General features: G+C 44.9%; 1 protein-coding gene, 1 non-coding gene and 2 pseudogenes across 2 annotated transcripts; 3 read left to right on the top strand and 1 right to left on the bottom strand.

The window, feature by feature from the left end:
- The first annotated feature begins 16971 nt into the window (after positions 1-16971).
- On the top strand, positions 16972-19504 carry LOC125534429 (uncharacterized). Its single transcript, XR_015617640.1, has 2 exons — positions 16972-18366; positions 19160-19504. It is a non-coding gene; the product is annotated as an uncharacterized LOC125534429 (transcript).
- Positions 19505-24255: 4751 nt separating this feature from the next.
- LOC125538287 (uncharacterized) lies at positions 24256-34628 on the bottom strand. Its single transcript, XM_087542365.1, has 21 exons — positions 33755-34628; positions 33204-33353; positions 32963-33038; positions 32739-32881; positions 32511-32642; positions 32187-32276; positions 29963-30484; positions 29731-29847; positions 29522-29632; positions 29316-29391; positions 28788-28873; positions 28613-28698; positions 28445-28517; positions 28185-28280; positions 27966-28052; positions 27688-27789; positions 27185-27259; positions 26429-26664; positions 24647-25370; positions 24387-24541; positions 24256-24292 (listed from the first exon to the last, which is right to left on the bottom strand). The coding sequence occupies exons 1-21, from the start codon at positions 34517-34519 to the stop codon at positions 24256-24258; spliced, it is 3939 nt and encodes a 1312-aa protein (XP_087398491.1). The 5' UTR covers positions 34520-34628.
- Positions 34629-37776: 3148 nt separating this feature from the next.
- On the top strand, positions 37777-39200 carry LOC147987385 (uncharacterized; annotated as a pseudogene).
- A 5090-nt stretch (positions 39201-44290) lies between these two features.
- Positions 44291-44904, top strand: LOC147987384 (uncharacterized; annotated as a pseudogene).
- The last annotated feature ends 27185 nt before the right edge of the window (positions 44905-72089 follow it).

Below are 72089 nucleotides of genomic sequence, written 5' to 3'. Positions count from 1 at the left end.
CTCCAGACAAGCATCGCACGATCCTTCTCCAGCTACCGGCACGAGCCACCCCGCTCCTACACCTCCTGGATCTTGGTAAGTTTATCTAGTGTTTTGCTTAACACATGCATAAAGACCTAGACTTAGCTTTATTTCCTCCAATGCTTACCATAATGACCTAGACTTAGCTTCTTCACCTCCAAAATGACTTAATAAGCTTACTGACCTCCAAAACCATCCATTTTACCTAAGTTATCTCTAAAACGATCTGTACTTAGCTTACTTATGTCAAAAATTGCATAATTAGCTTAGTTAGCTCATAGACGATCCATTTTACCTAAGTTAGCTCTAAAATGACCCATTTTACCTAGGTTAGCTTATAAATGATCCAGTTCATCCAAGTTAGCTCAAAAATGACCCATTTTACCTAGATTAGCTCCTAAATGATCCATTTTACCTATGTTAGCTTTAAAATGACCCATTTCACCTAGGTTAACTCCAAAATGACCAATCTTACCTAGGTTATCTCATAAACTATCCATTTCAACTAATTTAGCTCATAAACGATCCATTTCACCTAGGTTAGCTAAAAAACGATCCATTTCACCTAAATTAGCTCTTAAACGATCCATTTCACCTAAGTTAGCTCAAAAAGATCCATTTCAACTAAATTAGCTCATAAATGATCCATTTCACCTAAGTTAGCTCAAAAACGATCCATTTCAACTAAGTTAGCTCATAAATGATCCATTTCACCTAAGTTAGCTAAAAACGATCCATTTCACCTTAGTTACCTCAAAAACAATCCATTTGACCTTAGTTAGCTCATAAATGACCCATTTCAACTAAGTTAGCTCATAAATGATCCATTTCACCTTAGCTAGCTCATAAACGACCCATTTCAACTTAGTTAGCTCATATATGATCCATTTCACGTAAGTTAGCTCATAAATGACATACTCTTCTTGTTCTAGTCTTCTTCTTGTTCTACTCTTCTTGTTCTAGTCTTCTTCTTGTTCTACTCTTCTTCTTGTTCTACTCTTCTTGTTCTAACTTTCTTATTTTTCATTTTGCAGATTTCATTCACTTGACGAAAGCTTGCATAGATGGAGTGCTCCTTATCCCTTTCTCTGTTTCTTTTGTATTGTTGAACTATGCATGTATCGTTGGATGAAACTATTGTAATATATATGGTTGGATGCCTCTATGTTGAACTTGTTATGTATGATGGAACTATGCATGTAATATATATGGTTGGATGATGAAGTTATGTGTTGGATATCTTATATGTTTGCTCTGTAATGGCCTTTTGAAATATATCTATATATGTCATATATATTTGTGATGAAAATTGTTGGATTTAATAAAAAACAGATAAAAGAGCCAATATGCAGGCTCTTTGCCGTCTACCACCGACGGCAACAGGCTCTTTGCCGTCTGCCGCGGACGGCAAAGAAGACACGTGGCATCCAGCTGTGCTTCCTAGGAGCTGACCCATTTGGTCAGTTTGCCTACAGTGGCAGACGGCAAAGACTTTGCCATCAGTGGCAGACGGCAAAGAACCTGCCTAGTAGTGACGTGTAGATGACATCATACGGCGGACGGCAAAGACACTAGAAATTTTGCCGTCAGCGGCGGACGGCAAAGGCCTGCCGTTAGCCACTTAACGGACTGACAGCGCAATTATTACCGTCCGCTCTCTTTGCCGTCTGTCGCGCTCTCTTTGCCGTCCGCCGCAGACGGCAAAGACTTTGCCATCAGTAGCAGACGGCAAAGTACTGTTTACCGAAGCCTACTTTGCCGGAGCCTTTTGCCGTCCGCGGCTGACGGCAAAGGCCTTTGCCGTCTGCCATTCATGCCTTTGCCGTCCGCCGTGGCAGACGGCAAAGTAGCTGATTCCTGTAGTGAAAGGACACGAGGGTTTATACTGGTTCGCCCCCTTGCGGTCAAGGTAAAAGCCTAATCCAGTTGAGGTTGAATTGTCAGGGTTTCGATGACCAGGGAGCGAATCCGCTATGCCTGGCTCTCGATTTTCTCTTACCCGTCCTAAGCCGTCGGCGGGTCATCCCCTTATATACACGGGTTGACGCCCTATGGCCTACAGAGTCCCGGCTGGCTCATGAACAGTGTCCGGCTCGGTGACTAGTTAATCTTGCCTTACAATGCAAGTCATGCCTTATGATGGTGGTTTATCACTACGGGCCTTGAGTCACCTTTGGGCTTGGGGCCCTTAACTGAACCGCCATCTTCAAGCATGATTATTGGGCTTCACATGATGAACCGGTATAGCGTAACCCGGCCCCTCCTGGGCGGGTTACACTAATAGTTATATCCCCAACAGTGGTGGTTTTATTTTATAGAAATTATTGATCTCTCATGCGTCACTTATATTATTTTGAGAGTCTTTTATAACAGCATGGTAATTTGCTTTGTCTATAAAATTAGTCCTAGTATGATAGGCATTCAAGATGGGTATGATAAAAACTTTCATATAGAGTGCATTGAATACTATAATACTTGATAGATGTTTTGTTATAAAGGTGGTAATGTTAGAGTCATGCTAGTTGGGTAATTGTGAAATTGAGAAATACTTGTGTTAAAGTTGGCAAGTCATGTAGCATGCACGTATGGTAAACATTGTGTGAAAAATTTGAAGCATGGGGTGTTATTTTGAGTGCTTTCCTTATGAGTGGCGGTCAGGGACGAGCGATGGTCTTTTCCTACCAATCTATCCCTCTAGGGGCATGCGTAGTAGTACTTTGCTTCGAGGGCTAATAAACTTTTGCAATAAGTATATGAGTTCTTTATGACTAATGTGAGTCCATGGATCATATGCACTCTTACCTTTCCGCAATTTGCTAGCCTCTACGGTACCGTGCATTGCCCTTTCTCAGAGGTGGAGCCAGGATTTCACAAAGCCTAGGGCTAAAACTAACTGACTAAAAATAACGTCAAATAGCATGCACACCAACGTGTGCTAGAAGTATGCCACAAATTCACATTAAAGAGAAATATAAATTCATTATTACCACGAGAGAAAATTCGATAAAACAAATAATTTAACAAAGTGCATTTTTGCAAACATTGTTTGGTACCAAATGAATGAAGACCTGCTTAATTCTAGGCAATTGTTTCTTCACCAGCAATAGTAGAAGGACCTGGAGCTGCAAACATAAAATCGAGTATTTAAAATTGACACATACTAAAATCAATTGTTCGTATGCTATTTTGCAAAAGAAAAATACCATTGTCGCGAAGAGCACGAGGTAGTAGCCCCTTTTGTTTCCTCATTTTTTGATAGCATTGTATAAACTTAATATCATCAATGCTTGCAAATACATCACGCTCAATACAGCACACCAAACGATGATTCATCCATTCATCATTCATCTTATTCCGCAACTCAGTTTTGACAATGCTCATAGCTGAGAAAGCTCTTTCTACGGTTGTTGTAGTGACAAGTAGAATCAAGGATTTTGAACAATATTTCCTCTTCAATTGTTCGAATCCTCTTCATCTTGGATTCTGAACAATATTTCATGTGAACAATAACAATGAAATAGAAGTGATTAAAGTAATACAATTAAATGTCACAAACTCACTGACTTCGGCAAATAGAAAGAAAATTAGGGAAAATTAGATGACAGATATAGTAAACTGAAGATTACTTGTCGTGTCCTACTGTCTAGCCGATTCTGAAGATGACAAGGAAGAAGGGCTGGAGCCCGGAAGGAACTGCTCGGAGTTGACGAGGCGATGATCCGTGCTCTGAGCGGCAAGCGCCAGCCGTCTGGGCGCAAGTACAAACGCGGGACGCCGATCTGTCCCATGGGAAACGGCGGGCGGCTGAGGCGGCGCAGCTGTGAACGGGAGACATTTTTTGATCAGTTGGGCGAAAGATCAAGCGAAACACTGGACGATTGATTCCTTAGAAATCGCTACTAACCAAACCAACTGCGGTGGTCTCGGGTCGTGGCATAGGACATCTCCATTGGGCTGGGAAGTGGGAACTTACATGGGGTGAACATGGGGTTGTGCTTGCACGCCTGGGGCTGGGCCTTGTATGTATATAAATATAAAAAAGAAAGTAATAAATGTATGCCTACTAGATGGGCCAAGCCTGGGGCTATAGCCCCAGTTGCCCCAGGCCCAATTCCGCCCCTGCCCTTTCTTACCTCGAGAGTTGGTGCAAACTTCGCCGGTGCATCCAAACCCTATGATACGATACGCTCTATCACACATAAGCCTCCTTATATCTTCCTCAAAACAGCCACCATACCTACCTATTATGGCATTTCCATAGCCATTCCGAGATATATTGCCATGCAACTTTCCACCGTTCTGTTTATTTTGACACGCTCCATCATTGTCATATTGCTTTGCATGATCATGTAGTTGACATTGTATTTGTGGCAAAGCCCCTTTCATAATTCTTTCATACATCTCGCTCTTGATTCATCGCATATCCCGTTACACCGCCGGAGGCATTCACATAGAGTCATATTTTTGTTCTAGTATCGAGTTGTAATATTGAGTTATGAGTAAATAAAAGTGTGATGATTATCATTATTAGAGCATTGTCCCATGTGAGGAAATAAATAAAAGAGGCCAAAGAAGCCCAAATAAAATAAAATAAAGAGGCCAAAGAAGCCAAAATAAAAAAAGGCCAAAGAAGCCCAAATAAAAAAATGAGAGAAAAAGAGAGAAGGGACAATGTTACTATCCTTTTTCCACACTTGTGCTTCAAAATAGCACCATGATCTTCATGATAGAAAGTTTCTTATTTTGTCACTTTCATATACTAGTGGGAATTTTTCATTATAGAACTTGGCTTGTATATTCCAATGATGGGCTTCCTCAAAATGCCCGAGGTCTTCGTGAGCAAGCAAGTTAGATGCACACCCACTTAGTTTCCATTGATGAGCTTTCATACACTTATAGCTCTAGTGCATCCATTGTATGGCAATCCATACTCCTTGCATTAACATCAATTGATGGGCATCTCCATAGCCCGTCGATTAGCCGCATCAATGTGAGACTTTCTCCTTTTTTTGTCTTCTCACATAACCCCCATCATCATATGCTATTCCACCTATAGTGCTATATCCATGGCTTGCGCTCATGTATTGTGTAAGGGTTAAAAAGGCTGAAGCGCGTTAAAAAGTATGAACCAATTGCTCGGCTTGTCATCGGGGTTATGCATGATGGGAGCATTTTGTGTGACGAAAATGAAGCATGGCCAAACTATATGATTTTGTAGGGATAAGCTTTCTTTGGCTATGTTATTTTGATAAGATATAATTACTTGGTTAGCATGCTTGAAGTATTACTATTTTTATGTCAATATTAAACTTTTATCTTGAAACTTTTGGATCTGAACATTCATGCCACAATAAAGAGATTACATTGAAAATTATGTTAGGTAGCATTCCACATCAAAAATTCTGTTTATATCACTTACCTACTTGAGGACGAGCAGGAATTAAGCTCGGGGATGCTTGATACGTCTCCAACGTATCTATAATTTTTTATTGTTCCATGCTATTATATTATCTATTTTGGATGTTTAATGGGCTTTAATATACCTTTTTATATTATTTTTGGGACTAACCTATTAACCGGAAGCCCAGTGCAAATTGCTGTTCTTTTGCCTATGTTAGTGTTTCGCAGAAAAGGAATATCAAACGGAATGAAACCTTCGCGAGGATCGTTTTTGGAACAAACGCAATCCAGGAGACTTGGAGTGGACATCAAGGAAGCAACGAGGCGGCCATGAGGTAGGAGGGCGCGCCCAGGGGGTAGGCGTGCCCCCACCCTCATGGGCCCCTCGTGGCTCCACCGACCTACTTCTTTCGCCTATATATACTCATATACCCTGAAAACATCCAAGAGCACCACGAAACCCTATTTCCACCGCCGCAACCTTCTGTACCCGTGAGATCCCATCTTGGGGCCTTTTCCGACGCTCTGCCGGAGGGGGAATCAATCATGGAGGGCTTCTACATCAACACCATAGCCTCTCCGATGATGTGTGAGTAGTTTACCATAGACCTTCGGGTCCATAGTTATTAGCTAGATGGCTTCTTCTCTCTCTTTGGATCTCAATACAAAGTTCTCCTCGATTCTCTTGGAGATCTATTCGATCAAACTCTTTTTGCGGTGTGTTTGTCAAGATCCGATGAATTGTGGGTTTATGATCAAGATTATCTATGAAAAATATTTGATTCTTCTCTGAATTCTTATATGCATGATTTGATATCTTTCCAAGTCTCTTCGAATTATCAATTTGGTTTGGCCTACTAGATTGACCTTTCTTGCAATGGGAGAAGTGCTTGGCTTTGGGTTCAATCTTGCGGTGTCCTTTCCCAGTGACAGCAGGGGCAGCAAGGCAGGTATTGTATTGTTGCCATCGAGGATAAAAAGATGGGGTTTATATCATATTGCTTGAGTTTATCCCTCTACATCATGTCATCTTGCCTAATGCATTAGTCTGTTCTTATGAACTTAATACTCTAGATGCATGCTGGATAGCGATCGATGTGTGGATTAATAGTAGTAGATGCAGAATCATTTCGGTCTACTTGTCATGGATGTGATGCCTATATACATGATCATGCCTAGGTATTCTCATAACTATTTGTTTTTCTATCAATTGCTCGGCAGTAATTTGTTCGCCCACTGTAATGCATGCTATCTTGAGAGAAGCCACTAGTGAAACCTATGGCCCCCGGGTCTATTTTCTATCATATTAATTTCCTATCAATTAGCTATTTTTATCATCGTTTATTTTGCAATCTTTACTTTCCAATCTATACAACAAAAATACCAAAAATATTTATCTTATTATCTTTATCAGATCTCACTTTTGCAAGTGGCCATGAAGGGATTGACAACCCCTTTATCGTGTTGGTTGCAAGGTTCTTGATTGTTTGTGCAGGTACGAGGGATTTGCGTGTAGTCTCCTACAGGATTGATACATTGGTTCTCAAAAACTGAGGGAAATACTTACGCTACTTTGCTGCATCACCCTTTCCTCTTCAAGGGAAAACCAACGCATGCTCAAGAGGTAGCATGGAGGAGTTTGGCATTGAGGACTTGATCACTTTCCACCTGGACTTTGACCCTGAGATTGTGGCTCAGTTCTTTGCTTCGGTCAACTTCCATACCAATGAGGAATGGACCATGACATAGATGACCAATGGACAACAGATGACTGCTAAGTGGAAGGAGTTCATGGATTTGCTACAGGTTCGTGATGAGGGGCTCAACAAGCCCGTTGGTGTTCGCCCTCATGCCAACCCCGAGTCAGCCAGCAAGAACAAGCTTCAGCCCTACTATGTTGAGAAGAAGCTTCCCAGTGGCAAGAAGGCATGGGTGCTGAACTCATTCCTTGACATCATGCATCGGATCTTCTGCAACTCCCTCTTTCCACGTATTGGTGACAAGGACAAGGTGCATGCCTATCTTGTGGATATGATGCTCATCTGTGAGGAGGCGTGTCGTGCTCAGACGCAACCACTTGATGTCTCACATATCATGTGGTGTGAGCTACAGTTTGCGGTGTTCAACCATAAGGTACCAATCTATGGACCTTACCTATTTCACTTGATCTCGAGGGCTTGGGAGAAGCTCTATCCCCAAGATGAGTTTGCTACCCTCGGCTGGATTCGTCACGAGCCCATCAAGCCTCAGTGGGCTAACACCACTACCTGTGATGAGGCAGAGGCCACTCAGATGGACGTGGATGGGGATGATATTGAGGATGAGGACACCTCTGTTGGGTATGCTCATCCCTCTACTGAGCCCTCATGGGCTAACAAGCTAAAGGCCAAGATGAAGGCCTTGTTCTGCATGCAAGCCAAGGGGCAGTACAGGACCCATGTTGCTTCCAAGGAGAGTCGCCGCCGCGACAAGAGGATCTTGAGGACGTTTGGCGAGGAGATATCCAGCGGGTCCGAGAAGCACATCACCCCAGAGGCAGAATGGATGGCGAAGCAGGGCTATTAGTGGACTGAATCTGAGGAGGAGCCCATCCCCGCTGCCGAGTTCGACGAGGAGCGTGACGAGGGATCGCTTCAGCTTGGGCTACCACCTGTGTCGTAGGTGTCCTCTCTGCCTTTTTGGTGTCTCGATGCCAAAGGGGGAGAGGGTGTAGGATTTGTGAGTCGTGTGTCTCACTTTGTCGCTTTGTTTTCGTTTTGTTGGACCTCGTTTCCTTTGGTTTGGCTTGTCCTCGTGAGTCGTATTTCCTTATCATATGGTGTAAGACATATGCACTCTAGCGTATCTTATTGTCTTTCATGCTTAGTAGCCCGTGAGCTTATGCTATCTTGTGCCAGTTACTCTATGCTCATGTCTATTATCTTGTCTCCATGCTTAGTATTAGTTGTTTTATTGCAAGATATGCCTCATCTATAAAATATAGGGGGAGTGTTGATCCTAGTATGTGTGTCGTGCAGTCCAAAGCATTTCTCGAGAGTGCACACGTCTAGGGGGGGCTCGTCTATATTTATAGATGTCGTGTTCACCTATGCTTCATTTTATATCTCTATGTGCAAATCCCATATTGTCATCAATCCACCAAAAAGGGGGAGATTGTAAGGGCATATTTACCCCTTAGTAGTTTTGGTGATTGATGACAATGCTTTTGCGGACTAATCGTGTGCATTGAGCATTTCAGATATATCATGCCTAAGCATAAGACGATTTGGTGCCCCTCGAAGCTCATTGAAGACGGCGTTTCTCTATGTTTCTTTTCGGTGGATTTGAGTCATAGGAAAGTCGTACTATTAAGAGGGGTCCGCGTTGGAAAGGTTTGGGTGGAATCATCACGTACACGTTTGTTCCTTTCTGCACCACCTTTCCTTTGGCTCTTTGGAGCATCCTCCGTTTCTCCGTATCTCTGCAAAATGAAGGACTCCTAGTGTTGCTGAACTGGGGCATGTGGTAGTACTGTTGCACAGAGCGGTAGTACCGCAGGCCCCTGCGGTAGTACCGGCCATGGGCGCGGTAGCTAGTACCGCAGGTTCTCGCGGTAGTACTGCTTCTTGGACCCGCTAGTACCGTGGCCTCAGGCCAGCATAGCAGCTCGAGCGGAAGTAGGGGCGGATGTAATTTTTTACATCCGCGCCCTACGCGGTAGTACCGCTCCTGGCTTGTAGTAGTACCGTGTCGGATTTTTGCACAGATCTAAACTCAGCGGAAGTAGCCACAGATGTATTTTTATATGTCCGTACCTTCCCAGCCTAGACTATTCCTGCCTTGCGGTAGTACCGCGCCAGCGATTCTACCGCTCTATGCCTTATCGCATCAGGACTAGTCTTAGGCCCTGCCATGCCAGCGGTAGTACCGCGGTGCCTCGCAGTAGTACCGCGGGCCCTTGCGGTAGTACCGCTTGTATCGTGTGGTAGTACCGCTCGTCGCGGGCTGAGTTAGTGGATAACAGTTGGATTTCTTCTTTCACTATAAAAGGGGAGTCTTGTTCTCCGAGTTGACCACATCTTCCACTCCCAAGCTCCATTGTTGCTCTAAGCTCCATTTTCGCCCGATCTCTCTCCCTAGCCAATCAAACTTGTTGATTTTCTAGGGATTGGTTGAGGAGGCCCCGGTCTGCACTTCCACCAAGAGAAATTTGATTTCTCCCACTAATCCCTTGCGGATCTTATTACTCTTGGGTATTTGAGCAGCCTAGACGGTTGAGGCCACTGTGGAGCCATATTCCATTGTGGTGAAGCTTCATGGTGTTGTTGGGAGCCTCCAATTAAGTTGTGGAGATTGCCCCAACCTTGTTTGTAAAGGTCCAGTCGCCGCCTTCAAGGGCACCAATAGTGGAGTCACGGCATCTCGCATTGTGTGAGGGCGCGAGGAGAATACGGTGGCCCTAGTAGCTTCTTGGGGTGCATTGTGCCTCCACACCGCTACAACGGAGACGTACTTCCCCTTAAAAGGAAGGAACTTCGGTAACACATCCTTGTCTTCACCAGCTCCACTCTTGGTTATCTCGTACCTCTACTTGTGCAAGCTTATATTGTGTTGCATCTCTTGCTTTCTTGTGTACTTGTTTTTGTTACATCATATAGGTTGCTCACCTAGTTGCACATCTAGACAACCTACTTTGATGCAAAGTTTAAATTGGTAAAGAAAAGCTAAAAATTGTTAGTTGCCTATTCACCCCCTCCCTCTAGTCAACTATATCGATCCTTTCATCCAGTTATAAGTCCACCCTTCACTCGCAACCGGTTTGATGTTTCTTTTATTTTATAATTAGGTTCGAGTCTTTTTTTTGCATTAGTTGCAAGTCCACCTTAAGGTGCAACTAGGTCTGATTTTCTTTCCTCGGTTACAAGTCCACCATTGACTCGTAACTAGGTGTTGACTTTTTTGTCCCAGTTTGCAAGTTAACATTGACTCGCAACTGGGCCTGCTCGTACTTTAACCATTCACTCAAAGATGGGCTCTCGATCCTTTTCTTTTCCGTGGTTGCAACTCAGCCAACTACTTGCAACTAGGCTCGAGCCTTCTTTCCTCCCATTTGCAAGTTCTCCATTGACATGCAACCAGACCCTTGATCCTTTTTGCCCTAGTTGCAAGTCCACTCTTGACTCGCAACTAAGTGTTGACTTTTTTTGTCCCAATCTCAAGTGAACCATCGACTCGCAACTAGGTCTGCCCCTTTTTTATCCCAATTACAAGACAACCATCGGCTCAAAACTGGGCTCTTGATCCTTTTCTTTACCGCAGTTGCAAGTCAACCAACAACTTGTAACTAGGCCCGGGCCTTTTTTCAACCTAGTTGCAAGTCCTCTGTTAACATGCAACTGGGCTCTTCATCCTTTTTTGGCCCTAGTTGTAAGTCCACCCTTGACTTCCAATTCGGCCACTCAATTGCAAGTCCAACATCGACTCATAACTGGGCCCTTCATCCTTTTTTTACCCTACACTAGTGTAGAACCGGGCAATAGCACCGGTTCGTAAGGCCCTTTAGTGCCGGCTCCATAACCGGCACTAAAGTGTGGGCACTAAAGCCCCCCCCTTTAGTACCGGTTCAGCACAAACCGGTGCTAAAGGGAAACCACGTGGCACGAGCCAGCTCCGGGGGCCGAGAGCCCTTTAGTACCGGTTGGTAACACCAACCGGTACTAAATGTTTGTGGGTTTTTGTTTTATTTTATATTTTTCAATTAAATTTGTGTTATCAATTTAATTTAGGATTGTTTTACGTTATAATGAGTTGTAGTCGTCATCATCATCATCATCATCGCATATTAATAAATAAATAAACTCTAGCTAGCTAAAAATCATCGTAGTCGACTAATTACCACTATTTAATCATCATAGTCATTACCGCTAGCTATCTAATCATCACCAACACTGGCTAGCTTAAAGAGGAAACATTCACTTTGTAACAGAAGCAAAGATATCATCGAGTTCAACATAATCATCACCAACATCGAAGTTCAGGACACGAACATGAGACACTAATTAAGAGCATGAACTAGTGCTGCTCCCTCTCAGGTAGAATAGCATAGAACATGTATAGCTCTCCTGATTCATCATACTGGAGCATGCAGATGAATCTGTCTCCTAATCTTGGGTTGCGCTTCTCCTTGCTGCCCCCTAGTACTTCTCTGTGATCGTTAACAATTTTGCTCCAATCTTTCACTATTAAGCATTCTTCGCTTTCAGAAATCCTGAATGCACTCATGTGCAATGTAGGATATCTTGGCCGTAAGCTAACCATTGACATGTCACCTTTAGTCTCGATTCACTGAGGCACAACTGTCATTGGAAGTCCCTGTTGAAGAACATCGTATAGTAATTAATATACTAAGCAATAAAAGTTTAGTTTCAAAAATAATGTATGCAAAAGATGCACTAATTAAGGACAAATAGTTAAAATCTTACCATCTTTCGATTATAGATGTGACCGTAGTTCAATACGATCACCATTGGTCGCACGTTTTGAGTACTAACATTTCTAAGTTCAGGAAAAAATTTTGTCTTGACAGTATTAAGATCCTCAAGCCATGAAACATAATGACTTATCTCCTCGCAGTTTAGTTGAGCCCCGGGGCAGTAGTAGGTCCTGTCTACCAAGCGCCGAACATGTTTGCTTGAACCGAAATAAGCTGACAATACAAATTAGTTATCAACTATTTTTGAATAAACTGTATCAAAGACATAAACATATGCATGCATGGTTGAGAAAAACTCACATAATGGTAGAACTGGAGGCGTTTGCACATTGACCCAGATGTCTATATTACCTTCAATGTCATCTTCCGGACGAATATCAAAGGTGACAACCATACCAGGCTCAAATGCATAAGCCTTGCATAGTGCTTGCCAAGTTTTGCATTCAAAATGGGTGTATGTGTCTCCATTATATAATTTGACGTTGAAAGTATACCCATGCTCCGTTCTTCAAGCAAACTCTCTTTACCTCCATATCATCTATAGTACTAAAACCTATCTTATCCAAGACAAAAATTCTTGCATGGCAGGGGATGCGCTAGTAGAATAGTGAAAATTTAAAATTATAAGTTGAAGCAAATGAAGCATAAGTTTTGCATTCAAATAATAATTGACAAAGTGACTTACTGTATCAACTTCGAATGTCTCATCCAGCTTGATGCTGAAGCGCCTACCATCAACAAGGAAATTTCTGTCGCACAGGCCGCGCTGGTCTTCACAGTGTTCGCACATAATGAAATCTTTTTCGTCGTCAGATGACATTTCCTATGTTCATATAGGTGAAACATTAAACACCTATTACTATCTAACATTAATTAATATCTAGCCAAATATATATTCATCTAACATTTGACATTAATATATCTAACTATATTCATCTCTAACAATTGACATTACTATATATTTAACTTTTCTATCTAATTCATCTAACATTCGACATTAATCTAATATTTATATAAACTCAAAATATATAAAAAATTAAATAAACAGAAAAACTCATTAACAAATAATATTTTAATTAGATCATCAAATCTCAGATACCTAAATTTTCTTACTAAAAATAAACTAGTTATATTAATTATTGAACTAGTTCAAATCTCATATACCTAAATACACTAGTTATATTAATTATTGAACTAGTTCAAATCTCATATACCTAAATAAACTAGTTTGATAATTTTCTTACTAAAAATAAACTAGTTATATTAATTATTCAACTAGTTCAAATCTCTAGTTCGACAATTTTCTATCTAACTAATTCATCTAACATTCGACATTAATCAAACATTCGATCATCTAATTAACTTTTCTAAAAAACAGAAAATAAGTAAAAAAAATGTGTGTGTGTATGTGTGTGTAGTGTGTACGTATATATGTGTGTGTATGTGTGCGGCCCCGTACGCCGCCGCCCCGTACGTACGAGCGGGGGCGCCGGCGTACGGGACGGGGGCGCCGCCGTACGGGCCGGGTGCGACGACGACGGACGGCGGCGCGACAGGTATACGCGAGAGCGAGAGACGTATGGGACCGCGGCGGGACGACGACGGACGGCGGCGCGCGGCGTTCGGGGCGGCGGCGCGAGACGGCGACGACGATGGGCGGCGGCGGGGACAGCGACGACGACAGACGACGGGCGACGGGCGGCGAGGACGGGTTCAAGCGGCGCGCAAGAGGTTGGAGACGAAAGAAGTGGGGAGATCTAACTGAATTTTCGTAAGTGTTGTATATATAGGAGAGGCCTTTAGTACCGGTTGGAGCCACCAACCGATACTAAAGGCCAACTTTGGCCAGGCCAAGAGGCGGAAAGAGCAGTCTTTAGTACCGGTTGGAGCCACCAACCGGTACTAAAGGCCTCGCGCTGCCACTCCAAAGTTTAGTCCCACCTCGCCGGGCGAAGGGCAGCCGCACTGGTTTATAAACCCAGCCGCGGCTACCTCTTCGAACTCCTCTATATAGCAGACTTGTGGGCCTAAACTCTGCGCACTGCCCTGTGAGTCTGCTGGGCCTTTAAGGCCTGTAATTGCACGACTGTGGCCTAGCAGGCCCACAGGGCAGTGCCCCAATTTTTTTTCTAGTTTTTTTTTCTGCTTTATTTTCTTCTATTTATTTCTGCGTAGTTTTTTGTATAGTTTTTTCTTTTCTGTTATATTTATTTTCTTCTATTTATTTGTGAGTAGTTTTATTCATCTAGTTTGCCAAAATTCAACATTTTCAGAGTTCATTTTGTAGTGATTTTCAATTTCACGGTCATTTTGTGAATGATTGAAAAATAGCAAATATTTTTTTCTTTTCTGCTTTATTTTTTCTTCTATTTATTTCTGAGTAGTTTTTTCTTTTCTGCTATATTTATTTTATTTTATTTATTTCTGAGTAGTTTTTTTATATAGTTTTTTCTTTTTAGCTATAGTTTTTTTTCTTTTCTGCTATTTTTTTTCTGCAAAACTTGATGGTCAAAGTCTGGAGTTATAACCAAAGTTTTAAAAAAAGAAATGCCGACGTGCAATTAGTTTTTGCCATAACAGAAGAAGTCCGGAGTTGTAATAAGTTATTAAAAATAAAAAAGAGGTGCAATGCTCGTTAATTTGCTTCAAGCCTTTCGGAATAGTGTAAACTGCACTGCGCGTAGCTCCGTGCAATCTACCATATTACTGAAGGCTTGAAGCTAAGCAACGTGAGCATTGAGCCTCTTCTTTATCGTCTCTGCACTCAGGGCTTATAAACCGCTCCTAGCCCCTCTCTCTTGGCGAGGTGGGACTAAAAACAGCTTGCCATAACCTCATTAGTACCGGTTCGTGGTACGAACTGGCACTAAATGGTGATGGTGGGGCTATAGCCTGACCGCAGGCTGACACAGCCTCTTTAGTACCGGTTCGTGGCATGAACCGGTACTAAAGGTTCGCCACGAACCGGTGCTATTGATCGCCGCCATGAACCGGTGCTATTGTACACATTAGTGCCGGCTGAAATTCAAACCGGCACTATTGTGCTTCACGTTTGACCCTTTTTCTACTAGTGCTAGTTGTAAGTCCACCCTTGACTTGCAATTCGGCCCGACGTTTTTTACCCAATTGCAAGTCCAACATCGACTCGTAACTGGGCCCTTCATCCCTTTTTTGCCCTATTTGTAAATCCACCCTTGACTTGCAATTCGGCCAATGTTTTTTACCCAATTGCAAGTCCAATATCGACTTGCAACTGGCCTGACTCTTTTATTTGCCCGAGTTGTCCACCATTAACATGCAACTGGGCTCTTTGACCTTTTTTCCCTAGTTTGCAACTCCATTATTTAACTCACAATTGAGCCTAAATTTGTTTCCTCGGTTGCAAGTCCACTATCGACTCGTAAATGGGGCTGATTTTTTTTGCCTCTTACGTGACTAAGCCCTACAATTCATTTGTTGAATGTGGAAGTTATTTGTTATGGGTAGGATACATAGGGAAGGAAGCATGTCATCACACCAGTACATGCATTAGCTGATCCTTCGATGAGCTTTGCATGTTTGTGCGTATAAGGTACGTACTAGCACATGCACATATCCAACGCAAGGCATAAAAGGCTTGCACGACAATCAGCGCATACAAGTACACACTAGAAAACTAAAAAGGTTCACTGTACACTAAAAAATGTTCAGTTTGTTAAAGAAAATGTTTATCGTATATATAAAAAGTTCATCCTACACTAAAAAACTTTAGTTTGTTTATAAGAAATGCTCTGAATGTTTGAAACATGCTCCCATTTTAAAAAATTATTCACAAATTCAAAAGGTGTTCATGTTTTTGTAAAAACATTTAATTTTTTGAATTTTTTTTGGGAATTTCAAGAAATGTGTCCATTTTCAAAATTTGTCCGTGTTTTCAGAAAATGTCCAGAATTTTCAAAATTGTTCGCATTTAAAAGTATTTTCAGGATATAAAAAATTGTTCGCATTTCCAAAACTTCTCGTGTTTCAAAAAGTGTTTGGAATTATATTTTTGTTCAGAATTTTCAAAAAAAACTTGGATTTCCAAAAATTCTTTCCGTTTAAAAAAAACGGCATTTTCAAAATTATTCACAATTTCTCAATAAATTGTTCAAACAAGGTTTCATGCAGTATTGAGTTCTTAAATATTCACATTGATCTTTTGCCACCAACATTCATTAGCTCCAGTGGATGCGTTTAGGTGCAAGATGGTTGAGAGTTCTATTCTCGTCAGGTGCGCCAATTTTTTCTGTCTTTTACCCAAAACTGGGCTGGACAATACAAAAAACACAACAAACAGCGGTTGGGCTGGAAATCAAAAAACGAGGCTGGCTGGACAATAAAAAATAGTATATAGTTTTTAGCTCTGATCTTTTGGCTATTTTTTTTTCCAATTACCGGATATGTGGTGTCACGATTTATTTCCTAATGAACGTGTAATTAAGGTACAATGATTCATAAATTAGGTGTTCTAAAAATGATATGATATATGGTGTGATGATTTGTCTCCTAATGAAGGTATAACTACGGCGCAGCGATTCATAGTTAAACGTGTTGTGGTGATGACTAAAATTAATTAATAAATATGTGAATGTTGTGATACAACATCGGGACAATCTGGTCCATTGATGAATGGTGGATATGTGGCTGAGATCTAATGTTTCTGCCTCAACTCGCTTGTTTAATAGTAGTGGATGGATGGATGAATGGATGGAAATGGAGATGGAGATTTGCTTCCTGTGATTTCTGCTCGAACTGGATGCGCCTCCCACCGCCGATGTGGTTTTGCTGGAACCAGCCTTATGTTAAAAATGCTGGAACTTGCTAGTTAATTTTTTTTTGCTACATTGATTATTTTTAGTAGATTTTTCTACATTGACTTTGGTGGTGGAATTTGCCTCCTGTGATTTTTATTTTTATTTTTATTTTGCCGACCGGCGCCCAACGCTGCGCTCTTTTTTGCTAAATGATGATGATGACAGGCTAAAACTTGGGCCGAACTGCAGGCCCTCCTCCTGTGTCTGCCGCGATAACATATCCACCGTCCGCTGACCGATCAGCGATCACGCCTGCTATTTTAGATCTGGCTTCTCCTTCCTCGCTCGATCCCCAAATCAAATCGCTGTCGTCCACCCAACCCTAACCCTAACCCTAGCCGCTCGAGCCGCCGCCATCCTCGATCCCCAAATCCCTTCTCCCTCCACCAAACCCTAATCCAAAGCTAGCTAGCTAGCCGCCATGGCCCGTTCCATGGTTCTGCTCGACCGCGAGATTGATTTCACCCCCCAAGACGAGGCGCTATCCGGCGGACAGTTCCGGTGGGGGATCTGGGAAGGAAGGATGCCAACCCGCAAAGCGATGAGGGAGGATGTCATCAGGTACCTGCGGACCTTCAAGGCCCGCGCAGTCGTCGACAATCCGCCGGAGCTCTCCTTCCTCCACATACTGGTGCCGCCGCAATCCCAACCGCTCCCGCCGCCATGCATGGACCTGGACTCGGCCCGCATCTCCAGCACGGACAAGAACCTGGTCGCCCTTTATGCCGGAGGGTACCGCCCTGGCTCCGGTTTGCTGGGAGGCTATCTCATCTACGACGCCAGCAAGGACTCCCTCTCCGTCATCCCCCCTCTTCCCTCGGACGACTTGCGTGGAGTCATGGGGCACCAGTCGGCCGTCATCATGTGCGACCCCCATGGGGAGGGGGAGGGCTACCTTCTTGCCGAGCTCATCAAGAAAGGATCCTCCCAGGTTGGGGTCTGGCTGTGGAAGTCGTCCGCCCCAGAACCCAAATGGGTCTCGTTACCCGGGAGCCATCCCCTTCCTTCCGGCAGATTCACCGTTGACTCGTGCTTCTCTTACCGGGGCTCTACCCTTTGCTGGGTGGATCTGCTCAAAGGCATGTTCCTCTGTGATCTCAACCAAGACTGCGACAACAAGTTCAGCTTTATCAAGCTGCCACGAGACTGTCCAGCCCTGGATTGGAACTTAGAGGAGTCCAACTTTATCACGTACAGCTTTATCAACAAGTTCTGCACCCGCCCAGAGGAGTTCGTTCCATGGCCTGTGTTTGTGACCACATCAAGCTTGTCTCCTTGGATGAATCTGGATTGGAACTCTCGGTCTGGACTCTGTTGACTGATCACTCAGACTGGATCAAAACCTCCAAGTACAATGTTGATAAAATCTGGGCAAACGTCAACTATCAGTCTACTGTTTTGAGACAGCTTATTCCGTCTCTTCCTGTCCTGAGCATCCATCAAGACGGGCTTGTCTACTTGGTCGTGAATGATGAAAGCATCGTGGACTGTCGACTAGAGCATAAAGGCCAGTATTTGCTTCGTGTTGACATGAAGAATAACGAGGTCCAGATCTCTCCACAGCCTACAAGGCGTATTTGTTACCAACTCTTTGCCAGCGAGTTCAGTGCGTACCGACAGCATTTACAGGATCGACCGGTACTACCACCACCACTAAGCATAGTTTCATTTGCATACTACTGTCATTTTATTTATATTTGCCATCATTGAACATGCTTTCATTCCTGTAATTATGCCTAGGTTTTAAAATGATTAACATTCTAATGCTTGTTTATCACATCCACTTTGCTTCATACTTGCTAATTGAAAAGGATATTTGGCCACCTCACCAGGTTTAAGAGTAGATGCCTGATATTGATGCTCATCCGCAGTCATGATTCTGAAATCATTCTTTTTTACTACAAAATTACTCTGCCCCCTTGTCATATTAGGACTTGCACATCATGATGACACTCCTTTGCATGTTTCAATCCTGTTTTTTCTTCTTCCTTTTTTACTTGATAGAGATAGTGTTATCATTAGCTTCACCTCTCCACTTTAAGATTTGATGACCTGGGCATTCGGTGAATATAACAGCGTACCTGTAGTTTGTTTCTGAACTTGGAATTGCACGAGTCAAGTGCATTAAAAAATGAACATAGCAGATGAAGCATAATTTCAAACCAGAGCTGAACACTGCGAAGTGTCTGAATTGAAGATGTCAAAAATACCAAAATGCACCTTTGACAAATATAGCTGCTTCAACAATTTTAATTCACAGCATCCTGGACTGACCCTAGACATTTTATTGGTTTTGCCCAATTAATTAATATCACTGCATATGTACTCAACCTTGCACTTGTTCCTTTTTAAACTTATTTTTAGGTAACCTGACATACGGTCATGTTAAAAGTATTGTTTTTGACAGACATCTCTGTTTTTTTTTGGCCAGAGAGAGATAGAAGCAAGAGAGTTCGGTGCGAGTGGAAAGACGTTGAAGATTTGAGATGTTGGCAACATAACATGTGGAACTGGTACTTAAAGTCCACTGGAGACATTTACTGTTATCATTATCTGATGTTAGTAGTTATAAACTGAATGGTGGGTAGTATGTGTTTTCACTCATGGCTTTATGTCTACTGAGTGGCTTGTTTTGGATTTGTAACTGGTAATGGCTTGTTTATTTTTGTGACTGCTGATTCTGGCTACATGCATCATTGTGATTTTCCTGCATGAATCCTGCTGGTTTGCTATAAGTCTGGTTGATTTAAAAGCAATTTTAGATGTTTGGAACTAATTGGTGCCTCCTTTCTCTGTTGTTTGCTTGCCCATAATTTGACTGGTATTTTGACAGAAAAAGAATATACATTCTGGATTTTAAAGGCACTTAATTTGTAAGCTGTTGTAAGGCCGCCCCGTGCATGTGTCCCTTGTTCATTTTCGAGCTTCGACAGACTTGTAGCATGCAATCAAAGAAAGAAGAAACGAACCAGCATAGTTGTAATTTGTTGTTGGTCGTTGAGCGTGCCTTCTCTAAAAGGAAAATCTGTCTTGATGAAACAAAATATTTTTGACAATCAATACCATGATATATTTATAGTAGGGATTTGTACATGGCAGAGATACATGAGCTAACTACAGCAATTACAAAATAAAGTCTAAAAGAAACTAGCAAATCTTAAAAATATTTCTTTGAAGACGGCCGTAAAAGTAAAAATAATAGATAAATCTTTCAATGAAGAAGACGGCTATCAAAACCCTAAACCTATTTAATAAAATACTTACTATTATTAAGAACTCCACTCATAGATGGCGTTCTCTATCCCACCCAATGCCGGTGAGGCCGGTCAAAGGAGTGGGGACTGATCTATCTCCATCTCTCCCAATGTTGGCGAGGCCGGTTAAAGGAGGGGGAACCGATCTGTCTCCATCTCTCTGAATGCCGGTGAGGCCGGTCGAAGGAGGGGGGGACCGATCTATCTCCATCCCTCCCAATGCGGGTGAGGCAGGTCAAAGGAGGGGGGACCGATGTATCTCCATCTCTTCGAATGCTAGTGAGGCCGGTCGAAGGAGGGGGGAACCGATCTGTCTCCATCTCTCCGAATGCCGGTGAGGCCGGTCGAAGGAGGGGGGACCGATGTATCTCCATCTCTTCAAATGCTAGTGAGGCCGGTCGAAGGAGGGGGAACCGATATATCTCCATCCCTTCCAATGTCGGTGAGGTCGGTCAAAGGAGGGGGAACCGATCTATCTCCATCCCTCCCAATGCCGTTGTGGTCGGTCAAAGCAGGGAGGCCGATCAATGGTGAAGACCCCTCCCAATGTTGGTGAGCCCGGTCAAAGGAGGGGGAACCGGCAGCCACTAGGTTTGTAAGAGGACCTTCTTGAGCGAGGGAAGGAAACAGTGGACTGACGACCTTTTAAAATATTGCCAGCTGAAAGTACTACGCATGAGAAAAACCAGCATCTTTCACTTATTCATGAATTTGCAGGCGTCGTACTTGTATATTCCCTCCGTTCCAAAATAGATGACTCAACTTTGTGCTAACTTTAGCATAAAGTTTGGTCATTTATTTTAAAATGGAGGAAGTATATACTTAGTGCAATCACGAAACCGAGGAACGAAGCCTTGCGCGCGCGTGTCCAGCAGAAGCACAGCACCTGCATCAGCCTATATCTATACGGAACTGCTATTTCACATTTACTCCTTCCGTTCTTAAATATAAGTTTTTTTAGACATTTTAAATAGACAACAACATACGAATATATGTAGACATATTTTGAGTGTAGATTTACTCATTTTGCTTCGTATGTAGTCATTTGTTGTAATCTTTAGAAAGACTTATATTTAGGAAGAGAGGGAGTAGATGTGAAATATTATCTCACATCTAAGTCTAGAACGACATCTTGTTTTGTCTATAATATTCATGCAACTTAATTGTGTCACGTTGTCAAGCGCAACGGCCCGCGTTCGCGGCCGTGCGAGTAGGGGCGGGCCGTTGCTTGTGTTTCTTTTCGCGATTTTTGGGCTGGTGGGCCATTTTGTTTTGTCTCGGTTGTTGCTGTCGCCTCGCATTTTCCCTTGTTTTTTTTCCATCGTGAGGGGAGGTGGTGATTCCCATTCCTTTGCTCAATCCACACTCTTTCCTCTCCGAAGGGGTTCCAGGCGACGGCGTTGTCGAGAGTGAGAAGGGAGGAGAGACCCCCGCAGTGAAGTGAGTAATTTCCCCTCCCTTTTTGTGTTCTTCTTTTGTGTATCCATCGATCTAGGGTTTGCCCCCAATCGACAAATCTTGTGTATGGATTCAATGGGACGGTAGATTTTTGTGTCTAGAGATTCAATTCAGACTTACGCACTCCGATGGAAACACAAAATCTTTGATCAGGCTATGTCATTGTGCGCCTGGGTCGTATGCTTGCTGAAGGTGGTGGATTGAAGCTTTGCTTTGGGGATGAGAATCCGAAGTTAAACCTTGTGGTGAACTCGCCATCATCGGCGCACGTGCGGTGATTCCTTCTTGAAGGTGTAGCCTAGGAGTTGTGTATTTTTCGTTTATATTGTGTCTTGTATCATAGGGTTAGTGGTTATCTGGGGTAGTTACTGTCCCGAGGTATATGGCCTCAGGGTTTGTTTTTCGCATTTTTTTGGATGATGGTGTTCGGCTGTTGGATTTTGCTCTATTAATAATATATGATTGCATGCATAGTCCTGATGCAGAGGCCGGGGGTTATCCTCCTTTAAAAAAAGAGATTCAATTCAGTGGGTGGTAGCCTGGTAGGCCTGCAGTTGATACATGTTCTAGTGTTTGCCCCATCGAACAGAGAGATTCAGTGGGGGGGGGGGGGGGGTCGTTTTTTGTTCAGTGGGCGTTTTTAGTTCAGTAGGCGTGTTTTTAGTGAGACTGTTTGACAGACGGGGGAGATCCATCATGTGTGATTCAGTTTGTATCTCTGAAACCAAGTTGTGTTCGATCCACCCCGCGTGATGTTTGTTTGTTGTGTACAACTTCCATAGCATCTCACTCTATGTGATATTCGTGTGAGTTGTAATAGAAGTAGAAATTGTCAGATATTTACTAGATGTGTTTGTAGTAATACAAGTCTAAATTGTTGTCAAGATAGCGGTGAGTTGTTTTGAAATATTTTTTTTGTGGATGCATGCATAGCCAGGCTGACACCTGTAGTAGGCACATGTTGGTTGTTTCTCTTATTAATCCACAAAAAGTATCCGTTTGTTAGATTTGAATCATCCCTATTCTTAATGGTGCATTTTCTGATGGAGTGGTGTGTCTTGCACAACTTTGCATGCCTATAATACAAAATTGCCTGCTATTCAAGTGTCTCTGGATCTGGTTCCACTCAAGTCGAGCCATCACCAACACTAGACTCACACGCTTTCGAAGAACAAAGTGAAGGCCCTCAACCCTATGAACAAGACCAAGAGCAAGATCAACCTATTAGTGACGATGGTTCACCAAGTGATGCCCAAGATCAAGTTCACTCCTCCGAGCAACCTCAAGATCAAGAACAAGTTCAAGATCAAGAGTAAGCTCAAGACGACGCTCAAAGTGATCAAGATGATGACCCTCAAGTTGAAAATCATATGCCTTTGGAGGAACTTTTGGAGCGTCGAGCCGCCAAGATATCCTCCGCTCTCAAGCGTCAAGAACATGTGTTGGAGAATGTGCGTGGAAGTTTAAGAAAAAGGGTAACTAGACAATTAACAAACTTTTGTGAGCATCACGCGTTTGTTTCTTGTGTTGAACCCCAAAAGGTACGTGAAGTGCTTGAGGACTCGGATTGGCTTGAAGCCATGCATGATGAACTCAACAACTTCGAGCACAACAAAGTGTGGTCATTGGTGCCAAGGCCAATGGAGAATCATAATGTTATTGAAACCAAATGGATCTTCAAAAACAAGCAAGATTTTTCACTGCTCATGAATACTTGTGATGATCTAGCTTTTTCACTGCTCCTTCGCTCCGCTTAGTAGTTGATGAACAGAGTTGAAAATAGAGGTCCACGGCTTAAAATCATTCCTTGTAGAACTGAACAGATAAAAGGACAATTTATAGCATGGCAAGATTTTTTAGCACCGAATTTTTATCAAATTCAGTGGTCCGCCTTGTGACTATATATGTGAACAAACAAGTAGGTGTCGTGCCTACTTATTATTTTACAATCTACTTAATCTTTTACCATCTACACTGAGAGCGGCAAGTCTTGCATTTCTTTATCATTCTGCATCTGCAGGTTGAGAACACGAATGGGGCACTATAGAAACCAGGGAGAAGTAGCACTACAACACCTACCTCCAGTATTATTCCCGTCACCGACCAGCCATATGAGAAAATGCTACACTGCACATCTAAAAGAATAGGTGACCAGCCATATGAGAAAATGCTACACCGCACATCTAAAAGAATAGAGCGAGCTATTTTCACCCTTCACAGAACAGAACAATGCACACGCAGAACAAGCCAACGAGACCATCTCCATACGCAAAGAAAAAGAAACACACACGTACCCAATGATTCCACATCAAAATGGACAAACATTGCAGCCTTCAGACATACAAACCTACTGTAAGTAGATCTCCCCAACAAATGAACTCCAGCGCCACGTACAATATCCTTCCTTTTCATACAAAGCATAGCAAAGGAAACAAAAACCACAGTTACAATCAATCTGACAAAATTGTCACTCAGTCGGCGCTAGTAATAACTCTTTGGCCACAAGAAGACCAATACAAAGTATTCCTACATCTTCACTTCATGTTAGACTGTTCATAGCACTTCACAACAGCAGGCTTACAAGGTAACAGCACTTCTCAATAGCCAACACCTAATATATCAATTACTCCCTCCGTCCCGTAATGTAAGATGTTTTTTGACACTAGTGTAGTGTCGAAAAACGTCTTACATTATGGGACGGAGGGAGTACATGGCAACAACACTTCATGCCATCTTCACTTCATGTTAGATGGCCATGTTAGAACACAACCAGGCTTACAAGGTAACAGCAGTCGGGTTCCCAGCCACCCGCAGGTCAACCCCTCTCGAGGTCAATTACGTTATTCCCCAGCCTGCAAATAATTAATGATATGGGTACTGTATCAGCCAACTCCTAATATTACGTAAATAAAATTAGTATAAACTACCAAGTTCATAGTAACTCACATCCCAACCACTTGGTCGATAAAAGACTGTATCAGTGCAGGACATTGATTCTCTGAGTCTTTCAAAGTCACAAGAATGGTTAACAGGAATCGAGGTATAAAGTTCCTTTTCTCCATCAACGAAAAAGCTGCATCAAGCTTCTCTAAAGAGGTCCACTGCATCAACAAAAACTAGTTTGTATCATGATCAGGTGTCATAAAAATATATACAAGGGAAACTGCATGCATAAAAAGAGGAAAGAGATTAAGCATGAATCTTACCTTATTATGCTTGAAAAAGTTATTTGAGAACTTCAGAAAACTGACCCCATCGTCCACATACGGAACCGAAACTGTCCCATCTCGATTGTTCCGCGAATGATAAAAGTATGGAAAATTCATTGCTGCAACATTCTTCACAGTATTCGCCCAAGCAAATTTATCAAATATATCTAGTAAGACAGCCATCACATCTGGATGAAGTCGTTCAACCAGCTGTACCAAAATTTCACTGATTGACACCCTCGCGTAATGAGAAAGCAATGAAAAATGGCTTGTCACAAATGCTATCACGGCCTCACTTTGACAGTCCACAGCAGGACCATATCTTAGGAAGTCGACCAGTTGGTAGAAATGCATTGGATATCCCTTGTCTTGGAACGAATCATCCAATATTTTACCAATTGCTCCATAGTCCAAATTAGCCGAATGTTGAGTAAACCTTTCAGGGGCAGAATCAATACGGACATTCCCATAACGGTCAAATAAGATATTCTTGGAAGTGATCTTGCCTCCATAGGAAGTACCACTATAATGCTTGCGGCACAGTTGGATAAGCACATTTCTGGAACGAAATTGCATAGGTGCTGCCAAGTACTTCACCAGAATTGGACCTTGCTGGGCCGAGCCGTCCCGGCGCAAGCAAACTAGGTCTTTGGGTGGCAATGACACCATCGTGTAATGTTTCTGAAGTCTGATAATGTCATCCCATGTTTTTTCCCCAGCACTATAAAGTATTGCAAAAAAATAGAACTAGTTAAGCCATGATAGAAGCCAAGTACAAGGATGCAGTACAAATGAACATGCCTATCGTAAAATAAACAGTATTGTCCATGTCGGCCTGACAAAAATGAAGTAAAAGCATACTGAGGTTAAACAGAGACCTAATCAGCCAGTTTTACTAGATATAGATAGCAAACAAATAAATTGACTAGTTGACAAACGAAACTCAGAGAAGTGTTGTCGAATATTCCGCAAGCAAATTGACAGGCTGACCCATGAAAGCTATAGAGGAAAGTATATAGCTCAGCAAGTCTAGTCAATGCATGTTCTAACATCACCATCTAGAATACGAAGCTTGGATTACACAGATTCAAAAGTCAAGATAAGCTCAACTTTCAGGAAGGTTGGTGGATATTTCCATGTGCGTCTATAAGAAACTTAACAATTTAGTGATGCCAATGTTCTATGGATACAAATAAACTCACAGACAAGAAAACTGCAGAAACATGGTACAATTGACTACAGGTATGCACTCAACATAAGCCATGAAGGAATTTGCAGGGAACAACCCCATATCATCTAATATTTATACAGAAAAGGGCCATTTTCCTTGGTAACCATTGTATAAGCTGAACAGTAAACGATAGTGTCCAGCCTGACACAGCAGAATCGAAAGCATGCTGAAGTTAAAATCCACATGAGCCATACATAGATTAATGGTTGGGCATAATCTATCAACTTGAATTGTTAGAATTAAAGGGGAAAAATAGATATGATCGGCACATATTGCATCACCCACTTCAATTATTCATGAAGCCTAAGTTTCAGAATTAAGCAACAGTATTTGTGAAACTTCAATTTTAGTATCCATCATACCAGGAATTGAACAAAATAACAATGTGGAACCTATCCACCAATGGAATGGAATGCACACTTGCAAGAAAAAATAACATTTTAAAGAGGAAAGCGGCTGTGAGGAATAGTAAGTTCAAGAAGCTGGTAATAAACCTCTACCAATAAAAATAATTTCTGAAATTTAGTCTAGCGCAATTTATTACATACCAGCCACCTCTGAGTCTTGGATTAATTATGATTTTTGAATCCTTGTTTATCTGATAATAGGATAGAAGTTGCTCAGGATCCAACACTTTTCCACAATAAATTGAGTAAAAATCCTTGGATTTTACAACCACTTTATCACATGCCACCTTCATTAACAATTTCACATTTGAAGTGTACAGATTTTCCTGATGAGAAATGGTTGTGCCACAGAGATGTAGAAACACCTGAGAAACTCCCTGCAAATAATTGTTGGATAGAATGTTAGATAAATTGGAAGTTACAATTAAGGCAGAGAGAAAGTTATACAAATATAAGGCATAATAAGCAGATAACATAATTATGTTCAGTTTAAATCTAGATTTGACATTCATTTAAAACTAATGTAATATCCACCGAAAAACAATCTATGGCTATTTTCTTCAATATGATGATACCTACAATCATCAATACCCATAACAAATTCAGACAGCTAGAATTCACTAGATTTAACGGTTATGCTTGTTGGAGACATAAAGGTAGCATGCTTCTCAACAAATCAAATTAGTAAAAACCTTGGAGCCATTGTAGTTGCATGCACAAATGGCAACCATAGAATGGAGGGATATGACCCTGATAATCTATATAGAGCTGACGGTTTGGTGACAAGATCGCATTGTTCCAGATCAAGGTGAACCCACTGCCCACATTTACAACAAACATTCGATTCAACATCCAACATCCAAAATACTACCATGAAGCATTGCAACGCAAAATTACCTCAGTATAATAGTCGCTGTCTATCTTCTGCACTAGGCCTAGGCCCTTTGAGCTGTTGGAGGAATTCTTAAAACCCTAACATAACATAAGCAATTGATGAAACCATGTAACAACTCATTGAAATAAACAGACAAACATACAATTGAATAAGTATGAAGAATCATAACCCACCCAATGTCATTTAAGGTATTGTTTCTAGAAATATCACCTTTATAATCACATATTTATTGAAAATTAATTGAAAGGTGCTACTAGTCTACCACACATGGACAGATAATAACACAGCATTTTCCAACATATAGCAACAGCAAGTTCCTGTAAAATTTTATCTTTCAGCAATGATCAGGAAATTGTAACATATACACGGGTCCGAAGAAAATCAGAATTAGCGACAAGCTAGACTATATCTTGAAGTAGGACTAAATGGGTCCAAGCAAAATCAAAAGTAGGACTAACTAAGCTATGCTGTAGCTTGAATGCAAAGCGCTATTTTAGAATCTTGCCTTTAACTCTTCAAATCGAAGAGAATAATTACTTGATTCCTCTCCGTCAGAAACAAGCATCACATCATCCCTCATGGAACCAGCCCGGAGATAAAAATTCATCTACAAGCAATTTTACAAAATATGATCAGCCAGAATGTAAAAGCATAGTAGAAGATCTGCTGCTTGATTCTGCAGCCCTCAAGTAATAGTTCATCTACAATATATGATCATCCAAAATGTAAAAAAAAAATCAGTACATTGATGCAAGCTCTCAGATAATTAGTGTGTCAAAGTACCTTTGAGATGTAATTCCATGTTCCATTATTAGACGCAGGGCAGCCTCCCCTATCACTACAGACAAAATCTGGAAAATCACTAAATGCCTGCAATGAACAGAAAGTATTAGTGCAAAAACAATGCGTTTGTTCCATCTAAAAAGGGAACACTCTTTGAGCAAGCCAAGAATATCTTATCAGCATGATTTCATACTTATCAATGTATTACGCATCACATACCTCATAATCTTGTGGTTTTAAGCTGTTATCCCTCGCTCTTTGAGCCAACTGCTTCACCTCCTCACCGATTGTAGCAAGTCCTGTCTTGTCTGCATCCTGCAACACAAGTAATGAGTTAGAAAAGAGAAAGACACAAAACGTAGATGGTTATACATTCTTTCGGCAGTAAATGTATACCCAGCCAACTTTATTCTCTTTGGCAAACCTTCCACATGAGCGACTTAAAAGACAACAATATACATATAAGAACCGGTGATTACCTTTCTAACAAGGTCTTTAGATATCTTCTTTCCACCAGATGCTTCCGGCAGTGGGTTCAGTTCCCCTCGCAACCTGTATCACAACAAAAAGAAGAACTCTTCTTTATACAAAAGCTCGGTACTTAAATGGTCAATTGCATGCTTTGCAACATCAGGCGTGAAACATACTTGATAAGTTTGTCGACGGGTGTGTCAACTGTCAAGTAGTAATGTGGGATGGTTTGTTTAGAGGCTAAGAGGCGGTCTGCAGTAACCTGAAATGAACAGGACTTAAACCACTACAAGGCAGATAGGATCAACCAAAAAAAACCCCATCAGCAATCTTCACAGTTGAAACATATACCTTTCTAATCTGCGCATTTGGAATATCAGTGCAATCTAATCCTGAAGCTGCAAAAGACTCGCTCTTGCCACCCTTGGCTACAGAAGCTTTGTTAAGAAAAAATAGTCATTAGATGCAGGCTAGGTTCCATTTGATTCACATGATATAAGGAAAGCATAAGCCAAATGCATGACATAATGAGCTTAGAGGCAGGCTCAAGCTTAGTGCAGAACTTTTACTTGGATCTCACAAGAATGCCGGTAAAAATGATTATTACGGAATTCGCGCACACATTTTGAAGTAGAGAACTAACATGAAAAGAAAAGGAAACAATAAGGAATGGTACATAAAAAAGCATGGAGTTATTTTTTATGAGACCGGGATAGAGGTCTGATTAGGATAAACAATCAAGAACACACGACTACACAGCAAGTTAACAACAAACAGAAGTGATTTACAACCAAATCTAGCTAGGAAGAGAGTTCAGTTTGTATAATAATTAATGCTTTCACCCATCTGGGGAATGCAATCAGAGAGAAAATAGCATACCCAAGTAATCTTCAATGTCTGCCTTCAGAATACCACCGTCAGGACCGGTGCCTTTTACACTTGACAGTTGGACCTCCTGTTTGACAAAACACAGACATGTGTCTTAATTGACTGCGCACTGCCTACAACAACTATCTAGATAGACTAGCTCAACTAAAGACTTCCATGGTTATCCTCTGCGAAATTTCTGGAAAGGGAACACTTACATTGTTAGGCTTGGGAGGTTCTCGCGTAGCCTTTGATACATCTGCAGCCGACGGTTTGTAACCTTGGAACTTATCGATGTCACCTTCTTCTTCCAGAATCAAACAAATTACCTAATGGCATAGGCCACGCAGTACAAGCAATAGTACAATGTTAGCAAAACATGCAAGCACTAGTACTACAACATGAAACAATAGGGAGACGGTTATACGTTCTTTGGACAGTAGATGTATACCTCATCAACTTTAATCTCGTTGGCACAATCACCATGAACAATTTTAGCAAGATAGCCCTCTTCCATCCATTCTATCTCAGATCTGGCTTGACCCTGATTAAATGTAGTGCGCATACAGATGTAATTTAGCTTTTGCTGTAGCAGAGCAATACTGTACGGCGACCCGCAAAGCACAAGAATGTACGCAGCACAAGAATGAGAGAGAGACCTTGGGCGCGAGATCGCTAGTTGGCGCGAGCTTGGAAGCCTGCGGCCTTGAGGTGCAGCCGTAGGTGTACACGCTCCTGTCGCCGCGACCCCCTCCGCCTCCTCGCCCTCCACTCGCCACCGGGACGCAGGACGCCGCGGGACCCATCTGCGAGCATGTCCGCACGGCCTCCTCGGCGCCGGCTGCGGAGGTGCCCTCGCCGAACTGTAGAGGGCGTCGGCAGAGCCCGAGCCTCTGGACGACGTCCTGGACGCCATCGGCGGGCGCGCCCTTGCCGCTCGTCTCCTCCACCACGACCTGCTTGCCGTGGGGAGCGGGGTTGAGGTAGCAGCCGCGCCTCGCCGCGGCCTCCTCCTCCTCCTCCGCGACGCCGTCGGCCTCACACTCGCCCGCCGTCGGCGCCGCGGCGGGCCTGTCGCGCATGGTTGGGGGCGCGCGATGCTCGGATCGGGAGGCCGCCGGGTCGCCGCCGGGTCCGTCGGACGGCGCCATGGTCGACCCTCGTCGTCGGCCGCTAAAACCCTAGGGGAGAGGAAGGGGACGGAAAAAATGGAGACGACGAAGGCCGCGTCTGTCGCTGCGCATTCCTCTCCTCGCTCTGCGTGTTTGGGGGTGTGGGGTGGCGCCGCGGCGCTGGGTGTGCTGCGGCTGGGGGGTAGGCTAGGTGCGCGCGGTGCATGGACCCAGTAGAGGAGGGCAGCGTACGATAACTCCGGATGGGCCGTGGACACGCCACTCGGGTCAGCTGCGTGGACCCGGTGCGCGGCGCGGGGGGCGCTCCTGCCCGTCCGATCGCATTGGAGGCGCAGGATTCTTTGCGTCGCCGGCGCGTGGACGCGGCCTAGGGTCTTCTCGCGCGGGGCGAAGCATGGAGCCCACCAGTTGCTCTCTTGACGCCACATATCGAGCCATACGCCTACATGTGGCCAACGGACCCGCCAATCAGAGCCCGGCACCTCGGGCGGGCCAGGCTAGGCCTAGACACCATGGGTAGACGGGCACGTACATGTAGGGCTTTCTTGTTCAGCCACCTGCTCCAAACCCAAAATTCTACCCTTCCTTTTTTTTTGCTCGTTCTTGTTCCGTGCATGGGCATGTGCTGCTTCGGTAGGAGTTCATTTCAAAATTCAAATCAAGGCAGCAGCCCAAGCACAATGGTTCATCATGGAGTACGTGCATCTTTTCCCCAAAACTTTAATTTACGCGTATTTTTATTTATTTGGTACTAAAAAATACTTTTGGATCTTACTACTTCTCGGCACATATTTTTCAAATGTGCATGCATTTTTATTGCTTCTCTAGCCATTCTTTCGAACTCTATAAATGTATCGAGACAAAGCATCTGATCTTCCTCATGAATTTTTTGCGCATGTGGCATTGCAGGAACGAAAGTCACCCACCATAAGGCAGTGCCGCTAATGGAGAGCTCAAGGAGACTTTTGAATAGCTACATTGAGTCCCTCATGTGTATCAAGCAAAAACCGCATTACGACTTTGGTGAACCAAGATGGTGGTCACCATCAGCAATAAGTCAACACAGGTGCGACCCGACCCATGGCGCATACGACACGAAAGGAGGCAGAGGAACATTGGGACAGGTGGGACTTGCTACCACGGTGGCGTGCCATGTAGGCAGAGTCAGCAAACCACTTGACGGCGAGTGACGAAAATCAGCCCAAGTGTTCCCGACACTTTTTTCAAGTCGATGCATGACTATGCCCCTGTTTGGTTCATAAGTCCTAGGACTTTTTTTAGTCCCAACTAAAAAGTCTCTAGTCCCTCCATGTTTGTTTCCAGATACTAAAAAGTCTCTAGTCCCTTCCTAGAGGTTATTAAATGACCATGTTACCTCTAGTATATAGAAAAATAACAATCAAACAACACCATGGGGTGGCGGGCCATTGAATGCATGGAGGGGCATTGTTGGAAAAGTCCCAAAAAAGACTCTCCTTGAGAGTCTTCTTCATTTAGTCCCAAATGCCTAGTTTAGTCCCTAAAAAGTCCCTCCCGTTTGGTAAAAAAATCTCTAAGAGGAACTTTTTCTAGTCCCTACATAAAAAAGTCCCTGGAATCAAACACCCCCTATGTATCCACCGTGCAAGTTCATGCTTCATAGGTGCAATTACTCTTTTTAGCCTTCCTTCCACTTCTCACCGAGGTAGTTGTCGGCCTGGTCCTTGCTCTCACGGTGCGGAAAATTGGTGGCCTACATTGTCTCTAATGCCTTGTTCTTTGCCGCATGTGTCGTTAGTGACATCTCATCCTTAGTTGTCTCTGCCATCTGGGACGTCTCTGCCATCTGCCATCCAATTTTCTGATGAAGAAACAACATTCTTAGTTACAATCTAATACAAAGCAGGTCAACAGGAAATGGCTACAAAGTACAATTGGCATCATCTTTCATATAAAGGTTAAGGACATAATGTTTCTAAGAAAACAAACAAACTCACAGTAAGTTTTAATAATATCCAATTTATCAGAGCAGAGAGCACCACAACCATATAGCTCACACTAAAAGAGACACAAGCACAGAGGGGGAAAAGTTTACCTTTTCCAATGTTGCTCCGTCTAGTTTACTTGCTTCATTGATATCAGATAACCATTCTTTGCTTTCAGGGTTGGCAAGCACATCTTCCAGTTTGCGACCAATCGATACAACTCTTACAGGATCAGGGTAGATCTACAAAGCCCATATGTAAAAGGAATTACACAAAATAACAGGGCAGGCAAACGAGATATGACAACATGGTATGTCGAGCTGGGTAAGAAAACGCACTTCACCAAACACAGCTCGAAGACCATTCACGCTCTTCGGATTGGCTAATTTTATTTCTTGTGCAGATAGCTCCAGCTCAGCCTCTATTCGCTGCTTCACTATAGACTCAATTTTTTGCAAATCTTCTGGTTGGACAGGTTTCCCTGTTATGTACTAACAGTTGAGTAGACAAGCTGAGGAAAAAAACAACAAGTGAATGCAATATAAAAATAATCACAACATACCATGGGAGAAATCAAATATCAGCTTCTCTGGAAGAGCAATGTGACCTTTCTGGTCAATACGGTCACCAATTACTTCCTACATTTGCAATAGCGAAACCATCATGAGCACAAAAAAGCACTCCCTGTAAAATCTGAGAGGCTTGAAAACATACCCTTAGAGCAAAGTGCAGCATATGGGTAATTTAGCAAATTTCATAGGTTACTGATTCAGTATAAAGAATTAATAAGTAAAGAATGTTACCTTGTATTTCACTTCATCGCCAACAGACAATGTCTCGGAGTCAGGCCCTTCCAGAAATGAACCGGTATGCAGGACATAGCCAGCAAACACTTGGACATTGTTCACAGTGAAAGATCCAGGTGGCCCCTCGATACTCCCGGTGTCATACATCTGATCCAGAAATAACATATGGCATGTCAAAAGAATTCATGCAACGCATGGCGCAAATCTCAAACATGCAGAAGAGAGATGCATTCGAAATAGAACAAGGAAAAGTTTATATATACAACCTGGAACCACACACAAGATCTAGAAGTGTTGTTACAGCAACAAACATGAACAAGGGAATGCACTATCCTGGCAGTGTGGTTACAGCAACAAGATATGAACAAGGGAATGCACGTCCCTCATATATATACCGCGCGCTCACATAAACAAACAACCACGTCCACACCTACGGGCTACAGCGGGCACACACATGACATGAGCCAGCAGCGATGAAGGTGCATATTGTAACTCCGGCAGAATTTGAAGCGCGCGCGTGCACACAAGAACAAGGGAGAAGGCCATACCTCTGCGCGCAGATCTGCAGTGGGGGCATGGAGCTCCGCAGCCCGTGGCCTCGAGGTGCCGTAGTAGTCGTCGTGGGTGTCCTTGTGGCCGCGACCCCGTCCAACTGCCACCGGAATGCAGGCCCCCATCTGCGCGCACCGCGTCGAGTCCCTCCGTGGCGGCGTGGCACACCGCCGCACCAGGCTCGGGTTTCGGAAGCCGCACCGCGCGACCGACTCTTCGAAGCCGTCTGAGTGCACTCCGTCGCGGCTCACCTCCACGGGCATCTCGTCGCGCTTGTTCTTCAGGCCCCGCCCTCCGCGGCCGCCCTTGATGCCGAGAGCCGTCGACGTGCTGACCGGTGTAGGGCGTCGGGGCGGGGTGTCGGTGTAGCTCCCGCACGTCCGCACGGCCTCCTCAGCGCCGGCCACGGACGTGCCCTCGCCGTCGTCGACCCGTACAGGGCGTCGACGGGGAACCGCGTCGTGGTGACGGCAGCGCTCGATGTGGCACCCGCACGTCGGCAACGCCTCCTGGATGACATCGGCGGCCGCGCCCTTTCCGCGCATCTCCCCCGGCACGACGCGCCTCTCAAGCGTCCGGCTCCCGCCCTCGCCCGCCGCCCTCACCGCAGGTGTACGAGCGGCTGACCTGGCCTCGTCGTCCGCGTGGCGCCGGGTCGGGCAGATGCCGCCGGATCTGGCGCAGCGGCCGACGCTGGCCGAATACTCGTCCTCCCCCTCGGCCGGGTCGCCGCCCCGCCGCTCCCCCTTGGACGGCGCCATGCCGCCGAGACCTCCCTCAGCCACCGCTAAACCCTACCCAGCTGCAGCGGAAAGGGAGGGGAGAAGGGGAGAGACAGGAAGGCGAGGAGGCCGCGCGGGGGTGAATGATTGGGGGCGCGGAGTGTTTGGGTTTTCCTTCCGTTGGCTGGGTTTCATGTTTGGGGACGTGGGTGGGGCCGGAGTGTCAATCTTACCCTGTGGCACTTTCAGTCAACACCCTTGTTCATTCAGAGAAGGGGTGTAGCAGATCCGGCAAATACAACGGATGGCTACGATGGCTCCTTGCTCGGACGACGAGTCCCCACCGTAGGATTTGCTTTACCGTTGTCGCGATAGCAGCATTTCTACCGTTCACTGTCTTACGCTTGCTGTTGTTTTCCAGCCTATAACCAGCCGGGATGTGGCCGGAGAGGTTCATTGTTGAATCCCCGGTTGCTGCCTACCATGGCTAGCACGTGAACCCTACATTCTTCACCCTATAGAAATAAATAGTTCGGACCGGTCGGTAGTTCCCACATTCTTCGTCGATTTACAATTCATCTCCTTAAATATTGTTCGGGTCCTAACAAATTGGTATCATGAGCCATCATTCCTTGGCAGAGGCATTTCCTTTATGAGTCAAGACTTTTTTGGTGATGCCCTTTGGGCAGTCCAATGCACCAGGCACTTTCCAAGCATTGATGAACAACTTTTTTGGCCCTTATTCGAGACAGTTTGTGTTAGTGTTCTTTGATGATATACTCATTTACAGTACAACTCTGAAAGATCACATGGACGCACATAGAGACTGTCCTGAGAGTTTTAAAGGAAAACCAGTTATGTGCAAAGTTATCTAAGTGTGTTTTTGCATTAGAACAAGTAGAATATCTGGGTCATATGATCTTTGTGGCATGAGTAGCCACTAATCCACAAAAATTCAAAGCTGTTGCAGACTGGACAACACCTGATAGTGTTACAAAATTAAAATGCTTCCTTGGGTTAGTAGGTTATTATAGAAAATTTATTAAAGGGTATGTGATCTATTAAGAAAGGACAATTTTCCTGGAAGAGTGAACATGGCAAAGCTTTTGCTCAGCTCCAAAATGCTCTCATTACAACCCCAGTTCTAGTCCTACCAAATACCTCTCAGCCTTTTATCTTGGAGACTGATGCTTCTGGTAAAGGAATTTGGCGCAATGTTGAAGCAGCATGGAAGACCTCCAACATACTACAACTCTTCCTTGTGCCCTAGAAATATTGCACTTTCCACTCATGGAAAAGAGACCGTGGCTATTCTAGAAGCACTTAAAAGACGGAGACTATCTAATTGGAAATGAACTCATCATCGAAACAAATCAACGGTCTCTTAAATTCATTACTGATCAGAAAATAACAGAGGGTGTTCAACATAAATTTTCATAGAGGGACTTCCACAATCCCAAGGCAATGAAGTAATATTGGTGGTAGTGCATAGATTTACTAGGCATGCTCATTTTATACCACTAGCACATCTATACACTGTCCTTGGTGTAGCACGAGCCTTTGTGGACAACATTATCAGATTGCATGGCCCTCCTAAGCTCATTATTTCAGACATAGACGGAATTTTCACTAGTAAATTGTGGAAGGATATTTTTGCTAGTTTGAAAAGTGAACTGAGGTACATTATTCCTCCCATCCTCAAACTGATGGTCAAACTGAGAGGGTAAACCAATGTGTGGAAACTTATCTTAGGCGCATGACAACCAATGAACCCAAGAAATGGTGTTCTTGGCTTTCTTTGGTAGAGTTTTGGTATAATACTACATATCATACTACCCTGAAAATGTCTCCCTTTCAAGCTATTTATGGTTTTACTCCACCCTTGATCTCTGAGCTAGCTATTCCGGAACTTGAGGATGAACTCACACCTTCTTGTCTGTTAAACAACACATGTTGGAACAACTGAAAGACAACTTACAACAAGCCTAGAACAGAATGAAAAGATATGTAGATCTCAAGAGAAGTGAAAGAGCGTTTGAGGTTGGAGGCATGGTGTATCTTAAAATGGAACCATATAGGCTAGCAGCTTTCGGATTCAGAGGAGCTCTGAAATTTACAAAACAAATATTATGGACCATTCTTGATCATCTAGAAGATTGTCAAGATGGCTCACAAACTTCAATTTTGTGACCATGTGAAAATCCACCATGTTTTTCATGTGAGTCAACTAAAGAAGCACATTGGTAGCAAATCCATACCTAGCCCAAATTTACCCATGGTCACTTCTGATCGAACTATCAAAACAGGTCCTGCTTCAGTCTTACAAGTGAGGCAAGTTCCTAGAAATAACTTGCATGTGTGTAGCGGTACATCCAGTTGGAGGATTTGTCACCTAGAGAGGCAACATGGGAAGACGTGAAATTTATCAAGTACATATTTCCAAAGTTCTTCAAGACAACAACTCAAATCTGGCGTGCAAATCAACAAGCACCATGAGGACACGTCGTTTCTCAAGGGAGGGGCAATGTCAGGCTTAGACTGTCGCACGTTCAGTCAACACCATTGTTCATTCAAAGAAGGGGTGTAGCAGATCTGGCAATACCGATTCAAAGGAATGGACGGCTGCGATGGCTCCTTACTCAGACGACTAGTCGCCATTGCATGATTTACTTTACCGTTGACGTTTTAGCATTTCTACCTTTCACTGTTTTACGCTCGCTATTGTTTTCCAGCCTATAACCAGCGGATATGTGGCTCGAGAGGTTCATTGTTGAATTCCCCAATTGGTACCTGCATGGCTAACACATGAACCCTGCACTCTTCGCCCTATAGAAATAATAGTTCAGATCCAATCAATAGTTGCCAAATTATTCGTAAATTTATAATTCATCTCCTCAAATATTGTTTTGGTCCTGACAAATTGGTATCATGAGCCATCAATCCTTGGCAGAGGCGTTTCTTGGTGAGAAAAAATTGTCAAAACGGTGATTCACACCCCTTTTCCCACCGTTCTTCGTGAGCGACGGCGAAGGTGGTGTATCAGGCGGCACCGACGGAGGGGTTGAGGTTCAGGGTGGCAGTATGTAGGCACTCAAGTCGGTGACAGTTCAGGCATGGATCAGTAGAGCAGAGGTGGTTGTTCGAGTACTCTGCTCGAGCGGTACAATCCCATGTTCAGGCATTGATCTGTGTGCCAGGGAGGCGTGGAGCTCGGTGGCGGCAGGATCAGAGGTTTAGGGATGGTTTCTAGGTGATTCCTAGTGGTAAATTCCCAACCTACACCTCAGATCAAGGAGATGGGACGCGCAAAAGCAATCGATGAGGCGGATCTTCAAGAGGTTCTATCCTTGCGCGATGATTTTGGTGTTCTGCTAAAAGATAGTGCCCAAATGCAAACTCAGGTGTCTAAATTACAAGAGGAAGCACAGTCGATAAGTTCCAAGCAGGGAGGAATTTCATTACAAGTTGGGTATGTAGAGAAAGTACTTTTGGACTTCAGTAAGCAACTTTCAGCTATCAGTTATGTTCTTCACACATTGGTGAAACCAATGTAGAACATGCCTCAAAGTGATAACCCTTCCAGTTCGACTCAAGTGCTCAGATCTCCTACCTTGCATCATGAGCAAACACATGAAAAAGTTGAAAGAGTGAATCGGTTGAGGAAGCAATTAGCAGCAGAGAACGAAATGTCTAAGCAACTGGGGAACTTAGAAATGCAGAATTTGCCACCAATTAGAACTAATAGGGCAACAACGCCTCCTGGGTTTCCCATTTAAGTGAGATAGGACACTAATAGTGTGGCAGGAAACCCAATTACTGCAAGAAACAATGTACACACTCCTGCATTCAATCAGTTTTATCAACAGAACAAAGACACGCAACTATGGCAAGGTTACTGTAGAACATATGTACGGGAGGTGCAAGCACAGTTCATGAAATCCTTAACTAAAAGTCCCAAACTATATTTTCTGGAGAATATCCAGTAGGCTAGATAAGGCAATGTAATGAATATTTTTAGATGTTTGTTGCACCTGAGGAGTTAAAAGTATCTCTTGCTCAAATGTATGTCACCGATGAAGCTGATATATGGTTGAGAAGACATGGGAAATCGAAGAAACAACTCTCCTTGAAATAGTTTGGAGTTGAGATGGTGAGGATATTTTCAGAGCAAGGCTCTTATGACTTAACTGAAACCTTTGAAGGGCTAATGGAAGATGTGCTGGAAGAAAATGCTGAGCTGGGAGAATTGTGGTTTGTCAGGTGTTATGTGAATGATTTAAGGGAGGGAATTAAATTACAGGTTAGACCATTAAGGCCACAATCACTCACTGGTGCTTATTGTCTAGCCAAGGGAGTGGAACCCAACTATCCTATAGTTAGTGTAATCCCTAAGAAGCAAATCAGTCCTTATGTCAATTATTATCAGAAGAACAATGGAAGTTTCTAGAACAAAAATAGTAACACAACAACACATATACAACAAAGTATACATGTCAAACAAATAGAAATCACTACTGGCACATTTCATAAACTCGGGAAAGTAGGAGAATGTTGGAGGTATGGAGACAAGTGGATGCATGGTCATACATGCAAGCTCATTCCTAATGTTCACTTAATGCAACACTAATTGGGAGAGCAAACTTCTAATGCAGAAGAAACTGTTCGAAAAATACAAGAGGAAATTCCTGAAGAAGGGGAACAAGCTATGTTCATTACTTAAAGATGATGTTATCAACCGCTCCTCGATGACCTCCCCAGCAGGGGAAACGAAGACCCTCTTGCATGGGAGCACAGAGCATCTTATCGAGCATGTCCTCCTCTCCATCAACGATGCTGCTCACCTAGCTACTCACATTGTGGCGTACCACTCGACGCAATAGACTTATATCTACACGCAGCAAAACTTATGCAACGTTTGAGTTTGTTGGTTTGTTGCACCTTGGATGCTTTTTTTCTTTCTTTCGTTATGTTACCTTTCTGGTAGTGGGATACGATCCATTTTTTGATCGAATGGAAAAAAAATCATGCCCACTAACAAGTGTGTTTGCACATGTATTGTGGAAAGGACCTCCGTCCGGAAATACTTATTCGAGAAATGGATGTAACTAGACATATTTTAGTTATAGACACATTCATTTCATGAGTAATTCCGTACGGAGGGAGTAGAAAACAATCCATCTCTATATACGGCAACAACATTCTTCGGTTGGGTTGACTAGCCCACGCGCGTCGAGTCCGTGTGGCACACCATTTTATTTTATATCTCTTTCTCTCCCCCACAAACATGTGGGACTTGCTACCACGGTGGCATGCCATGTAGGTGGAATCAACAAAACATGAGTGACGGAAATCTGCCCAAGTGTTCCCGAACATCAAGTTACATGATCAACTTGTGTCTTTCCTAAGTTATCGTATGACTATGTACTCACCGTGCAAGTTCATGTACCGTAGGTACAATTACTCCTTTTAGCCTTCCTTCTACTCCCTTCGTTTTCGGACGGAGGGAGTACTTATCACCTCCGTCTTCTCACCGAGGAAGCCGTCGGCCTGGTCCTTGCTCTCACGGTGCAGAAGTCGGTGCCCTACATTGTAATGAATGCCTCGTCCTTTGTCGCATGCGTCGTCTACTACATTTCGTCCTTAGTTGTCTCTGCCATTTGGGACTTTTTGTCCATGTCCTCGCCATTTGTAAGTTTGTTGGTGTGGCAGTGACGACAGCTCCCCTTTACAACTTGGTCATACAGACTCCTCTTCGTCATGTTGGTGCGGGCTCCGGTATCATCATGAGGCGTGTGAACTTATTTTGAAGATTTTGATCTTGGATGTGTGGATCTTCCGGCGATTACTTCGACCTTTTTTTCTCTTGAAAGCATTGGTTCCGCGGGCATGTGTCCTTGATGGCTTGCCGCGTGCAATTTATAATGGCGAGCTGGCTCTGCCGATGGGGAGGCATCAGGGGTGGCGCGCCATCAGCCTGTTCTCGAGGAAGAAGAGAATCAGACCCTAGGGACATTGGTGTATTTTTTGTTTATTTTAGAGGGGTGTGATGCCTCTTTCGCAAAAGAAAGTAAAGAAAAACAAAAATACAAACCTGGGTCCCTCTCCGCTGACTTTGTTACAAAGAAATATATTTTTCACATTGTACGTCTTTTTAACAAAGAAAAACTAGTGTAATGCAAAAGGAATAACATAAACTTTCAAAAAACACAGTAAGTACTCCATATTAACCGTGTTAATTCGAAGCCTTTAACGGAAAACAAAATAATGTAGGCTAGTTTTTAAAATACATACTTTAAATATATTTTTGTGTAATCTTCGGCTTTTATTTCTTTTTTGCATAAGAAAACGATGTCCAGTTAATGTAATGCAAAAAAGAATCATGCATGTAAACTTTCTAAAACTATAGTAAGCACTACAGATTAGTCACCTTTGAAGGCTTAATGAAAGAGCAAAATAACTTTTTTATTTCTTTTTTATCAAATACATAATATCTGGCATTTAGTAAATCTTACTTTTTCAGAGTTTTTTAACTCTAATTTTCTCATTTGCTCAAAGGAGAAAATGGATGCTTATCCATATGTGCACCCGTGATAAAAAAAAACACTGCACAGAGGGGTCACACACACAGACGTACGCGGTCATCCCGGTCAAAAGTGGGAACGAGTCCTAGATGGTGAGGGGGTACGCATGTTTACCGGAGCGGTAGAACTCTTGCGTGTCTCAAACCGGCCCTCCTCTCTCTCTCTCTACACACATTTTCCTCGAATCTCGGCCTGCCTTTTCCTCTCCTCCCCCCAGCGGGCCTCTCTCTCCAATCCCCAACTCCCATGATCTCCTCGGTCCGCTTCTTGCCTGTGTTCTCTTGATTGATTGGTTGCCTGGCACTACATGGCACAGAGCTGGAGGCCGCGCGACGTACGTACGTCCGCCCGGCAGGACGACTCGGCTCGGACGCAGCCAATGCAAGCAGTGAATGTCGCCGTACGTACGTAGGCGAGACACCGGCTCCTCTCGCGGCGGGGGCGTTGATCGCCGTGAGCGCCTCGTTGTTGGCGTGCGTGCGTGCGTGCTCATGTACACGACGGCAAGGGAGCGGCGTGCGTGCGTGCGTGCGTGCATGCATGCAAGGACGGACCGGGCGGCGGCCGAGGCGCAACGCACAGGAGCTCGCTCGCAGTCGCAGGCTTTGGTGCGCAGTCTGCGTGCCAGTCTGCTGGCCGGCCATCGCAGGTGTTCTGTGTTCAGACCTGGCCCCGTCGCGATGTGCACCGCAGCGCACCTGACAAGGCCGCCCCGTGAGGGAGGGAGCCAGCAACGCGTGCCCGGGCTTCCCGGAGCTCAAAGTGAACGTTTGCCTTTTTTTTAACTGCAAAGTGAACGTTTGCAAGTTGCAACCAAGTGTGGCCTGCCCTGCCCTGCCCTTTCGTGCGTGCGTGCCTCTTCGGTACGTACATGCCCCTGCCTCCGTTCATGGAAAGGCTACACACTCAACAATGCCCTCAAATGAAAGATGGCGACTTGCTCAATGAAAACGGAGGCATCCTCTACTTGGAAAGCATTGTGGCATATTCGCAAAAGAAAAGAAAAAACACTCTGGCATGCGAACACTCAAGTTTTGTCTCGGCACCCGCACATCCCTCTAAAAAGAGTTTACACATTTCGGTGCAGATTAAAGGTGAAGATTATAAGTTGCCCCCTCAAAAAAAAGATTGTTCTAATATCTTATTTCGGTCCGCTGGGAGAACGAGGATCAACTAGTAGGGATCGTTGGTGCTATAATCCTTGATCATAACGAAAAGTTTATAGCGGCAACCGATGAGAAGATGAGCTTCTGTTTCGATGCTTTCACCGCAAAGGCAACAACGGTTAGATTTCGGCTAAACTTGACTAGAACAGTCGGACGAAACAAGCTAGAGTTGGAATCTGATAATGCCAAGCTGGTTTCGGCCTTTCAAGCGGTGATGGGACCTATTTTTTTTCGAAACGGAGGCAAAAGTTTTTCCTCGTCTATTAATTAAGCAAAAGTGAGTCGGCCGGTTAATTAACAGGAAGCCAGGCTAAAGCCATCACAACCGTTGAGCGGCACACACAAGATACCCCACACATGCCACTTCAAAGGGTGCCTCATCGAGACAGCACACGTGCATCATCGTCATCATTCCTCCCCTAGAGGCGTCATCGTCAACCCTAAACCCTGAGCAAACGAATCCAATTTGCTGTAGGCGATCGTCGACTCAACCCACACTGTAGAGGCCGAGTGAAGTTCTATGAAGATCCGCGCCAAACTCAGTCACCTACGATCAAACAAACGTAGCTCTGACTCAGACGGAGAACAACGAATGGCAAAACCAAGCACGACTGCCGCCACGGAAGATCACCCAATGGTCCACTTGCACCATTCATCATATACCACAGGGCCCCGCCGCCGCAGCTTCAAATTTACAACAACAAAACAAACCGAGGAAATCCCGTGGACACGACGAAGAAGAGCCGACTACCACAACTATTGTCGCGCTGCCGATGTCGCTCCCACCATCATCATTGCCACAGAAATCTGAACCCCAAAACCACCGCCATCCACTGGCCCCACTCACCGATGCCGAGCTCCAAAGATGAAGCCCCCAAGAGGGAATACGACACCAAGGCATCGCCATCGTTAAATCACACAAGATCAAAGGTTGCGAACACTGAAATCCCGTTTTGGTACCCACACATCCCTCTACAAAAGTTTACATATTTTGATGCAGATTAAAGGTGAAGATTATAAGTTACCCCTTCAATAAAAAAATGTTTTGATCTCTTATTCAGTCCATTGGGAGAACGAGGATCAACTAGAAGGGGTTGTTGGTGCTATAATCTGTGACCATTGATAAGATGAGCTTCTGTTTCGATGCTTTTACCGCAAAGGCGACAACTGTTAGATTTCGGCTAAACTTGTCTAGAACAGTCTGATATGACAAGGTAGAGCTGGAATCTGATAACGCCGAGGTGGTTTCGGTCTTGCAAGAGGGAAGATTGAGTTCAGTGACGCGACCTATCTTTGATGATTCCTACTACATGATTCAGGACTTTAAGCATGTTTTTGTTCACTCGTTGTGACAGGAAGAGTAATCAAGTTGCCCATGAAATAACGAAGTTAGGTGGATTTTCTACCCCCGGTACCTGGATGGAGTCACCTCTAGTTGAGGTGGTCTCGTTTATTATATTTGATACGCTGGTTCTCACAAATAGTTAAATAAAATATCATTTGTCAGAAAAAGAATTAAAATTAGTTGATTGTGAGTGTCCGAGAATACCCTTTTAAATAATTTTAAGATTCGTGCAAACTTTTCAGGTGGTGTACCGAAGCAAAACGAGTGAAAGGCAAGAAACCACCACATTTGCGCCATCACTACCAGGAAAGATGTTTTGTAAGGGATTTTGTAGAAACAATCGTGTGCAGACGTTGATCGCTCGTTTTGGCTCCGTTAATCCCTGAACTGACAGACCGGGCCCGCTTGCAGATGTTGACGTGGCAAAACATATCAATTGCATACATATCAAGAGTTTGAATAACCTAGCCCCTGCGTCGCCCCTCCCGCGGGCGACTCGGGCGGCGCCGCCACCTCCTGCCGCTTGCCCTCCCCCTCCTCCCCTTCCCCGCCACCGCCGGCCAAAGCCGCCGGGGCAAAGCCCCCTGCGGTGGCTGGCAGCGGGGGCCTTTTCCCCTCCTCGCGTCCATGGCCTGCGGGGGCGGCCAGGCCGGGCGAAGGCACCGGGGCGCGCGGATCCTGGCGGCGCGCGGCGACGATCTTGACGGACGCGGGCCCGATGGCGCGGTTGCAGATGGGTCGACGTCTTGCTGTGTGGCAGCTGCGTGCGGGTCTCCTCGTGGCGGCGGCCTTCGCCGGCGGCGGGGCGGCACGTGCGCGGCATCCGGCGAGGGGTAGGCACGCGGCCACGGTGGCTTCCCGTGCGACCGGAGGTACGTGGAGAAGAGGTTGCGGCGTGTTCCCTCGGGGAGGATGGATATTCTCGCCCAGATCCGGCGGCGGCATGGCGGCGGAGGTCGCAGTGGCCTGTCGGCGGTGGCGGAACAAGGCCGGTGGCAGCGACGATGTTCTGTCTGGATCCCGGGGCGGCGACCCTGGATGGTGGTGGCGGGTGAAGCTCGGGCTTCCCGCGGCGGCATGGCGTGATGCAGTCCCTGTCCAAGGCGGATCTGTGACGGCGATCTGTTTGCAGATTGGTTCGGATCAGAGACGGTGACGAGCAAGCGGGATCCATCTCGGCGGCTCTCGCGGTTTGGCGAGGTGGGGGTGGGAGCCCTCCTCCCAGGCTCCACTGGAGGCACACTCTGGCAGTGGCAGGTGCGCCAGGACTCCTACGGCGGCACTGCTGTTGCGTTGGTCGCCGGATCTAGGTGGCTAGATCTGGGGCTTTGAAGGCGGTCGAGACGGTGCACAGGTTGTCGGCTGGATTCCTTGGGACGGATCCGGGTGAAAACTGTTGGAAATATGCCCTAGAGGCAATAATAAATTGGTTATTATTATATTTCCTTGTTCATGATAATCGTTTATTATCCATGCTAGAATTGTATTGATAGGAAACTCAGATACATGTGTGGATACATAGACAACACCATGTCCCTAGTAAGCCTCTAGTTGACTAGCTCATTGATCAATAGATGGTTACGGTTTCCTGACCATGGACATTGGATGTCATTGATAACGGGATCACATCATTAGAAGACTGATGTGATGGACAAGACCCAATCCTAAGCATAGCACAAGATCGTGTAGTTCGCATGCTAAAGCTTTTCTAATGTCAAGTATCATTTCCTTAGACCATGAGATTGTGCAACTCCCGGATACCATAGGAATACTTTGGGTGTGCCAAACGTCCCAACGTAACTGGGTGGCTATAAAGGTGCACTACGGGTATCTCCGAAAGTGTCTGTTGGGTTGGCACGAATCGAGACTGGGATTTGTCACTCCATGTGACGGTGAGGTATCTTTGGGCCCACTCGGTAGGACATCATCATAATGTGCACAATGTGATCAAGGAGTTGATCACGGGATGATGTGTTACAAAACGAGTAAAGAGACTTTCCGGTAACGAGATTGAACAAGGTATCGGGATACCGACGATTGAATCTCGGGCAAGTATCGTACCGCTAGACAAAGGGAATTGTATACGGGATTGATTAAGTCCTTGACATCGTGGTTCATCCGACGAGATCATCATGGAACATGTGGGAGCCAGCATGGGTATCCAGATCCCGCTGTTGGTTATTGACCGGAGAACGTCTCGGTCATGTCTGCATGGTTCCCGAACCTGTAGGGTCTACACACTTAAGGTTCGATGACGCCAGGGTTATAAGGAATAGATATACGTGGTTACCGAATGTTGTTCGGAGTCTCGGATGAGATCCCGGATGACACGAGGAGTTCCGGAATGGTCTGGAGGTAAAGATTTATATATGGGAAGTCCTGTTTTGGTCACTGGAAAAGTTTCAGGTTTTATCGGTAACGTACCGGGACCACCGGGAGGGTCCCGGTGTTGGGGAACGTTGCAGAAAACAAAAATTTTTCCTACGGTTTCACCAAGATCCATCTAGGAGTTCATCTAGCAACGAGTGATTAGATGCATCTACGTACATTGTAGATGGCGAGCGGAAGCGTTCAAAGAACGGGGATGATGTAGTCGAACACGACGTGATTCAAATCACCGATGATCAAGCACCGAACGGACGGTGCCTCCGCGTTCAACACACGTACGGAACGGATGACGTCTCCTCCTTTCTTGATCCAGCAAGGGGGGAAGAGAGGTTGATGAAGATCCAACAGCACGACGGCGTGGTGGTGGATGCAGGGCGTCACAGTAGCAGGGCTTCGCCTATACTACGAGAGAGAGACGTAACGGGGGAGAGAGGGAGGCGCCAGGGGCTGAGGTATGAAATCCCTCCTCTCCTCAACTATATATAGGAGGGCCAAGGGGGGGGGGGGGTGGTGCGCAGCCTAGGAGATCCAATGTCCTAGGTGCGGCTGCCAAGGGGAGGTTTCCCTCCCCCCCAAGGCACTCAGGGGTGCCTTCCACTAGTGGGACTCCTCCCCCATGGAAACCCTAGGCGCATGGGCCTATAGGGGCTGGTGCCCTTGGCCCATATAGGCCAAGGCGCACCCCCTACAGCCCATGTGGCCCCCCGGGACAGGTGGCCCCACCCGGTGGGCCCCCGGGACCCCTCCGGTGGTCCCGGTACAATACCGATAACCCCGAAACTTGTCCCGATGGCCGAAACAACACTTCCTATATATAATTCTTTACCTCCGGACCATTCCGGAACTCCTCGTGACGTCCGGGATCTCATCCGGGACTCCGAACAACATTCGGGTTACTGCATACACATATCTTCATAACCCTAGCGTCACCGAACCTTAAGTGTGTAGACCCTACGGGTTCGGGAGACAAGCAGACATGACCGAGACGACTCTCCAGTCAATAACCAACAGCGGGATCTGGATACCCATGTTGGCTCCCACATGCTCCACGATGATCTCATCGGATGAACCACGATGCCGAGGATTAATCAACCCCGTATACAATTCCCTTTGTCAATCGGTATGTTACTTGCCCGAGACTCGATCGTCGGTATCCCAATACCTTGTTCAATCTCGTTACCGGCAAGTCACTTTACTCGTACCGTAATGCATGATCCCGTGATCAACCACTTGGTCACCTTGAGCTCGAAATGATGATGCATTACCGAGTGGGCCCAGTGATACCTCTCCGTTATCCAGAGTGACAAATCCCAGTCTCGATCCGTGTCAACCCAACAGACACTTTCGGAGATACCTGTAGTGCACCTTTATAGTCACCCAGTTACGTTGTGACGTTTGATACACCCAAAGCACTCCTACGGTATCCGGGAGTTACACGATCTCATGGTCAAAGGAAAAGATACTTGACATTGGAAAAGCTCTAGCAAACGAACTACACGATCTTTGTGCTATGCTTAGGATTGGGTCTTGTCCATCACATCATTCTCCTAATGATGTGATCCCGTTATCAATGACATCCAATGTCCATAGCCAGGAAATCATGACTATCTGTTGATCAACGAGCTAGTCAACTAGAGGCTTACTAGGGACATATTATGGTCTATGTATTCACACGTGTATTACGATTTCCGGATAATACAGTTATAGCATGAATAAAGACAATTATCATGAACAAAGAAATATAATAATAATGCTTTTATTATTGCCTCTAGGGCATATTTCCAACAGTCTCCCACTTGCACTAGAGTCAATAATCTAGTTACATTGTGATGAATCGAACACCCATGGAATTCTGGTGTTGATCATGTTTTGCCCTAGGGAGAGGTTTAGTCAATGGATCTGCTATATTCAGGTCCGTATGTACTTTACAAATCTCTATGTCTCCATCTTGAACATTTTCACGAATGGAGTTGAAGCGACGCTTGATGTGCCTTGTCTTCTTGTGAAACCTGGGCTCCTTGGCAAGTGCAATAGCCCCAGTGTTGTCACAAAAGAGTTTGATTGGCCCCGACGCATTGGGTATGACTCCTAGGTCGGTGATGAACTCCTTCACCCATATTGCTTCATGTGCTGCCTCCGAGGCTGCCATGTACTCCGCTTCACATGTAGATCCCGCCACGACGCTCTGTTTGCAGCTGCACCAGCTCACTGCTCCACCATTCAACATACACACGTATCCGGTTTCTGACTTAGAGTCATCCAGATCTGTGTCGAAGCTAGCGTCAACGTAACCCTTTACGACGAGCTCTTCGTCACCTCCATAAACGAGAAACATGTCCTTTGTCCTTTTCAGGTACTTCAGGATATTCTTGACCGCTGTCCAGTGTTCCTTGCCGGGATTACTTTGGTACCTTCCTACCAAACTTACGGCAAGGTTTACATCAGGTCTGGTACACAGCATGGCATACATAATAGAACCTATGGCTGAGGCATAGGGGATGATACTCATCTCTTCTATCTCTTCTGCCGTGGTCGGGCATTGAGCTGAGCTCAATCTCACACCTTGCAAAACAGGCAAGAACCCTTTCTTGGACTGATCCATTTTGAACTTCTTCAAAATCTTATCAAGGCATGTGCTTTGTGAAAGACCTATGAGGCGTCTTGATCTATCCCTATAGATCTTGATGCCTAATATATAAGCAGCTTCTCCAAGGTCCTTCATTGAAAAACTCTTATTCAAGTAGGCCTTGATGCTGTCCAAGAGTTCTATATCATTTCCCATCAAAAGTATGTCATCTACATATAATATGAGAAATGCTACAGAGCTCCCACTCACTTTCTTGTAAACACAGGCTTCTCCATAAGTCTGCGTAAACCCAAACGCTTTGATCATCTCATCAAAGCGAATGTTCCAACTCCGAGATGCTTGCACCAGCCCATAAATCGAGCGTTGGAGCTTGCACACCTTGTCAGCATTCTTAGGATCGACAAAACCTTCTGGCTGCATCATATACAACTCTTCCTTAAGGAAACCATTAAGGAATGCCGTTTTGACGTCCATTTGCCATATCTCATAATCGTAGAATGCGGCAATTGCTAACATGATTCGGACGGACTTTAGCTTCGCTACCGGTGAGAAAGTCTCATCGTAGTCAATTCCTTGAACTTGTCGATAACCCTTAGCGACAAGCCGAGCTTTATAGATGGTCACATTACCATCCGCGTCTGTCTTCTTCTTGAAGATCCATTTATTTTCTATGGCTCGCCGTTCAACGGGCAAGTCAGTCAAAGTCCATACTTCGTTTTCATACATGGATCTTATCTCGGATTTCATGGCTTCTAGCCATTTGTCGGAATCTGGGCATGCCATCGCTTCTTCATAGTTCGAAGGTTCACTGTTGTCTAACAACATGATTTCCAAGACAGGGTTGCCGTACCACTCTGGTGCGGAATGTGTCCTTGTGGACCTTCGAATTTCAGTAGGAGCTTGATCAGAAGTATCTTGATCATCATCAATAACTTCCTCTCTAGTCGGTGCAGGCGCCTCAGGAACATTTTCTTGAGTTGCGCCATTTTCCGGTTCAAGAGGTAATACTTCATCAAGTTCTACTTTCCTCCCACTTACTTCTTTCGAGAGAAACTCTTTCTCCAGAAAGGATCCATTCTTGGCAACAAAGATCTTGCCTTCGGATCTGAGGTAGAAGATATACCCAATGGTTTCTTTAGGGTATCCTATGAAGACGCATTTTTCCGATTTGGGTTCGAGCTTTTCAAGTTGAAGTTTCCTGACATAAGCATCGCATCCCCAAACTTTTAGAAACGACAGCTTAGGTTTCTTCCCAAACCATAATTCAAACGGTGTCGTCTCAACGGATTTCGATGGAGCCCTATTTAAAGTGAATGCGGCAGTCTCTAAAGCATAGCCCCAAAAGGATAACGGTAAATCGGTAAGAGACATCATAGATCGCACCATACCTAATAGAGTGCGATTACGACGTTCGGACACACCATTACGCTGAGGTGTTCCAGGCGGCGTGAGTTGTGAAACTATTCCACATTTTCTTAAGCGTGTGCCAAATTCGTGACCCAAGTATTCTCCTCCACGATCTGATCGTAGAAACTTGATTTTCCTGTCACGTTGATTCTCAACTTCACTCTGAAATTCTTTGAACTTTTCAAAGGTTTCAGACTTGTGTTTCATTAAGTAGACATACCCATATCTACTTAAGTCATCAGTGAGGGTGAGAACATAACGATAGCCACCGCGAGCCTCAACACTCATTGGACCGCACACATCAGTATGTATGATTTCCAATAAGTTGGTTACTCGCTCCATTGTTCCTGAGAACGAAGTCTTGGTCATTTTACCCATGAGGCATGGTTCGCACGTGTCAAACGATTCATAATCAAGAGACTCTAAAAGTCCATCTGCATGGAGCTTCTTCATGCGTTTGACACCTATGTGACCAAGGCGGCAGTGCCACAAGTATGTGGGACTATCGTTATCAACTTTACATCTTTTGGTATTCACACTATGAATATGTGTAATATTACGTTCGAGATTCATTAAGAATAAACCATTGACCATCGGAGCATGACCATAAAACATATCTCTCATATAAATAGAACAACCATTATTCTCAGATTTAAATGAGTAGCCATCTCGTATTAAACGAGATCCCGATACAATGTTCATGCTCAAACTTGGCACGAAATAACAATTATTGAGGTTTATAACTAATCCCGTAGGTAAATGTAGAGGTAGCGTGCCGACGGCGATCACATCAACCTTGGAACCATTCCCGACGCGCATCGTCACCTCGTCCTTTACCAGTCTCTGTTTATTCTGCAGCTCCTGCTTTGAGTTACAAATATGAGCAACGGCACCGGTATCAAATACCCAGGAGTTACTACGAGTACTGGTAAGGTACACATCAATTACATGTATATCACATATACCTTTTGTTTTGCCGGCCTTCTTGTCCGCTAAGTATTTGGGGCAGTTCCGCTTCCAGTGACCCTTCCCTTTGCAATAAAAGCACTCCGTCTCAGGCTTGGGTCCATACTTTGACTTCTTCTTCCCAGCAGCTTGCTTGCCGGGCGCGGCAACTTCCTTGCCGTCCTTCTCAAAGTTCTTTTTACCCTTGCCCTTCTTGAACTTAGTGGTTTTATTGACCATCAACACTTGATGTTCCTTCTTGACTTCTACCTCTGCTGATTTCAGCATTGCAAATACTTCAGGAATGGTCTTTTCCATCCCCTGCATATTGAAGTTCATCACAAAGCTCTTGTAGCTTGGTGGAAGCGACTGGAGGATTCTGTCAATGACCGCATCATCCGGGAGATTAACTCCCAGCTGAGTCAAGCGGTTATGTAACCCAGACATAGTGAGTATGTGCTCACTGACAGAACTATTTTCCTCCATCTTACAGCTGAAGAATTTGTCGGAGACTTCATATCTCTCGACCCGGGCATGAGCTTGGAAAACCATTTTCAGCTCTTCGAACATCTCATATGCTCCATGTCTCTCAAAACGCTTTTGGAGCCCCGGCTCTAGGCTGTAAAGCATGCCGCACTGAACGAGGGAGTAGTCATCAGTACGTGTCTGCCAAGCGTTCATAGCGTCTTGCTTCTGTGGGACGGGTGGATCACCTAGCGGTGCTTGTAGGACATAATCTTTCTTGGCAGCTATGAGGATGATCCTCAGGTTCCGGACCCAGTCCGTATAGTTGCTGCCATCGTCTTTCAGCTTGGTTTTCTCTAGGAACGCGTTGAAATTGAATACAACGTTGGCCATTTGATCTACAAGACATATTGTAAAGATTTTAGACTAAGTTCATGATAATTAAGTTCATCTAATCAAATTATTAATGAACTCCCACTTAGATAGACATCCCTCTTCTAGTCATCTAAGTATAACATGATCCGAGTTGGCTAGGCCGTGTCCGATCATCACGTGACACGGACTAGTCAACGTCGGTGAACATCTTCATGTTGATCGTATCTTCTATACGACTCATGCTCGACCTTTCGGTCTTCTGTGTTCCGAGGCCATGTCTATGCACATGCTAGGCTCGTCAAGTCAACCTAAGTGTATTGCGTGTGTAAATCTGTCTTACACCCGTTGTATGTGAACGTAAGGATCTATCACACCCGATCATCACGTGGTGCTTCGAAACGACGAACTGTAGCAACGGTGCACAGTTAGGGGAAACACTTTCTTGAAATTATTATGAGGGATCATCTTATTTACTACCGTCGTTCTAAGCAAACAAGATGCAAAACATGATAAACATCACATGCAATCAAATAATAATAGTGACATGATATGGCCAATATCACATAGCTCCTTTGATCTCCATCTTGGGGCTCCATGATCATCCTGTCACCGTCATACTTCTCGACATGTAAGTTGTGATTCCTATTACAATAGCATGAACATCTCATACATCATATATAGATCATTCATCATTCATCACAACTTTGGCCATATCATATCACATAGCATACCCTGCAAAAACAAGTTAGACGTCCTCTAATTGTTGTTTGCATGTTTTACGTGGCTGCTATGGGTTTCTAGCAAGAACGTTTCTTACCTACGCAAAGACCACAACGTGATATGCCAATTTCTATTTACCCTTCATAAGGACCCTTTTCATCGAATCCGATACGACTAAAGTAGGAGAGACAGACACCCGCTAGCCACCTTATGCAACTAGTGCATGTCAGTCGGTGGAACCTGTCTCACGTAAGAGTACGTGTAAGGTCGGTCCGGGCCGCTTCATCCCACGATGCCGCCGAATCAAAATAAGACTAGTAACGGCAAGCATATTGAACAAAATCAACGCCCACAACTACTTTGTGTTCTACTCGTGCAAGAGAACTACGCATAGACCTAGCTCATGATGCCACTGTTGGGGAACGTTGCAGAAAACAAAATTTTTTCCTACGGTTTCACCAAGATCCATCTAGGAGTTCATCTAGCAACGAGTGATTAGATGCATCTATGTACCTTGTAGATGGCGAGCGGAAGCGTTTAAAGAACAGGGATGATGTAGTCGAACACGACGTGATTCAAATCACCGATGATCAAGCACCGAACGGACGGTGCCTCCGCGTTCAACACACGTACGGAACGGATGACGTCTCCTCCTTTCTTGATCCAACAAGGGGGGAAGAGAGGTTGATGAAGATCCAACAGCACGACGGCGTGGTGGTGGATGCAGGGCGTCACAGTAGCAGGGCTTCGCCTATACTACGAGAGAGAGACGTAACGGGGGAGAGAGGGAGGCGCCAGGGGCTGAGGTATGAAATCCCTCCTTTCCTCAACTATATATAGGAGGGCCAAGGGGGGGTGGTGCGCAGCCTAGGAGATCCAATATCCTAGGTGTGGCTGCCAAGGGGAGGTTTCCCTCCCCCCAAGGCACTCAGGGGTGCCTTCCACTAGTGGGACTCCTCCCCCATGGAAACCCTAGGCGCATGGGCCTATAGGGGCTGGTTCCCTTGGCCCATATAGGCCAAGGCGCACCCCCTACAGCCCATGTGGCCCCCCGGGACAGGTGGCCCCACCCGGTGGGCCCCCGGGACCCCTCCGGTGGTCCCGGTACAATACCGATAACCCCGAAACTTGTCCCGATGGCCGAAACAGCACTTCCTATATATAATTCTTTACCTCCGGACCATTCCGGAACTCCTCGTGACGTCCGAGATCTCATCCGGGACTCCGAACAACATTCGGGTTACTGCATACACATATCTTCATAACCCTAGCGTCACCGAACCTTAAGTGTGTAGACCCTACGGGTTCGGGAGACAAGCAGACATGACCGAGACGACTCTCCAGTCAATAACCAACAGCGGGATCTGGATACCCATGTTGGCTCCCACATGCTCCACGATGATCTCATCGGATGAACCACGATGCCGAGGATTAATCAACCCCGTATACAATTCCCTTTGTCAATCGGTATGTTACTTGCCCGAGACTCGATCGTCGGTATCCCAATACCTTGTTCAATCTCGTTACCGGCAAGTCACTTTACTCGTACCGTAATGCATGATCCCGTGATCAACCACTTGGTCACCTTGAGCTCAAAATGATGATGCATTACCGAGTGGGCCCAGTGATACCTCTCCGTTATCCAGAGTGACAAATCCCAGTCTCGATCCGTGTCAACCCAACATACACTTTCGGAGATACCTGTAGTGCACCTTTATAGTCACCCAGTTACGTTGTGACGTTTGATACACCCAAAGCACTCCTACGGTATCCAGGAGTTACACGATCTCATGGTCAAAGGAAAATATACTTGACATTGGAAAAGCTCTAGCAAACGAACTACACGATCTTTGTGCTATGCTTAGGATTGGGTCTTGTCCATCACATCATTCTCCTAATGATGTGATCCCGTTATCAATGACATCCAATGTCCATAGCCAGGAAATCATGACTATCTGTTGATCAACGAGCTAGTCAACTAGAGGCTTACTAGGGACATATTATGGTCTATGTATTCACACGTGTATTACGATTTCCGGATAATACAGTTATAGCATGAATAAAGACAATTATCATGAACAAAGAAATATAATAATAATGCTTTTATTATTGCCTCTAGGGCATATTTTCAACACCCGGGGGTCCACCAAGTGGGGCCACAAGCCCCGGAGGGCTGCATGGGCCAAGTGTGGGAGGGGACCAGCCCCAGGTGGGCTGGTGCGCCCCCCCCCCACAAGGTCCCAAGGCGCCTAAAGGGGAGGAAGGGGGCAAACCCTAAGGCAGATGGGCCTTAGGGCCCATACCTGGTGCGCCTCCCTCTCCCCTCCCCTTGGCCGCCCCCTAGATGGGATCTAGGGGCTGCCGCCACCCCTAAGGAGGGAACCCTAGGTGGGGGCGCAACCCCTCCCCTTCCCCTATATATACTTGAGGTTTGGGCTGCCCAAGAGACATGAGTTTCTGACCTCTCCCTGGCGCAGCCCTACCTCTCTTTCTCCTCATATCTCGTGGTGCTTGGTGAAGCCCTGCTGGATCATCACGCTCCTCCACCACCACCACGCCGTTGTGCTGCTGCTAGATGGAATCTTCCTCAACCTCTCCCTCTCTCCTTGCTGGATCAAGGCATGGGAGACATCACCGGGCTGTACGTGTGTTGAACGCGGAGGTGCCGTCCGTTCGGCACTAGGATCTCCGGTGATTTGGATCACGATGAGTACGACTCCTTCAACCCCGTTCTCTTGAACGCTTCCGCTTAGTGATCTACAAGGGTATGTAGATGCACTCTCCTTCCCCTCGTTGCTGGTTTCTCCATAGATAGATCTTTGTGACACGTAGGACAATTTTGAATTTCTGCTACGTTCCCCAACAGTGGCATCATGAGCTAGGTCTATGCGTAGTTTCTATGCACGAGTAGAACACAAAGTAGTTGTGGGCATTGATTTTGTTCAATATGCTTACCGTTACTAGTCCAATCTTGATTCGGCGGCATTGTGGGATGAAGCGGCCCAGACCGACCTTACACGTACTCTTACGTGAGACTGGTTCCACCGACTGACATGCACTAGTTGCATAAGGTGGCTAGCGGGCGTCTGTCTCTCCCACTTTAGTCGGATCGGATTCGATGAAAAGGGTCCTTATGAAGGGTAAATAGCAATTGGCATATCACGTTGTGATTTTTGCGTAGGTAAGAAACGTTCTTGCTAGAAACCCATAGCAGCCACGTAAAACATGCAAACAACAATTAGAGGACGTCTAACTTGTTTTTGTAGGGTATGCTATGTGATGTGATATGGCCAATAAGAATGTGATGAATGATATGTGATGTATGAGATTGATCATGTTCTTGTAATAGGAATCACGACTTGCATGTCAATGAATATGACAACCGGCAGGAGCCATAGGAGTTGTCTTAATTTATTTATGACCTGTGTGTCAACATAAACGTCATGTAATTGCTTTACTTTATTGCTAACCGTTAGCTGTAGTAGTAGAAGTAATAGTTGGCGAGACAACTTCATGAAGACACGATGATGGAGATCATGATGATGGAGGTCATGGTGTCATGCCGGTGACGATGATGATCATGGAGCCCCGAAGATGGAGATCAAAAGGAGCAAAGTGATGATGGCCATATCATGTCACTATTTGATTGCATGTGATGTTTATCATGTTTTTACATCTTATTTGCTTAGAACGACGGTAGTAAATAAGATGATCCCTCATTAAAATTTCAAGAAAGTGTTCCCCCTAACTGTGCACCGTTGCGAAAGTTCGTCGTTTCGAAGCACCACGTGATGATCGGGTGTGATAGATTCTTACATTCACATACAACGGGTGTAAGCCAGATTTACACACGCGAAACACTTAGGTTGACTTGACGAGCCTAGCATGTACAGACATGGCCTCGGAACACAAGAGACCGAAAGGTCGAGCATGAGTCGTATGGTAGATACGATCAACATGAAGATGTTCACCGATGATGACTAGTCCGTCTCACGTGATGATCGGACACGGCCTAGTTGACTCGGATCATGTAATCACTTAGATGACTAGTGGGATGTCTATCTGAGTGGGAGTTCATAAGATGAACTTAATTATCCTGAACATAGTCAAAAGGTCTTCGCAAATTATGTCATAGTTCGCGCTTCAGTTCTACGTTTTAGATATGTTCCTAGAGAAAATTTAGTTGAAAGTTGATAGTAGCAATTATGCGGACTAGGTCCGTAAACTGAGGATTGTCCTCATTGCTTCATAGAAGGCTTATGTCCTTAATGCACCGCTCAGTGTGCTAAACCTCGAACGTCGTCTGTGGATGTTGCGAACATCTGACATACACATTTTGATAACTACGTGATAGTTCAGTTAAATGGTTTAGAGTTGAGGCACCAAAGACGTTTTGAGATGTCGCGAAACATATGAGATGTTTCGAGGGCTGAAATTGGGATTTCAGGCTCGTGCCCACGTCAAGAGGTATAAGACCTCCGACGATTTTCTTAGCCTGCAAACTAAGGGAGAAAAGCTCAATTGTTGAGCTTGTGCTCAGATTGTCTGAGTACAACAATCATTTGAATCGAGTGGGAGTTGATCCTCCAGATGAGATAGTGATGTTTCTCCGAAGTCATTACCACCAAGCTGCTAGAGCTTCATGATGAACTATAATATATCAGGGACATATATGATGATCCTTGAGATATTCGCGATGTTTGACACCACAAAAGTAGAAATCAAGAAGGAGCATCAATTGTTGATGGTTGGTGAAACCACTAGTTTCAAGAAGGGCAAGGGCAAGAAGGGATACTTCATGAAACGGCAAATCAGCTGCTGCTCTAGTGAAGAAACCCAAGGTTGAACCCAAACCCGAGACTAAGTGCTTCTGTAATAAGGGGAACAACCACTGGAGTAGAATTACCCTAGATACTTGGTAGATGAGAAGGCTGGCAAGGTCGATAGAAGTATATTGGATATACATTGTGTTAATGTGTACTTTACTAGTACTCCTAGTAGCACCATGGTATTAGATACCGGTTCGGTTGCTAAATGTTAGTAAACTCGAAATAAAAGGCTGCGGAGTAAACAGAGACTAGCTAAAGGTGAGCTGGCAATATGTGTTGGAAGTTTTTCCAAGCTTGATGTGATCAAGCATCACACGCTCCCTCTACCATCGAGATTGGTGTTTGCATTGAGCATAGACATGATTGGATTATGTCTATCACGATACGGTTATTCATTTAAGGAGAATAATGGTTACTCTGTTTATTTGAATAATACCATCCCGATCATAGTGATACACATTTTCATGCCAAAGGTATAATGATAGTACCACACAAATGTGGCACTGCAATTTGAGTCATATCGGTATAAAACGCATGAAGAAGCTCCATGTTGATGGATCTTTGGGCTCACTCGTTTTGAAAAGTTTGAGACATGCGAACCATGTCTATTGGTGTATATGCATGAAGAAACTCCATGCAGATGGATCATTTGGACTCACTTGATTTTGAATCACTTGAGATATGCAAATCTTACCACATGGACAAGATGACTGAAGAGCCTCATTTTCAGTAAGACGGAACAAGATAGCAACTCGTTGGAAGTAACACATTTTGATGTATGCAGTCCAATGAGTGCTGAGGCATGCAGTGAATATCGTTATGTTCTTACTTCACAGTTGATTCGAGTAGATGTTGAGTATGTTTACTTGATGAAACACAAGTCTGAATTATTGAATGGTTCAAGTAATTTCAGAGTGAAGTTGAAGATCATTGTGACAAGAGGATAAAATGTCTATGATATGATCATGGAGATGAGTATCTGAGTTACGAGTTTGGCATACAATTAAGATATTGTGGAGATTGTTTCACAACCAATACCGCCTGGAACACCATAGTGTGATGGTGTGTCCGAACATCGTAACTGCACCCTATTGGATATGGTGCATACCATGATGTCTCTTATCAAATTACCACAATTGTGGGTTAGGCATTAGAGACAACCACATTCACTTTAAATAGGGCACCACGTAATTCCGATGAGATGACATCGTATGAACTATGGTTTAGAGAAACCTAAGCTGTCATTTCTTAAAAGTTTGGGGCGGCGACGCTTATGTGAAAAAGTTTCAGGCTGATAAGCTCGAACCCAAAGCGGATAAATGCATCTTCACAGGACACCCAAAATAGTTGGGTATACCTCCTGTCTCAGATCCGAAAGCAATAAGGATTGTTTCTAGAATCGGGTCCTTTCTCGAGGAAAAGTTTCTCTCGAAAGAATTGAGTGGGAGGATGGTGGAGACTTGATAAGGTTATTAAACCGTCTCTTCAACTAGTGTGTGGCAGGGCACAGGGAGTTGTTCCTGTGGCACCTACACCAATTGAAGTAGAAGCTTATGATAGTGATCATGAAACTTCAGATCAAGTCACTACCAAACCTCGTGGGATGACAAGGATGCGTACTACTTCAGAGTGGTACGTAATCCTGTCTTGGAAGTCATGTTGCTAGACAACAATGAACCTACGAGCTATGGAGAAGCGATGGTGGGCCTGGATTCCAAAATGGCTCGAGGCCATATAATCCGAGAGAGGATCCATATATGAAAACAAACTGTAGACTTTGGAAGAACTACTTGATGGTCATAAGGCTGTTAGGTACATATGGATTTTAAAAGGAAGACGGACAATGATGGTAAGTATCACCATTAAGAAAGCTCGACTTGTCGTTAAGATGTTTTCTGACAAGTTCAAGGAGTTGACTACGATGAGACTTTCTCACTCGTAGCGATGCTAAGAGTCTGTTGGAATTATATTAGCGATTACTGCATTATTTATGAAATCTTGCAGATAGGATGTCAAAACATTGTTTCCTCGACGATTTTCTTGAGGAAAGGTTGTATGTGATACAACCGGAAGGTTTTGTCAATCCTGAAAGATGCTAATAAGTATGCAAAGCTCCAGCAATCCTTCTAGGACTGGAGTAAGCATCTCGGAGTTGGAATGTATGCTTTGATGATGATCAAAGATTTTGGGTTTATACAAAGTTTATGAGAAACTTGTATTTCCAAAGAAGTGAGTGGGAGCACTATAGAATTTCTGATGAATATATGTTGTTGACATATTGTTGATCAGAAATGACGTAGAATTTTTGGAAAGCATATAGGGTTATTTGGAAAGTGTTTTTCAATGAAAGCCTGGATTAAGCTACTTGAACATTGAGCATCAAGATCTATAAGGATAGATCAAAACGCTTAATGGTATTTTCAAATGAGCACATACCTCGACATGATCTTGAATGTGTTCAAGATGGATCAGTAAAAAAAAGGAGTTCTTGCCTGAGTTGTAAGGTATGAAGTTAAGACTTAAAGCTCGACCACGACAGAGGAAAGAGGAAGGACGAAGGTCGTCCCCTATGCTTTTGTCATAGGCTCTATACGGTATGCCATGCTGAGTACCGCACCTGATGTGTGCCTTGCCACATATCTGGCAAGAGGGTACAAAGGTAATCTAGGAGTAGATCACCAGATAGCGGTCTAAATTATCCTTAGAGGAATAAGGATATATTTCTCGGTTATGGAGGTGATAAAGAGTTCGACGTAAAGAGTTACGTCGATGCAAGCTTAACACCTATCCGGATAGCTCTGAGTAGAGATACCGGATACGTATAATGGAGCAACAATTTAGAATATCTCCAAGTAGAACAGTTATTTGAAATGGCTCCAAATGTAGCGTAGTAGCTGCATCTTCAAGATGACATAGAAATTTGCGAAGTACATACGGATCTGAATGTTGCAGACCCGTTGACTCAAACCTCTCTCACAAGCATAACATGATCAAACCCAGAACTCTTTGGGTGTTAGTCACATGGGGATGTGACCTTGAGTGTTAATCACATATCGATCTGAACTGGATTATTGACTCTAGTGCAAGTGGGAGACTGTTGGAAATATGCCCTAGAGGCAATAATAAATTGTTTATTATTATATTTACTTGTTCATGATAATCGTTTATTATCCATGCTAGAATTGTATTGATAGGAAACTCAGATACATGTGTGGATACATAGACAACACCATGTCCCTAGTAAGCCTCTAGTTGACTAGCTCGTTGATCAATAGATGGTTACGGTTTCCTGACCATGGACATTGGATGTCATTGATAACGGGATCACATCATTAGAAGAATGATGTGATGGACAAGACCCAATCCTAAGCATAGCACAAGATCATGTAGTTCACATGCTAAAGCTTTTCTAATGTCAAGTATCATTTCCTTAGACCATGAGATTGTGCAACTCCCGGATACCGTAGGAATACTTTGGGTGTGCCAAACGTCACAACATAACTGGGTGGCTATAAAGGTGCACTACGGGTATCTCCGAAAGTGTCTGTTGGGTTGGCACAAATTGAGACTGGGATTTGTCACTCCGTGTGACGGAGAGGTATCTCTGGGCCCACTCGGTAGGACATCATCATAATGTGCACAATGTGATCAAGGAGTTGATCACGGGATGATGTGTTACGGAACGAGTAAATAGACTTTTAGGTAACGAGATTGAACAAGGTATCGGGATACCGACGATCGAATCTCGGGAAAGTATCGTACCGCTAGACAAAGGGAATTGTATACGGGATTGATTAAGTCCTTGACATCGTGGTTCATCCAATGAGATCATCGTGGAACATGTGGGAGCCAACATGGGTATCCAGATCCCGCTGTTGGTTATTGACCGGAGAACGTCTCGGTCATGGCTGCATGGTTCCCGAACCCGTAGGGTCTACACACTTAAGGTTCGATGACGCTAGGGTTATAAGGAATAGATATACGTGGTTACCGAATGTTTTTTGGAGTCCCGGATGAGATCCCGGACGACACGAGGAGTTCCGGAATGGTCCGGAGGTAAAGATTTATATATGGGAAGTCCTGTTTTGGTCATCGGAAAAGTTTCGGGTTTTATCGGTAACGTACCAGGACCAACGGGAGGGTCCCGGGGGTCCACCAAGTGGGGCCACAAGCCCCGGAGGGCTGCATGGGCCAAGTGTGGGAGGGGACCAGCCCCAGGTGGGCTGGTGCGCCCCCCCACTAGGGCCCAAGGCGCCTAAAGGGGAGGAAGGGGGCAAACCCTAAGGCAGATGGGCCTTAGGGCCCATACCTGGTGCGCCTCCCTCCCCCCTCCCCTTGGCTGCCCCCTAGATGTGATCTAGGGGCTGCCGCCACCCCTAGGGAGGGAACCCTAGGTGGGGGCGCAGCCCCTCCCCTTCCCCTATATATACTTGAGGTTTGGGCTGCCCAAGAGACATGAGTTTCTGACCTCTCCCTGGCGCAGCCCTACCTCTCTTTCTTCTCATATCTCACGGTGCTTGGCGAAGCCCTGCTGGATCACCACGCTCCTCCACCACCACCACGCCGTTGTGCTGCTGCTGGATGGAGTCTTCCTCAACCTCTCCCTCTCTCCTTGCTGGATCAAGGCATGGGAGACGTCACCGGGCTGTACGTGTGTTGAACGCGGAGGTGCCGTCCGTTTGGCACTAGGATCTCCGGTGTTTTGGATCACGACGAGTACGACTCCTTCAACCCCGTTCTCTTGAATGCTTCCGCTTAGCGATCTACAAGGGTATGTAGATGCACTCTCCTTCCCCTCGTTGCTGGTTTCTCCATAGATAGATCTTTGTGACACGTAGGAAAATTTTGAATTTCTGCTACGTTCCCCAACAAAAACCTGGTTTTCGGTCGTTGGCCGGAGCCGGTAATGACGATGTCCTTATCATCGTTTCCTTCATGAAGGCATCATCGAGGTACAAATCCCAAACCCACCCAATACCTCCGGGGGAAACCCTAAATCAATTGATCGGATGACGGCGACATTCATGTGTCGTTACCCCCTTGGAGGCGGCATTCTTGGTGATGCACTCGGGCTCGAGGGACCAGCGGATGGCTTCTTCGGTGGAGCGGTGTTTCGTTCTACATATTCATGGCGGCGGCCCTTGGCGGCATGGAGCAGCGGAGGCTTGGCATCAGATGTGTGGTGATGGACACACGCAGGAGGTCGACATTGTCTGGCGTCGTGGTAGAGTCGGCGGCAGCTAGACCGGGCAAGGTTGATGCAGCAGTACAACTCTGAAGATGGATTGGTGGCAAGTGGTTGCGGCGGCTTCATTCCCGGCAGGAGTCCAGATTGAGGAGCACACCAGACTGGTGGGTGCCCATACCCGGCAGGTGTCCTGGTTGGGACCTCAGGTCTTAGAGTTAGGTTTGGCTGCAATGTCTGTTTGGTATTAGGCCCAGGCTATCAGCGTCCCTTCATCAATCAATTGGATAGGTGTAGCGACAGTTGTTGCTTAGACGGTGGCTTTAGTCTTATTGTTGTATGACTTTGTAAGGTCTTATGAGAATAATTAATAAAGTGGCCGTATGCATCGTCCAGATGCAGAGGCCGGGGGTCCTTCTCCTTTTCTAAAAAAAATTCTAAATTTCTTTTCCAAAAAGACTCCATAAAAAAGACTTCAAAAAAAAAAGTGATCGGGTCCCTCCCTCCAACTCCAGCCCCATCCGCCCCCCGTCCAGTGGTGGACGCTGGCTGCCATGCATGACCCCGCTAGATACGTCGCCGTCACTCTTGGTCACGTCCGGCTTGGCAGCGTGCCTGGCCGTGTCACGCTGCACGGCTGACACTAGTCTAAGTTACTACCCCCATAGTGCAAAGCATCTTAGTAGTAGTGTCATAGTTTGTTTCATTTATTGCCTTATAGACTCATTTTATCTCGGGAAGCGCTATGTTACAATAACATATTATGTTACTCCAAGCACCTCTCTCCTCATTAAATACTTGCCACATAAGCAAAATTGTCTTGGGATGTGTTAAGTTACTATCTAAGTTACCCTCACTATGGCTAGCCTTACTCATGGGCCGCGGTATTTCAATCAAGGAGGGTGTGAGGCACTGCATACTAAGAAGCACACTTGTTTAACAATGACCATGCATGCATGCACGCATGTGGTTCCATTATTATTTTTGTTTGCCATGTCATGACACATCATGCATGTTACCAAACTTTTTGCTACTACGTAGGAAACGGTTCCCTGTGCTGTGAGTCCCTGCATATAACTGGAATTTAAAATACTCAACCGACCGGAAGGTTGTGACCGAGCGAGAGGAGAGATAGAGGGATGCGTGCAACACTGATTATGTTATTGATTAGCTGGGTGTTACACCGATATATCATACAGTACATACATAGTTTGACTTTGACCAGTTCTTATATGCCAACTAAAAAGAAACGGAGGGAGTAAATACGACTCAACCAACTCACACAAAACTAGGAAAGCAAAGCTACATACTAGGTCTATACAAAGTATAGAGCACACGTTCGCTAACGCCAACTCCAACGCACGACCCTAAACGGACGTCCGTGCACTAGTGCAGAACCGGGAAATAGCACCGGTTCGTAAGGCCCTTTACTGCCGGTTTAGGAACCGGCACTAAAGTTTCGGCACTAAAGGCCCCCCTTTAGTACCGGTTCAGCACGAACCGGTGCTAAAGGGAAACCACGTGGCACGAGCCAGCTCCGGGAGCCGGGAGCTCTTTAGTACCGGTTGGTAACACCAACCGGTACTAAAATGTTTGGGGGTTTTTTGATTTCTTTTTCATTTAATTTTGTGTTTTCCATTTTAATTCTTTTTCGTTTGCTGGTATTTTACGGTACTACACATTGTACACGTTATGCATATATATATATATATATAGAATTTCTAGTAGAACCAATCATATATATATCATCAATGTCTCACAAACCACCATATTAATTTACACATACACACATGTATAGCTATATACAATTTCTCCTACATATGCATGTTGCCTTCGGAGCCAGTGGCATTAGCCTAATTGGTGCCTTCGGAGCACGATGACAATTGGAAGTGGTTCATGACCTGGTCGATGGGGGCGGTAGCGGGTAATAGTATTCTCCCTTCGGATTTATGACCTGGTCGAGCAAAAATCCCGCTATTTCCTCTTGAAGTGCTTCTACGCGCTCCGTTTCTAGGAGCTTGTCCCGCACCTCTTTGAATTGTTAAGAAGGAGAACAATATGCATGTGTATTAGTTGTGTGACTAGATATCGATAATGGTGTAAAAATTGTGAATAGTGTTCTGACAAGCGTACTCATTCCTGTCTTTGAGATCTGCTCCTTTCGGATGCCATCATGTGAATGTTCTCGCAAACGCAGAATGCACACAGATCAGTCCCCTACGCCTGCTTCAGGGCCTTTATTACGAGAATGGAATTTAATTTGATCAGATAATAATTAATCAAGCATGATAATTAAAGAGATGGCAGCTAGCTAGCTAGCTAGTACTACTTAATTACTTACCTTGGGTCGAAACCATTTCAGCTGTGGTTTCCATTCGCCTTCCATGACGCTGATGAACCTTGCCCAAGCCCTGCCCGCCGACAAAGAAAATGAATAAAGGGGTTATTAAATAGTTCATATCATGAAATGACGAACTAAATAGGCCGAGATATATAGTTAATAATGATTGAAATTACCTGTTGACTATCCCAAACAAGATGTTATAGTCACTATTTGCTTTGAGTAGCGAGTCCAGTATTTCAACTGTTCCGGCGTCAACTTTAATGATACACAAGATCCAGTGAAATCTGCATGCACACACGTTTGCATGTCTTAATTAAGCGGGCATATGTAAGCAAAAACATGTAGCTAGCTAGTAGGCAAAAACAGAGAATTTGTAGTACAAGAAAGTGTGACTCACTGGAAGTTGTAAGGAAGTAGTATATCTTCATTGTATTTGAGGCGCTAGCATGCTGTCCTCTACCTCTTTTTCATGATGCTTGTTTATTTTCCATGTGTATTCATTAACGGTGTTTGGGTCAATGAACCCAATGCCATAGCGTCCACCTTTTCTCATTTCATACATCTTCATTATGCATAATACCACAGAAAAGAATATAGTGAGGATAATTACACGTAATGATTGATCAAAAGGATCACTACAGCTAGCTTGAGACTTAAATTACAGAAAGAAATCACTTACAGACAATAGCAACTGACGATAGATTTGTCGAGTGCGTCTTGATTGTATAACTGAAACAGTTCAGAATACTCAACGGCCACAGCTTTCTCATGGTAGTAATCATCCTTCTTGACATACACCATGAGGGACTCTCGATCGGATCTCTTGGTAATGTCCATGTACCATTGATGCAATTCATACATTCTCGTTGGGAGCTTCTTGACATCTTCTGGCTCGACCAAAGGTTGGCCCCAGACATATTTCCGTTTTATTTCCTCCTCTGTAATCACAGGCATGTCCTCGATCTCGAGGAGTTGTCCAACAGTGATCTTGAGTTCTTCAGCCTGCATTATATGCTCCTGGGTTATTACCACATCGCCCACCTCGGGAACGTAAACTGTTTGGCCGCAATAATATTGGGCGCGCGTACTGTCACGTGTTGTTGGCGGCACAACAAGCGGGGGGATCGATTGCGCCGCCTGTTCTCCCAGCTGGGCAACGGTTTTCCCGCATTTTTTGACAGCTGCTTGTTGTTTGCTCGAGCTCGAGCTCGCCTCCTTCTGTAGACGTTGTCGATGTAACTTCCTGATGTGGCGCTCATAGTCTGTGTCAACAGGCTTAGGAGCTGGTGGTTGAGCCATACGAATGAAGTGGTCAACTACTTCCACAGGCATTTTCTCCCTTGGCGGCGTGGCGGTTTCGGTCCAAAATGGGCGTCGACTTCTGCCCGCACTATGGCATTGGTTTTCTCCTCGGTCCTGTCATAAGCCCTCACAGGAAGAGGAGTAGTGAGGTTTGGACCATATTTATATCGCTTGCCTCCGCCTGTACTTCCTGTACTATGACCTCGACTCGTACCGCTACGCACCATAGCTGCGGGGTGTCTCTTCTGCGATTGTTGAGGCGGCGGAGACGGCTGACGGGGCTGAGTTGGACGAGGAGGAGTGGCCTAAAGCTGTGCCGGACTTGGAGGAGGAGTGGCCTGAGGTTGTGGCGGACTTGGAGGAGGAGTGGACGTCTGACGCTGTGTCGGACTTGGAGGAGGAGTGGCCTGACACTTTGCCGGACTTGGAGGAGGAGGAGTGGCCTCACGCGTTGGTGGACTTGGAGCGGGAGTCTACTGACTCGGTGGCGGACTTCGATGAGGAGTCGGGTGACGCGGTGTCGGTGGCCTTCGAAAGATGATGCAATCCTTTCTCCATAGGATGACATGATGTATGGCCTCTCCCAATGTGTGCTCGTCGTCACCTCCAGGAATGTCAAGCTGTAGCTCCGAATATGGGTCCACCACCTCATCAACCAAGACACGAGCATAGCCCGCTGGAATCGGGTTGCAATGGAAGGTTGCCTCAGGGGAATTTGAAAAAGCAACGGCGTCCGCCACCTTCATGGATATGTTCTTCATTTTGAAGTGTAGCTGGCAGTTAGTTTTCTCCGTGATGTCATCCACGGGGTATCTATCCAGCACTGCGTCGCCCGGGGCGGAACCCACGCTGCTTCTCGGCATGGATGGGGCGGTGCTATCCAATGCTGGATCATCCACTAGCTGCTGCAGATGCTGAGACCCCCTTTGCTGGCTAAGTGAGTCGATCTGCTCCTGCTGCCGCTGGAATTTAACTGCCAATTCCGCTTGACTTGCTTCTGGGCCTTGAAGGCTTTCATAGTCCCGCTTCCTCTGCTCCTCCTCCATCTTCCTCTTCTTCTCCTCCGCAATCTTCTTTCTCGCACGGGTTCTGTAGTCGGCGTTCCAGTCCGAAAACCCCTCATACCATGGAATAGCGCCCTTGCCTCGTGTTCTTCCCGGGTGTTCAGGATTTCCCAGGGCACGCGTAAGCTCATCGTTCTCTCTGTTGGGCTGGAACACCCCCGATCGAGCCTCTTCTATTGCAACAAGTAGCGCATCATCGGCTCCATTCAGACATGCCTTCGTCGAAACATTGCCTGTCTTCGGGTCCAACTCCCCCCCATGCGCATAGAACCAAGTCCTGCACCTGGGGGGCCAACTCTTAGTAACCGGAGTGACACTTGCATCCTCCATCTCTTCCTCAGACTTATCCCACTTAGGCATTGCCACCGTGTAGCCACCTGGCCCCAGCTTATGGAACTTATCCTTTTTTTCGGCATTCTTCTTGTTTATTCTTGACCGTTCCTTAGCTAATTCTGAATCCTTGAATTTCACGAAATCGTCCCAATGAGCACTTTGATTCTCTAGTATCCCCTCGAATACTGGAGTCTTCCTTCCTCCCTTGACGTACTTCTCCCACGTTGTTCTCTTGTGGTTCTTGAATGCAACCGCCATCTTCCTAAAAGCAGCGTCCTTGACTTTCTGCACATCTGCTTCTGTGAAATGATCTGGTAGGGTGAAATGTTCCATGAGAGTATCCCAAAGCAGTTTTTTTTATTCTCGTCGACAAAAGTAACATTTGGACGTGGCTTTGCTGGCTTTCTCCATTCTTGAAGGGAGATCGGGAGTTGGTCCTTCACAAGAACTCCGCACTGACGAACGAACTTGTCCGCAATCTTCTTAGGCGCTAATGGTTCGCCATTAGGTTTGAATGCCTCGATATTGTACTTTACGCCCTCCTTCAACTTTTTGTTCGGGCCTTGTTTCGTCCTTTTGCCTGAAGATTTGCTCGATCCGGATGGCTGAAAGAAGAAAGATCGATTCGTTAATATATCTTCAACTCATTTAAAACATGCGATGATCACCAGATTCCTGCTTATATAAATATATATACCTCGCCGGTGTTTGTTGTTTCAGGATCAACATGTTCTTCGTCGTAGTTCATGACTTCATCTTCTCGGTCGTCGCGATGAAATATCATATCACCCTCTCCGGTGTTGTTTAGAAAATCGAAGCCGTCAAAATCTTCTTCATTCTGATCATCATCTGGCCCGCGTATGATATCGAACATGGTCTGTTCTCTCTCTCTGTCGGTATTGTCCGCCATAGCTTTTATTTAACTATGCCAAAAGAAATATAAAACAATTTAGTATAATCTCGAATAATAGATATAATCTCGAATACATCGTCTCGAATAATAGATATAATCTCGAATACATCGTCTCGAATAATAGATTTAATCTCAAATACATCGTCTTAAATAATATATAATATTGAATAGTACATCACTGGCTAGGCAGTGGACACCCAAAGAGAAGGAACCCTCACAGGATCATAGCTGAAGTGAGATCCCTGAAGAAACTGCCAGGTATTGGAGAACCTGCCGCCCTCTAACGCAACCATGTAGCGATGGACGTGCTCGTTCTCCTCCCTGACACGACGACGTACCACCTCCAGCGGGGCCGGCTCCCTCCGCACCAAAACTGGCCCACGCGAATGCCACCAAACGAGATCAGGGTCGACGACGGGACCCGGGGCCGGGTTCCTCATCAAGCGGCGCGCCCCTCCAGGCAGCACCTCCCAGTGCCAGCCCGGTGGAGCCCAGTCCCGGACATGGGTCAGCTGGACGTCGTCGCGGACGTGTCGACGGCGAGGATGCGGGACGGGCATCATCGACAACAAATACTATATGCCGCAAAAGTAAAGTAACATTTTTTAAATGATGGATTGTGATGATTTCATATATGCAAATTCTAAATTTTATAACTAAAAATATAAGAAACTAAAAAAACATCGATCATCGTCTAACAATTTGAAATTAATCTAATTCATCTAGCTAGCTAAAACTAACATTTCCAAAATTTCTAACATTTCTATATAACTAACATTTCTATAACATTTGACATTATATATATTATAACTAACATTTCTATATACTATTTGACATTAATCTAATCTAATTAATTAATTCATCTAAAACTTTGTATGAAAAACAGAAAAACAGAAAAAACTAAAAGCTAAAAACAGAAAAATTGTGTGTGTGTGCGCGTGCATGTAGTGTGTGTGTGTGTGCGCTACGGTCGGCGCCGGCGCGCGGTACGTGTGGCTTTGATCGATTGGAGGGAGGAGAGGGGCCGGGGGAGGGGCTCACAGCACGCGCGGGCAAGGTCGAGGCGACGGCGACGGCGAGGCGAGGTCGATCCAAAGGCGACGGTGACGACGAAGCGAGGGGATCGGCGACGGGCCGGTGCGGCGACCGGGAGGGCGACGGGCCGGTGCGGCGACAGGCCGGCGACGGGGGTGCCGCGGAGTCGACGGGGACGACGCAACGAGGACGGGGGCGTCGCGGAGTCGACGGGGACGGCGCGGGATGCGGAGGCGACAGAGACAAGTGGGAGATGAGAAACTGAAAATTTTCCAAGTGTTTCTTATATAGGGGACACCTTTAGTACCGGTTGGAGCCACCAACCGGTACTAAAGGCCTGTTTTGGCCAGGCCAAGCGGCGGGAAGCGACCCCCTTTAGTACCGGTTGGTGGCACCAACCGGTACTAAAGGCCCCCCCTTTAGTACCGGTTGGTGCCACGAACCGGTACTAAAGGGGGGTGCGCTGCCAGGCGAGGGGCGCAAAGTTTAGTCCCACCTCGCCTAGCGAGGGCAGCCGCACTGGTTTATAAATCCAGCCGCGGCTGCTCCTTCGAGCTCCTCTCAAATGCAGGCCTTCTGGGCCTACCTATGCTGTGCTGCCCCGTGGGCCTACTGGGCCTTTGCGGGCCTGCATCCTGGCCCAACAACGGGTTGGGTTTCTAGTCGTATGCAGGCCGCTCTAGCCTAGTAGGCGGGCTTTTTATTTTATTTTTTTGCTTTATTTATTTTTGAGTTGTTTTTTTATTTAGAGTTTCTTTATGAATATTTTTGCTTTAGGTACAAAAAATTACAAACTTTCTGTTAGTGCCCATAGTTTTCAAATTTGAATAGTTTAAATTTTGAATTATTTGAAATTAGTGTGAATCACTAGTTTATGAATAACTCAACTTTAAAAATCAGTAAAGGCATGAAAGAATTTGTTTGCACATAAAATTTCTTCACGTTTCAAATGCCAAAACACATAATTAACTACCCTAACTATTACAGAGATTCCCTTCTGGGTGTGAAACACAGAAGAAAGTGATGATAGTTAGTGAAGCCGATCACATCCCAGATCTTTGGGTGTGAAACTTTTTCTTCGCGTGTGTCCCTTTGCACCGTAACCATGGAAAATCTTCATCATTTAACGGGATGCTCGGGTCAATATTCACTGTGAATGGAGCAATTTCATCAAACTTTTCATAATCTTCTGACTTGTCTGTCTTGTCATCCACTCCCACGATGTTTCTCTTCCCAGAAAGAACTATGTGCCGCTTTGGCTCATCGTACGATGCATTCGCTTCCTTATCTTTTCTTTTTCTTGGCTTGGTAGACATGTCCTTCACATAGAAAACCTGTGCCACATCATTGGCTAGGACGAATGGTTCGTCTGCATACGCAAGATTGTTGAGATCCACTGTTGTCATTCCGTACTGCGGGTCTTCCGTTACCCCGCCTCGTGTCATATTGACCCATTTGCACCGAAACAAAGGGACCTTCAAACCACGTCGATAGTCAAGTTCCCATATGTCCTGTATATAACCATAATATGTTTCCTTTCCCGTCTTGGTTTCTGCATCAAAGCGGACACCACTGTTTTGGTTGGTACTCTTCTTATCTTGGGCAATCGTGTAAAATGTATTACCATTTATCTCGTACCCTTTGAAAGTCATTATATTCGAAGATGGTAACTGGGACAGCAAGTACAGGTCATCTTCAATAGAGGCGTCATGCATGGTACGTGTCTGCAACCAGCTGGCGAAACTCCTGGTTTGTTCACGTGTAATCCAGTCATCAGACCGCTCCGGGTGTTTGGAGCGTAGCAAATTCTTGTGTTCATTGATATACGGAGCCACCAAGGCGGAATTCTGTAGAACTGTGTAGTGTGATTCAGTGAGAGAATGTCCGTCCATACATATTATTTGTTCCCCTCCTAGCGTGCCTTTTCCATCCAGTCTGCCCTTATGCCGCGATTCAGGAACACCAATCGGCTTAAGGTCAGGAATAAAGTCAATACAAAACTCAATGACCTCCTCATTTTGACGGCCCTTGGAGATGCTTCCTTCTGGCCTAGCACGGTTATGAACATATTTTTTTAAGACTCCCATGAACCTCTCAAAGGGGAACATATTGTGTAGAAATACAGGACCCAAAACGTTAATCTCTTCGCATAGGTGAACTAGGACATGCGTCATGATGTTGAAGAAGGATGGTGGGAATGAAGGAAATATGCCCTAGAGGCAATAATAAATTTATTATTTATTTCCTTATATCATGATAAATGTTTATTATTCATGCTAGAATTGTATTAACCGGAAACATAATACATGTGTGAATACATAGACAACCAGAGTGTCACTAGTATGCCTCTACTTGACTATCTCGTTAATCAAAGATGGTTATGTTTCCTAACCATGAACAAAGAGTTGTTATTTGATTAATGAGGTCACATCATTAGTTGAATGATCTGATTGACATGACCCATTCCATTAGCTTAGCACCCGATCGTTTAGTATGTTGCTATTGCTTTCTTCATGACTTATACATGTTCCTATGACTATGAGATTATGCAACTCCCGTTTGCCGGAGGAACACTTTGTGTGATACCAAACGTCACAACGTAACTGGGTGATTATAAAGGAGCTC

This window comes from Triticum urartu, chromosome 2A (genome assembly GCF_056163025.1).
Source record: "Triticum urartu cultivar PI428250 chromosome 2A, HENAU_Tu73, whole genome shotgun sequence".
Lineage (NCBI taxonomy): Eukaryota > Viridiplantae > Streptophyta > Magnoliopsida > Poales > Poaceae > Triticum > Triticum urartu.
The sequence above is the reverse complement of the archived record's forward strand: the minus strand, read 5'-3'. Positions and strand labels throughout refer to the sequence as shown.

What these genes read in the sequence shown, in the direction of transcription:
- LOC125538287 (XM_087542365.1), bottom strand. Translation starts at nt 34,519, where the DNA reads ATGGCGCCGTCCAAGGGGGAGCGGCGGGGCGGCGACCCGGCCGAGGGG. An exon ending in AACCTCCCAAGCCTAACAAT is followed by an intron (nt 29,392 to 29,521) that starts GTAAGTGTTCCC and finishes TTTGTCAAACAG; the next exon opens with GAGGTCCAACTGTCAAGTGT. An exon ending in ACAGCGACTATTATACTGAG is followed by an intron (nt 26,665 to 27,184) that starts GTAATTTTGCGT and finishes AATTATTTGCAG; the next exon opens with GGAGTTTCTCAGGTGTTTCT.